The sequence below is a fragment of the Phyllostomus hastatus genome, unplaced genomic scaffold (genome assembly GCF_019186645.2).
Source record: "Phyllostomus hastatus isolate PE091 unplaced genomic scaffold, TTU_PhHast_1.1 phas_scaffold_46, whole genome shotgun sequence".
NCBI classification, from domain to species: domain Eukaryota; kingdom Metazoa; phylum Chordata; class Mammalia; order Chiroptera; family Phyllostomidae; genus Phyllostomus; species Phyllostomus hastatus.
Genome location: NW_025334032.1, coordinates 24,565,398 through 24,635,488, shown reverse-complemented (window position 1 = coordinate 24,635,488; position 70,091 = coordinate 24,565,398). Strand labels below are relative to the sequence as shown.

Sequence of the window (70,091 nt, the reverse complement as noted above, 5' to 3'; positions counted from 1 at the left end):
ACTGTTGGATGCAACTAAAATAGAGACAAAAAGAAATAGCTAGGATGGCTAAAAAAAATGTAATTGACACTATTGTCGTGGACAAAGACAATGGGGAGGCGGATTGACTGCGGGAAGTGGAGGTGGGTAGGGAAGGGGAGACTAATGGGAGAAAATGGAGACACCTGTAATTTAACAACAATAAAAAAGAAGAAAACACACACACACACACATACACACACACACAATATCAGGTGCTGGTATGACTGTGGAGCAGCTAGAACTTCCACACACTACTGCTGGATCAGTAAGTCAGTACAGCCGCTTTGGAAAATTGTGTGGAAATGTCCACATAACATGTGCAAACCCTGTAACACAATTGCACTCCTGTTATACCCAACAGATAAGAGTGCATATGTGCACAAAAAGACATGTACAGGAAAGTTCACGCTCTACTTACAACAGCCAAATGTGGACACAACTAAATGTCCATTAACAGGAGAAAGAATGAATAAATGGTGTGCTTTATTCACACAATGGAATATCACTCAACCATGAAAAAAGGACTGCTAATGCACATGACGACATAGATGAACCTCGCAAATATAATGCTGAGTGAAAGAAGGCAGACACAAGAACACATACTTAATAATTCCCCAAGTGACCTATGGTGATCTGAGTCAGAACGGCGGTTACACCGCAGTGGGGGCAGGAGAGGAATGCACTGGACGGGGATCCGAGGGAAGCTTCTGGAGTACAAATAGTATTTCATATCTTGATTTAGGTGTGGGTGCATAAATGTATACTTTGCAAAAATCAATTAAGTTGCACACTTAAGATTTGTGCATTTTCTGGTTTTCATGTTATGCTTTAATTCACAAAAAAAGTTTTTTAAAAGCAAAAAAAGGAGCAAATACAAAATTCAGCCTAGTGGTCGCTCCTGGAGTGAAGGCCAGAAGAAGAGAAAGAAGCCCAGGTGTGCCCTAAATTTGATACATGATACATGGAGTGCATACACTCTTTTTTGCAGGTGTCAAATATTACATTATAACCATAAATGTTGATAGACAATACTTTAATGAAAACAAATTATTCAAATATTTAAAACCCATGTGTTGAACTTGGAAAGAATTTTTCAAGTAAAATTAATGTAAATGACTTTCAGTGATATTTAAATACAGGAAGACAACTGCACTAACCGAATGTGCCCTAGCATTCTGCTGATGGTGCCTTCAAGAGGCTGCTTCAGATGAGGCAGAACAATAATAATGGCAGACATTGCGGCAGATATACTGTCTTCTGGGCACTGTTGTGAATGCCGTACATGCATTTAATCGTCATACAACCCTGTGAGGCTGGTACCGCTATCACCCCAGTTGAACAGACAGGGACACACACACAGGGAGCCAAAGTGATTTGCCCATGGCCTCACAGCAGGCAAGCGGGAGAGGCAGCATTTGAGGCTGGTTTTGAATTACCGTCTGGTTTCAGAGCCTACTCACTTAACCTCTGCACCGCTCTGCCTCTTGTAAGAGACACATCTATGGTTTCTGGAAGTTCTCAACCATTCCAGACTCCTGACAAGGCCTGAAATGGAGCTCCAGCATTTTCTAATACCTGCCTCATAGAGAGGAGTGTTATGATGTGTCCGTAATTACAATGACAATGAATCTCATTGTCATTACTGCCAGTAACAATGACAAGAAACATTAAGCCTACACTGTGCTATACTACAGAGTAGATTAAAAAGTTGCCATGATTGAACAGTTAACACATTTCTTCATTCCAGACATTCACTAAGAAAGAAGCGACCTGGATGAATTACCTGTTCTCTCTAAACTCTCTCCAATCCTTTCCTGGTGGATGGCACTGACTGCTTTACTCAATGCATTCAATTTATCATGACACTTGCCTCCCCTCCCCTCTAGGAGTTTAGGCTTTGTTTCTGATCTTCCTTGCCTCCTTGCGGTACACATTACTTGAACATAGTAGGTACTTAGCAAATATCTGGGTGATGAGTGCATACAAGACACATAAACAAAGATGAGGCCAAACACCCCAGTTCTTTGTAAAAGCTTCCACACACCCCTTACCCTTGCCCATCACATTCACTGCTGTACCCCCAGGCCTTAAAAAAAGGCCTGTAAGTTGTAAACACTAAATACCTGTAAGTCGGTGCATCCTAAACACCAGGTTCGGTTGAATGAATGAAAGTATGAAGGACAGATAATTCTCCTACCCTGTAAAGTGTCCGTGTACTATTCATCCCTGTGCATGGCCTCACTGCGTGGGCTGAGTCAGCATGTCCGTCGTGTCCAGCAGAGGAATAAGGGATGTCTGCTGCACTCTGGCTCTCAAAGGTGGACTGAAGCAGCTGACAACAGAGCCAGGGGCCGCCCGCCAGAGAAAACACCCTGCAGTGGCCCCGCAGGTGGCGGTGGTGGTGTAGCCTATGTTCAGGTTGCAGCGAGCAGTTCTTATCTGTCGCGCAGTGGAGGAGGCCTCCAGTATGTTCAGAAATTTTCTTTTTAGTCCAGCTTTATTGAGATATCACTGACCCTGTGCAATATAAGGCATATGTGTTAATTTGATATATTTATGTATTGCAAAATGAGTATCACAATAGTGTTGGCCAACGCCTCTACTTCATCACATAATTGCCATTTTGTGTGTGTGTTTGTGGTGAGAAACTTTAAGATCTACTATCTTAGCAACTTTCAAGTAGGAGGGGGAGCCCAGAAAAACCTCGAATTTATTTATAAAAAAACAATGTGTTTATTCTTACATGGTGAAACATCAGTCACCTTCAAAGTACTCTCCATTTTTTCACTGCTCAAAACAGTTTTTGAACTTGTTGATTTTGATGTCTTTTAGTGCCTAGGCCATTTTTGTTTCACCTCTGCCGCAACAACAAAATGTTTTCCTTTGAGGACTTTCTTCATCCAAAGAAACAAAAAAAGCTGCTGGGGGGGGATCAGGTGAATAGAGAGGGTGGGGCACAAGGGTCATGCCATTTTTGGTCAAAATCTGCTGAACACTAAGTGTAGTGTGGGCAGGTGTGCTCATAAATCACCCATCATGAAATTGGCAAATGCCTTAAGTCTTCAAAAAAATTCACAGAAATCGAACACAGCCTCTCACAACAACACCAGCTGGTTCAGTGATACTGATGTGTTCCTAGAACATTTACCTAGTCAGGAAAGCATGTACTACAAAGGGCATGCCCTCCAGAAGATAATTCTGGGTTTTGGGGGGTCCCTACTCCTATATAATACAGTATTGTTACCTATAATCACCCTATTATACATTACAACCCTAGAACTTATTCATCTTATAACTAGAAGTTTATATTCTGACCAACGTCTCCTACTTTCCCCCTTCCCCTCAACTTCTGGTAACCACCACTCTGAGTTCGGCTTTTTTAGATTCCACATATAAGCGATAATATAAAATATTTGTCTTTCTCTGTGTGGCTCATTTCACTAAGTACAATGCCCTCAAGTTCCATTCATGTTCTCACAAAAGGCAGGATTCCCTTCCTCCTCATGGCTGGTAGGATGGATGGATAGCTAACTAGATAGATAGATAGATAGATAGATAGATAGATAGATAGATAGAAAGAAAGAACATCTTCTTGGGCATTCACCTGCTGGTGGACACTTAGGTTGTTTCCTCGTCTTGGCTGTTGTGAATAAGGCTGCAATCAACAACAGTGCAAAGATATCTCTCCAAGATCCTGTTTTCGTTTCCTTTGGATATATTCCCAACAGTGGAATTGCTGGATCATATGGTGGTTCTGTTTCTAATTGTTGAGAGACCATATTGTTTTCCACAGTGGCTGTACCAATTTACATTTCCACCAACAGTGTGCAAGGGTTCTGTCTTCTCCACATCCTTGATAGCACTTGTTAACTCTTGTCTTTTTTGTGATGACCATTATAATGAAGGGCATGAGGTAATAATATCTCACTGTGGTTTTGATTTGCATGTCCCTTACGATTTGGAACGTTGAGCCCTTTTCCTGCACCTGTTGGTCATTCGTATGTCTTCTTTGGGAAAATGTCTGTTCAGTTCTTCTGCCCATTGTTTAATCAGATCAATTTTTTTTGCTATTGAGTTTTATGAATTCTATACATATTTGGATATCAACCCCTTATCAAATATAAGATTTGCAAAAATTTTCTCCCATTCTACAGGTTGCCTTTTCATTTTTTTTTTGGTGGTTTTCTTTCTGTGCAGAAACTTTTAGTTTGATGTAGTCCCACTTGTTTATTTTTTCTTTTGGTGCCAAATCTAAAAAATCATTGCCAAGACTGATGTCAAGGAGTTATGCTTTTTTCCTAGAAGATTTACTGTTTCGAGTCACACATTCAAGCCTTTAATCCGTTTTCAGTTGATTTCTGTGTACGGTATAAGACAGAGATCCAGTTTCATTCTGTAGAATTTTCTCCCTTTGTTTAGTAAGAAGTTGCCACAAGCTTCCAGGCTGGGAGAGAGGGCAAGAAGTTTCCTTCCTCAGTTTCCCCTGCTCTACTTCTGTCTCTTGTTTTTCTTTTGGGAATTAGTCCCCTAGCGATGAGGGAGACATGTGATGGCCCTTTTTAAAGCTGAAACAGCATGAGTCAGAATGAGCTATGCCCTGGGGCACCTCTGGAACAGCCATGTGGGAAAAAGCTATTCTTTCTTGCCCTCAAAAAGCATGCCTTGTTCTTCCAGGCTGGATGCTCGACCTCCTTCCTGCCTCCTCCTTGCCCTTCACCTCCTACCCAAACCCTCATTTGAGCCTAGAATGCAGCTTTCTCCCTACCCTGCCTTTCTTTCTGGTCTGCAGTGGATGAAAGCCAGAGGTCGAGCTCGAGAGCAGAAAGAACCTACAAAGCAACCCACAGAGCTGGGAGAACCGACCCGGAACAAAGTGTTTCTTAGAGGTACACTCAGCAGAGTCTCAGAACCTGACACTCCGGTCCAGTTTGTCTGTTCATAATCTTTCACTGCAAAAAGATGAAGTGATGGCCTTCACGCATTTCGGTGCCCGATGCAGGGCTTCGCTCAGCAAAGTCCTGAGTTTCTATGCCCTCCCCACCGCCATTCCCTTGGCCCCCCACCGCCATTCCCTTGGCCGAGTGACACTGGGGGCTGCCATGGGGATGGGAGGAGAGCTGAGGAAACCGCCGCATAGCCCTGATCACTCTCTGACTCAGACTCAGAACCCAAGTCTGAGAAACGTCATCCAGACACCTGACCTCTTCTCGCAGCATCTACTCATTCTTAACACTCTGGCTGAGTTTTTGTGGCACCTGTCTTAGCCACTTTGGGGCTCCTCTTCCAGTCATTTCTATTTTGGTGCCTTTTCTCAGGCTCTCTCCACCTCTTTTTTCTCTTTTTTTCCTCTGTCTCTATCTCTTGTGTCTCTGCCCGGCCACAGACCTCTTCACATGGCCCTGTCTCTATGTGTCATTTGCTGTCTCTGTCCCAAGGGGCCTCCTCCTGCATCCTCCCGAGGACTTCGGGAAATGCCTAAGTGCAGCCCCTGCTCCCTGCGCCAGCACTTTCATCCCGATCCAGGTGGCTAGAATCCAGTTCAGGATTTACGGTGCCCTGACCCTGAGCCGTCAAGAAGGAACAGCCAGATTAATGGGGTGGGCGGGCTGGGATAATAATCGTTTGTTTGATGTGACAAGCCTGATAGGCGTTGATTTACTTACAGACTGATGGGCTTTTAATTGAGCACCTCCATCCCAGTCACTTCAAAGGCAGGGGAAGTTGACAAGGGGCCCCTTTCACGGAGGGTTCCCAGTGACTGACAGCCCCCCTCCACTGACGCTCTCCTTGGCCCAGGATTGGGCCAGGCGGCCTCTACCAGGCCCTCTGGCAAAGTAACACGTTTTCTGTGTAATTCAGAAATAGCCTTTTGTCTGCTGCCAAGGAAGGCAAGCCCCGCTCGCAAGGCCCGTCTCCCAGAGGGTGAGGAAGGGAGCGGAGAGGGAGATGCCGAGGGGGCACGGCGGGGCCGGGACTCCAGGCCTTCTGTGGGCGCAGGGCTACTTTGTCCGTGCCCTCTTTTGCGGGTGCAGCTCTCACCCAGCTCACTTCTCCTTCTCACTTCCTCTCTCACTTTATTTAAACCCTTCTCCTGGCTTTCCCCTTCCCAGCTCCCAGGCCCCTTCCTACTCCTCCTCTTTCCCCTCCTACTTCCTCCTTCCCTCTCAGGGAAGACCAGAAAAGGTGGAATCGGCTCCTGCTGTCCCCTGGAGTGGCCTATGAACACCAGTCTTCTCCTCCCCGACAGCTACCCTTCCCCGCTCAGGCTGCAAGCTGGGAGGCCTTCCGGATCAGGGCACCCTTGGACTTGGATGCCAGGCCTCCATGGGCCCCGCCCTCCTGTAGGCCACACCACAGTGAATGAGGCCTCTGTGAATGAGGCCCATGGGGCTTACATCCCTTTCTTGCTTGGTCTAGAAGAGGCGCTAACAATCCAAGTTTAGTCTGCTGGAAATTTTAGAAAACACTCGTTATCAGGGAAGTTGTGCCAGGATGGATTTGCTTTGGTTTTGTTTGGTTGTTTTGTTTTGTGAAGTCCTGACTTACTGGCTGCTAAACTTCCCTTATCCGTAGAAGAAGATACACCCACAGCTTTCTCGCGATGTCAGCTTACTTGCTGCTAGCTGGGCTGGGGTCAAAGGAGTGGGGGTGGTCAGCGATGAAGGCTCAGACCCCCGCCCCACCCATGGGGCAGAGTGCCCATGCTTCCTCACTAGGTCAGAGGTCAGTGAGACCCACAGCCGAAGGAGCTGTAGTGACTGCCCAACATGACAGGCAAGCCTTGTTCCCTATGTTTTTCCCCGCAGTAACTTGTCCAAACTCATAGAGCCAGGAAGGTAGTGAAAGATCAAGTACCCAGCTAAAAAGACAACAATAATAATTTATATTTGCATAGCATTGTTTAGTTTGGGAATTACTTTCACATATATTAGCTTAATTGATCTTTTAAGAACTGTGTGAGATAATAAGTGTGATGTCATTGTGCCCATTAGACAGATGATAAAGTTGAGACTCAAAAGATAACATGCTCCTAAGAGGCAAAATCAGGAATCAAACCAGTGACCTTTCGCTTTGCGGGACCACACCCAACCAACTGAGACACAGTGGCCAGGGCTGGTCCATCCCTTTTGAAGCCAAAAGGTGGTTCAATCCTGTTTTCTTGTTCCAAAAGGTGGTTCAATCTTGTTTTCCTTCCTCGTTTTCTTTTCAGGTACTCCCCTGGTTCTCCACCCTCCTGGTTTGGGTGTCCAGGGTCAGAGCCCTAGCCTTGGGAGACCAAGCCTCTCCCTTTGTCTCTGTTCCAAAAGACACATCCAAACCTTTCCTGAGAGCATTGCGCTCCCTTAAGATCTGCCGTCCCAGCCCTCCTCTCATGTCTGCACACGAAAGGGCTGTGAGTGAAGCACCTGTGCTTTGGGTTCTCTGCTGTTGGAATGCAGCCACCAAGGCTGTTCACTGGCCATCATCTGACGATCCGCCCAACAGACTCCTCTCGGAGCCAAGAAAACGGATGTCTCTCTTGACCTGCTAGAGGAGTAATTTCTAGCAGAGAGCGAAGCCCCAGGGCAGAGGCTTCGGACAAACTGGACAAACTAATCACGTCTGCCTTCTCTGCCTCTCTGCCTCGTCTGTATTAACACTGATGCACTTGATGCCGCGAAATGCGGTTTGTTTACATGTTGGTCCCCTCGTTGGAATCCAGTCTTTTCGGGCAAGTACACATCTTTCGCCTTCAAAGCCTCAGTGCTCAGCTCATCTGACACCCTCAATGCCCAACAGTGAAATATTTGTTGAAATGATTGTTGCTGAGGTATTTGTTGAAAGGCAGTTCAGTGGAGTGGTGGGGTCACATGACCATCTCCACTGCTTGCCATCTGAAGCCCTTGGACAAGTCATTTAAATTTTCTGTGACTCGGTTTCCTCATCTGTAAAACGGGACAAAAGTAGCAGCCACCTCATAAAGTGATTGTGACGACTGAATGAGTTAATAATATTTCATCTAATTTACAATGCACCATTATTTTAAGTCCAACAAAGGAAGAAATTATCTGTGACATGATGCTTCTTTAAAATCGATGTCAGAGATATTAAAAATGTGGAAACACACATCTTGAAATTGATGAAATGCATCTGCGTCGAACACTTAGCAGAGCAGTTGCACGCAGCACATGACCTTTAAGTGAAAGCCACTGCCGCTGTTGTTGAATTGCGTTCTCACAAAAAGCCTACGATGAACAAGTCCATCTTCGTTTTACAGATGAGGAAACAGGGATTCAGAGAGATGAAATAGCTTGACCAAGTTCACAGAGCCAGGGAGCCCGCAGGCAGGCATTGAAACCTGCCTTTGAGGTACAATAATCCTTAGTTATTACAAAAACTGGCAGCCGCCCACCAAGCTACCAGAGAGTTAGAAGCTGAGTTTTGTTCTCAATTACATTAACTTTCCTTAATCTAAGGGATTTTTGTCCCTCTTCTGGTATAATTAATCTGCTTCTTCCTCCCCCTCCTTCTTTGTTCTTGGCTCTGATCTTGTTACTTTTCTGTTAATGGCTTCAGGTTTTACTGTATCTGCATTTGGAGGTGTATAAATAGATGGCTTTTAAAGATGACAAGTGTAAAGAAGAGGGAGAGAGAATATGCTCACGATCATGTACAGGGATGCGTAGATTCTGTGTGGACGTTCCAAGGAACGACCCACAGCGCCCCCTCCAATCCTACCACGGCGAGACTCTGACGCTAGGTGTCCTGATTAAATGCAGAGAGCTCAGCTTGCCTCTCCAGCTGGGTTATCTGCCGCACCAGACTTTGCCCGTGACCTAGTGAGGCACTATAGGGTGGGTGGGGTAAAAGGGAGTTTGGGAGGGTAAGGTAGGGCTGTTAACTTTTCTAGGACCTCTTCTGGCTCTGTGTGGTACACCCCCTCAAAAAAGTTGAGAGTATAAGTTTCCAGCTCACTAATGCAATGAGCCTGCTGCAAGGGAGGGCATCCCATTGACTCCAAATGGAACCAATGTAAAGGTGGTCGCTGTTTTTAACCAACATCAGAAAGGGCACCTCCAGGCTGTATTTTATTTGGGGTTTGGCAGGAGTCTCCCCACAATCCCAGGGGCAGCCCAGGACCCACGGCTTTCAAGGTCATAGAAAGATGCCACTTACCACCTCTGCAACAGTTCCCAAGTGGGAAATCCCAACATTCTACCACTTCTGCCAAGTGTGCTATGCTCATGGTAAAAGACAATGAATATAGCCCAGTAGTTCAGTTGGTTAGAGCATCATCCCACTATGCCAAGGTTGTGGATTTGATCCCCAGTCAGGGGATAGATAAGATTCAATGAATGCATCAATAAATCTCAATCTCTCTCTCTCTCTCTCTCTCTCTCTCTCTCTCTCTCTCTCTCAAATCAATAAATTAACAATGAATACAGTAGGGCATAGTATTGTACTGGGTGTTTTCTTCCTAAGTAGGGAAGCCAAGGGACTGGCTAGAGGATTGTATTCAACGAATTTGCTTGGGTTTTTCAGGAGAGAATCACAGCGAGAGGACTTTTCCCAGGCTTCTCTCACCTCTCCCACCTGCCCTGAGACCCAGTGAGTAGAGAGGGGAGCTGCACGCTGGGTGAGGACGGGCGTCTCATGGTGCGACTGCACTGGGGAGGGGGGGCGGCAGCAGGGCGAGCACGCCATCTCTCCGTCCCGCTGAAGAGAGCTCACTGCTCCTCCTCCAGGACTGGATGAAATGGATGCTAGGCTCCCATGCACCAGACAAAGAAAGGTGTATCAGCGAACTAGAAGAAAGATGAAAATAGGTGTTCAGCTACTCATTCACATAGTGCACACAGCTCATCTCCAAGGCTTCCAAAAAAGTAGCCTCGCACTGAATCTCTTCCTACACTGTCTTATCTGAGCCTCCTGTGAGATAACCCTCTTGATGGAATATTTAAGAAATCAAATATAAATCACCAATCCTTTGTGTCACCTGCAGATTCATATTCCATAGGCCACATGGTGTATATGTCCATTCACGTATAGATGGTTGCAGGTGCCTTTTTGACCAGATGTTGCCATGTTTCAGTGTGTTTTTCAATATCTAAATCCATTTTTTTCCTGGAGATATGGGTGCAAAAACATAAATTTCAAGAGATCAGAGCCAAGAAAGTAGATGCATCTAGAGACACTTCAAAATTAAAAATGGGGAAAAATCTTTTCTGTCATTTGCAACCAACATAAAATGCCTATTGTTATGACGCGCTCATAAATAACTTGATTTTGGCATATGTTTTTGTACCAAACAGAAGATGAATAAATTAAATTTGATTTACAACCTTTTTCATTTTTATTAGCACGGCTCTGAACAGTTTATGTAAGGGACGTGCCAGAGCAGTTATGCCAAATGTCTTAAGGCGTTGGTATTGATATTATATAAATTAAGGTGTTTTAATTTGCATTCTTTAATTAACTAAATACTGGCAGAAAAATAAAACACAAGAGCAGTCCTGACTTATTGCCTCTATTAAACTGCTGACGTCGCTGCAAAGATGTTTTAAGTAATCCAGTTCATGCAGAGTGGGGGAAGGCGGGGATATTAACACTCTTGTTTGGCAAAATATATCGGGGTCTAAGAAACCGACACTGCTATGTTTTCAAGGTGGTTGAGGGGTGGGTGTGTTCTAACATCTGAATGTGTGTCCCCAAGGAAGAAATTAACCAAATGCTCTAACCCCTCATTCTGCCCAGGTCTGAGCTGAGGGGTCAGAAGGCACCCAGCCCTGCCACTGGGCCTGGGCAGGGCCCCAGGTGCTCTGCAGACCTAAGCAGTGTCCCCACCAATCTGGGAAGAGACAAGCTCACTGACTTAATCCAGTGGCTCTCAGGTCAACACGATCATGTCCAGAAACCAAGGAGAGAAATTGTCACAGATCCTTCAGTGAAATTAGCCCCTTCTGGTCCATCCTTCCCATCACACGTAAGCTCCAAAGCCCTAAAAAAAAAAAAATAAACCTTTCTAAAAAGATGTGCCAGGAATATTCCAATTCCTTTTCACACCCAGGTCCTCTCACCACCTTCAGAGACATTTTAAAAGTGGGAACTGTCCCTTCTTTCTCATCCAAGTTCATTCTTCCTCTTCCCTACTTTCCCTTCTTCGTTCTTGACTTTTGCTCTCTGTGTCTCCTCTCCTGAAGGGTCAGAGTAATTTTCCTTCCAGACTTGTAAGGAGGAACAGCTCTAAAGAGAAGATAACAGTTTCCTGTTGTTGGCCATAGGAGGAGAGATTTCTCCTCAAACCCAGGAGAGAACATTGGACTGCTCTTCCCTAAACCCTCAGGGACCTCAGTCTGTGCAACAGCCTCTACTCTCCTCTCGCCACCCACCACCCTGAGGTGACTAGAGACATCACACAAGGCAAGGGGGTCGGAGAGGAGTTCACCTTCCTCCTGGCCCCAGAAAACACCTTTCTTTGCACGTTCATAGGGCACTGTGTCTCCTGAGAGCCCAACAAGAAGCTCTGCAAAGGCCAACTGCCCAGACCCTACACCAGCTTTCTCCCTGGGAGCTGTCCTCTATTTGCTCCAGGAATCAAGGATGAATTCCATCTTTACTCAGGGAAATACTGGCCTCCCGTGCCAGCATCCTACCCCCCTTCCCGCCCGCCAGAAAATCGCACTTTCTTGTCGTTTCCCATCTTGCGGCTCTGTCAGTTGTTTTAAAACAACTGTTTTAAAACATGTCTCCTGTCATAAATAAGATTGTCATCGTGCATTTTGATTGCAGTGGTGAAAAATTCACCCACTGAGAGAGAGACAGGGACCTGTGAGAGCCCCTTCAGGCCTAAAGTAGCACAGGAATAAACCTAAGAGAAAGACACAGTTTGCTTAGGGTTTTTTAACTACCGTAGCTTTTCTGGTTCGGGTTATTTGGGGTCTTCTTTTTTACCATTTGTTTATCAATTTATGCAAGGAAACTAAGAACAAAAACAAAGATAGCCTGACAGAAAGGGGTTGTGTCAAACTTACCAGCAATAGGCGGGGAATCGTGGAAAGGGTGCCTCAGAATTCCTGAGGAAAGTTCTCTGAGACCTTGGAATTTCACTTTAGACTGGGATGTAAATGTATGCTGATTCCACAGGCCCTTCAGTACTCCGCCCAGTCTGGATGGCTCCTCCTAGTGCCACAGGGTCAAGGTCACTAACCACCAGTGAGCTTTGACTGGGTGGCCCCAGGAGCCCCAGGCCTAGTACTGAACATGAGGAGACAAAAGAGGAGATGAAAGCCGGCCTCCAAGAGGCTCAGGTACCAGAATACCTGGGGAGCGGGACAGTCCGCTGCCTTTTTCTTCCTCCACAAATGGTTGACAGAGCAGAAAACCCTGAACATCTCACATACACATGTCCTTTTGTACCTTTGAATTTTGCAGGTAGTTTCGATGCAAAAATTATCATATGAGCAAAATGAAAACTATGTACCTGCCTCCTGAGCAGTGTACTAACAATAATGCTGATTTAATGACTTCAGGTCTTCCAAGGCTTCACAGGCCTCACCCTGCAAACTCATGGGTAGGCCTGGGGAGGAACATCCCCCGATACTTACTGTCTTTGATGAGAGACTCGGCCTTTTCATGACCATGACCAAAAATGGTCTAGATAATCCAGAATTCTTGCTAGGATTCATTCACTGGAAACTTTGCTACATGAAGACAGGTATTTGTCAATATAGGGTGAGGCGAAAATAGGTTTACAGTTGTTCGTATGGAAAACAATACAATCATTAATAAATAACAACATAAGAATAAACTCTGTTTCGTGTACTCACAGCTGTAAACCTGAGTTGCTCCACCTTGTAGCTTGGATTCTTTCAGGCCAGACTTGAATATTCCTCTCCTCCTCCTCCTTCTCCTATTAAATGAGGGAGCAGGGGGAAGGGAGGAGAGGGTGAGAAGCATGCACATTTTCCTAAATCCAAACATGGACTGGGACCTCCCTTTCCAATTAGCCTTCCAAGTCCCCCAGATGATGTGACCAGAAGGCGCCTGGGTCCCCAGCTATCCTAGCAACTTGCGTATAGCTTCTGACCCAGCAGTTTTTCTCCTAAGAATTCATCCTGTAGTTCTATTAGTACACATAGAGAATGATGTGTATATTATACACACACACACATATGTATACAAACTTACACATGTATGGTTATTCACTGTAGGAGCAAAAGATTAGAAACCATCCAAATATCCACCTGGAGGGGTCTAGTCAAAATGAACCAGGCCTATCCAAGTAACAATGCCACAGAACTGAAGTAAATAAAATGCAAAAGCCTGGGATGCCATCTCCAAAATATAGCAATTTTTAAAAAAAACAAATGTGCAATTGTTTGTACAGTATGTTGCCATTTATGTGTAAGATGGGAGATAGATAGATATAGATATAGATATAGATATAGATATAAATATAGATATAGATGGCTAATATATATACCAAATACCTCTGGATGGATGGACAATAAACTCACAGTATTAATGCATGAACGTGTTGACCCATAGTAGTAATGCCTGACGGCTAGAGGGAGGTTTTTTCACTGTACATTCTGATAGCTTTGGAATTTGGCACCACAAGAATGCAGTTCATAATAAATAAATGCATTTTCCAATAAAATAAAAAAAATTAAATCGTCTGTAAAAGGGGCTCATCACGCAGCTCTGCAGTGTGAACGGACCACGCCGCGCCTCTCCTCTGGACACGGGGCTCAGCCGGGGCCCCAGCTCCGAGGGCTCCTTCTGTGACAGAGGCTGGCCAAGGGCCACCGGACCACACCCTGCTCCAGGCTGTCCTGGCGTCTTGAAATTCGGTTTTATCCCACACAGCCAGTGATGATGAAGCCACGGCCTGAGCAGCTCCCCCTTTTCTCTCACTGTGTTTGTTAAAACAAGTCTGGAGCTGTGCATTCCAGCTAGTTGGGAGCCCGGCCTAAGAGGGGACATGCTTTGGGTCTGTGTGGAGGTTTAGCCAGGAAAAGTGGGGATTGCAGAAACATCATCGCCACCACGACTGAAAGCCACAGAAGGGTCAAAAGCAGGTGTGATGCCAGCCCTGTGCAGCTGAGGCACTCACAGTCTGAGGTGCCCACTAGGATCTGTTGGGCCTGGGGTACCTGCTGGTTCCAGCTGGGGGAAGCTTAGCACATGGGGGTGGGTCAGCATGATCTCTGCTTCCCTTCCAGGGGCCTTTCGCTCTGCTCCAAAACTCCCCTCGTACCAAATAAGAGAAGGGGCATCAACACATCTAGAATGGCTCATTCTGACACCCAGAAGATGCTTGGTAAATGTAACAGAATCTGAAGTTACCTTGGAGCAAATGGGTCTAAGAACAGTGTGTAACTAAACTACAGGATACTGTGCAGGATTTAACTTAGGGCTTCCTGGCTTTTTTTTATATCTGCCAAAGAAACATGCAGACACCCAAAGTTCAAGCCTGCCCTGCCCTTCAGGACCTGGGAATGTGCATACCTGAGAGGAGAGAGGTCTGGACTGGCTGGCTTGCTCGCATCCCTACCTACCTGGGGATCCCCTAGGGCCCACGCCTTCCACATGGTCAATAAACAGTCACTGGATGAACTAATTCAATCCAGTTCAATTCATTGAATAAATGGTCCCCTCACTTCCTTCTCTGCCTCAGTTTCCTCTCTACCTTACTCTCATTCCTCGAGATGAAAGCAAAATCGTGATTGTGAAGAGCAGCCTTATGGCCGAAAACAATTCAAGTCCCTTGTTTTCTGACTCTTCTGCGGCTCTCTCCCTCAGCCCATTCCCACACACAGAAGACTGTCTCAGGAACTGTTAGTTCTGCCACTTTCCAGCTGTGTAATCTGGGCGAGTTACATAACCTCTCTGGGCTCCCGTGCCTCACCTGTGAAAAGCAGGCATGATCACAGTGCCCACCTCACTGGTCTGCTATGAGAAGTAAATGAGTTCTCGCACCTAAGGTGCTGGGAAGTAAGCACTCAATAAATGTTATTATTCCCCTGGGTGGAACACGTTGTCTGCTAATCACAATTGAGATGTTGGCAGATTGCTAAAGTATGATTCCTTCCAGCAGTATTCGAAACTTAAAAGAGGAATCTCTAAGAAACTCGAAAGCCCAAAGGAACAAAGTAGTCGAGGGTGAATGCCCAGGGCTGAAGCTGATGAGTGGGGAGGGGGGGCGGGGGCGGGGCGGGCAGATGAAGGCTGGAGAACTTCAAAAGCACACCTACTCGCATCCCCCTCACCCTGGCAGCCCTGCCTATCTCCTGGGGGCTGATAGGAGATAAATGAAATCACTTCTTCAAAGCACCCTACTCAAGGACCCGGATCAAACACCGGGGCTTGAAGATAAGCTTCAGTCTACATTTCCTTTCCTCCATTCCTTCCCACCACTAGAATTCTCCAAAGGAAATTCTAGAGGGAGGAAAAGTAGTTAATTCCTCCTCTTTTATCCAAAGGTGTTACCTCCCCATCCACAGGCAATGGCCGGTGATAGGGGAACCGGGGAACCAGGGAGGGAGTGGGGAGGCCCTGTCAGGGACCTCTGCCTACGCGGAGTTCACTGTGTGACTTTCAACTTCCCCATAAGCTCTCAGAGCCCGGGGCTTCATCTGTCAAAGGGGATAAAAGCACCTGCCCAAAATAACTCAGACAATTGTTATGACATGATGAACACAAACAGCTATTTGGGGAAAGATACCCAATGCTTATACAGTTAACATTGTGAAAACTACACAGTCATCCTTGAATCTTGGGGAATATGGTGACCTGAGACATACATGAATAGCCCTTTGTATGTGAAATTCTCACGCACTCACCAACATTCATTGGGCACATGTGGCATTCAGACGGCCTGGATTCACACCCTAGCCCCACCTCTTACCAGCTGGGACTTTGGGAAAGTTACCTAACCTCTCTGTGCCCTGACTTCCACCTCTGTGAAATGGGGGTCATGGCAGGACCTCCCTCACCGGGCTTCCGTAAGGATTCATCGAGATCATGTGAGCCAAGTGCTTGCGACAGTGCTTGGCTCTCCGTGTGGGCTATCCTGAGGATGAGAGCCACCCATGCAGCTAGGCAATAAGAACGCAGAGAGGATGAGGACAGTGCAGAGGCATTCACAGCCCGGTGGGGGAACGGACAAGTAACAAACCATGGCAGACGCCATGCAGTAAGTGTAGTAACAGAACATAAGAACTGTGAGAACGGAAGAGGGAGCTACTGGAGTGGGCTCCGTGCAAGGACAGGGGTTCTTGCCTTCACCCCACTGTCCCTCATGCCCGTCTGGCCCTCCCCTGCCCTGCTGTGTCTAAAGCCCCGGGGATGAGGCCTGCGGAGGAAGCCTCTCTCCAGGCCCCGGGCCGGCACAGTGCGCTACCCCGGGGCTCCCGGCCAAGGCTGTAATTGCCAGCCGCTGAAAGATATTAAATGCCAGGGAGGAAAACCAAGTTCTCTACGAGGACGACTTTTCAGAGTCCTTACAGCTTGTAAAAAAAAAAAAAAAAGTAAATAGTTACCCAGTGAGATATTATTTCATGTTGTTGCCATTAGGGCGTGAGTGTTATGCAGAGAGAGGTGATCGTTCAGGCGGTTCTGCCTCGGCTAGGCAGAAAACTCTGCATTAACCCGCACAGCACACCACTGCCTCTCTCTCACCCTGACGCAGGCGTTTTTTCCTGGGTGGTGAATGTTATGTAAATCGAAGGAGTGAAAAAAACCTATAAATATTCAGAATTTCCTAAAGGATGTTCTTAATGGCTTCTGGGGGAACATTTTTTTAAAAATACACTCTGACTGGAGACTAGAGGAAGGAAACTCTCGTGCTGGTGGCCTGTCTTCCGGTCGGTGGCCAGGGGTGAGATCCCCGGGACCCGTTGCTGCCCTGACTGTTCTCCGGAGCGACTGCACCGCAGACGCAGGAGCCCGTCACAGCCTTCGGTTACCTGGGACTTTCTTTGTGCCAAGCACTAAACGTGTGACATTCATCGTCTGCCTGGGGGCTCCCACCCCTGAGGTGGCCACTCTTACATTCTCACATGAGAAAAGCAAGGCTGAGGGAGGTGAACTTGCCCCGGGACCAGCACAGCAGCGTGATTCAGAGGCCTGGCTCCCAGAGACCTGACCCCAAGTGCCCACTCTGCCACTGCCTGGTGGTGCCACTTTGGGTAAGGGACCAACCTCTCCTCGCCCTGCTTTCTGCAGCTGTAAACAGGAATGAGGACAATGGCACCTGAGGCTGATCCAGTGCCTGGCACACGGAATTGCTGTCCTTCCCCACCACAGACTTGGGGCCTTCTCCAGCCGCCCTCACTCCTATCCTGGTTCCACAGTGCTGCTCACGCACAGGGCAAAGTAAGAAAGGGCTGGGGAGAGGGAGGCCCCTTAACCATACACCTGCCTCTTCTCTGCGATGGAGAACCAGGTGCCAGGTGCCCTGTCCCTGAACAACATTGTCTTGCATGGACTTTTCAACCACAACCCTGGCGCAATTCTCTGCCCTCGAGTGGCCCTCAATGAACTTGACCCTACGGAATCCTGAGTCTTATTCTCTCCCAGGTGACAAGCCGTTCCTTTGGAAACCGCCCTTGCTTTAAGCCACTAGGACCCCATTTAGGGCTCTGTGTGTGTTAGCCTTTCAGCTAAGTCAGTGTCAAACACTGATCGTAATAGTTGTTTAGTAGTGGTTTAATTTGGCCTCTGGTCTATCTTAACACAGTTGTCCAAAGATATGGTTCTCAAAACCACATCATAAGGTATGGTTCTCTCCAAAGGCGACTGGACGTATTCAGCCAAAGGAACACTGATGCCCTCACCAGCGCCCAAAAGGAAGGGTGTCCCCACTGCCTTGCTAGCACTTCCCAGGAAGGGGGATGAAAACAGGCCTGGTCTCCACCTCAACTCCGTCTGGCACCCACTGCTCCTGTCAGTGAGTTCTGCTGTGGGTAAGGTAGGGCGGCTTCTTTTTAAGTGCCGTATATTATCAGCTATGCAAACTGCTCGCCCTCCAGCCAAGCCTGGCCATCCTGCTCTCATTGCCCTTCTCCCTTCCTTTCCTTCACTCACTGCCTTTTCCTTCTCTTTTCCTCTCCAGACAGAGAGTATTTTATCCTCCTCCCTTCTTCTCCTCTGTCCCTCTGTCCTTTCTGCTGCCTCCTCTCTCTCTTTTCCCTCCAAATTCCTAAACGCCTTTTCTCTCTCTCCACTCCCCTTTGCTCCCAACGGATTCCCCATTAATCATTCCTAACACACATCTGCTTGGGTCCTAGAAGGATTTCTTGGCTGGCTCTCGCAGCTGGGTTGGTTACAATAATCAAGAAGGAGTCTTTCATCTTGTACTGCCTCCTAGGTCTCCCCTCTTCCCAGCTCATCCTCCTCCAAGGTGCCTACCCTCTTCCATTCTGTAAGGCTTTCTGCTGTCCTTTTTCTGCAGAGCAGCCTCCTAAAGACCAAGCGGCCCTGAAGGCTGAAGCAGCCCTGCAGAGAACCTTTCAATGGAGTGTTGGCAGCGATGTCAGAACGCACAGAGGCTGGTGTGAGAAGAGGCTGCACCAGGGGAGACAGAGACCACCACAATACAGTCAATGGGCTTGCCCCCCCCTTCTTGTACCCCTTTTGCTCCAATATGGGAGACATCTCTCAGTGGGAGCGTCCTTTAAAATTCCTTCTGACCGGATTTGACCAGGGTGAAATTGGGGTAGGGAAAACCAGTGGGATTTCTGAGAGGCCTATACACACTGCCCAAAACACAGCCCAGATCCAGGAGTACGTTTAACTGAGGGTTTGATTGAAATGGCCTGGAAATGGTGACTGCTGTCTTCTTCACTGAGCATGATAAAGCTTCGGGATTGCTATTTGTTATTTCTGTGATAGTTCTGTCTTTCTCTTTGAAGAACCCTTTTTTGAAATCCCCTATCTTGGGTTCTCATGCTGTCTCAAGATGCAGATCAACGCTGCAGAGTCAGGGACAGGTAGTCCTGGAGCAATATGCCCCGAGTGACAGGCCTGACAATCAGAGTGATGGATTGGAGCTGGGAAAGTGGTACTCGAAGTGAGGCAGTGACACCAGCGCGCCTCCCCTGGCCGCGCAGAGCACGGAGAAGCGGTCTCCCCAGAGGCCGACGCACAAAGGATCAGCTTCACCTTCTGATAATCCGCAGACGGGAACTTTCATGTCAGAGCTATGACTGTGTAAAATCTTTGCCAAGAGCGAAGCTGGCAATGCACACTCTATCCGAAAGACGCGAGGAAGGGGAGAAAGCAGAAGAGTGCGTAGTTATTTTTAATAAAGTTTTTATTCCGAACTTTTCCTGGGAAAAGTTACTGCGTTTTTCCCCGCGAGAAGAGAAGGATGGAGGGGGAGGGTCGTATCTCGAGCTTGCATCGACGTGCAGCATTTAGAGAGATCCCCAGCTCCTCTGGGACACTGGCCTCTCCAGTGGTCGCTGGTCTTCCCAAAATAGCACCTAGGTGTGGTGCGGTGAGGGAATTTTAAGCCTCTAAACAGGGCACGATAAGAAACCCGAAACACGCGAACACCGAACCTATAAATCAGCGGGCAGACACCGCGCAAAGCCTACGGTACACGCTTCCTCTGAACCATTTCCCCAGGAAGGGAGTCCTCAAACTTGCAGGCTTCGGACAGGATGGGCTCAAAGTTGCTGGAGCAGCTGACGCCGCGCCCCGAGAACCAAGGATGCCTCCGAGGCTCGGGCGCTTCCAAATGAGCCCACCCGGGAGAAGCTAATTAGGGGAAGAGAACTGGACCCGAGCAGAGCCCGAGCAGAGCCCGGGCAGAGCCCAAACAGGGCCGAAGCAGGGCTGGGGCTCTGGAGGCGCGGCCCGCCCCCAGGCGGCCTGCGGGAGAGGCTTAGACTCAGCAGAGCCGAAGCCGGCGCCGGGCGCTCCAGCCCCACACCCAGACACGCTCCGCCGCCGGCGGACTGCCCCCGCCAGCACCTCCGTCCCGGTGGTGTTAAGGAAAAGAGGAGAGCGACGGGAAAGCCAGCGGAGGATAGGGCGCAGGGCCCAGGCTCCGGGTGTGGGACCCCGGGCGAAGGCGGCGCAGTTGGGGGGTGGGGAGCAGTGCAGTGGGTGGTAGAGGCCGCAGCGGCGGCGGCGCCCGAGCGAGGCCCCTTTAAGGCTCTCCCCTCCCACCGGCGGAGCTGGCCTCCGCCTCCGCCCCCGCTCTCCCCGCCCCGGGGTCCCGGCGCGAGCTGCGATTGGGCGGGTGCGGCGATCCCTTTGAAGTGTGGCTGCCGATCGCGGCTATTTGACGTGCGGCTCGCGGAAGGCGAAGGTTTTTGTGTTGCTGTCCCCGGCTGGTGGTGGCGGCGGCGGCGGCGGCGTCGTGGAGGAGGGGTGGAGGCGCGGCGACTGCTGCACCGCGCTCCACGCTGCGGAGCGCGCCCACCCGCCCCGGGAGCTCGCCTCCCTGGTGCTGCCCCTCCCTCCCCACCCCCCCCAGCGGCGCTGCCCCCTCCAAATGAGCGATTCGCCCGCTGGATCTAACCCAAGGACACCCGAAAGCAGCGGCAGCGGCAGCGGCGGCGGCGGGAAGAGGCCAGTGGGGCCGGTAGCGGTGTCCCTCCTGCCACCGGCGGACCCCCAGCGCCAGGCGAACCGGCTCCCTATCAGGGTCCTGAAGATGCTGAGCGCTCACACCGGCCACCTCCTGCACCCGGAGTACCTGCAGCCGCTGTCTTCCACTCCCGTCAGCCCCATTGAGGTCAGTATCTTGGTCTCTGCCGCCCCGCGCCGTCCCCATTCCACCCACCGCTGCCGGGCCCACGGCCCTACCCCCTGCACCCCGGGGCTCGGCGCGACGCTCAGGTCCGGCCACACTGGAGGACGGGGTGAGGAGGGACCGGTAACGGGGGGATCATAACCCACTCCGTTCTACCCAGGTTTCTTCATGGAAGGCTTCCCTTCCACGATCGCCCTTCGGGTCTACGTGTTTTGCGTTGGGCTGGGTTTGCTGTTGGAGTCTCCACTGGGTCCTTTACTTTTCCTCGGCACCCAGTTTCTAGGCCAGAGACGGTCTCTCCTGAGTCTCCCCCGCCCCCCCACAACCTTGGTTGGTTTTCTTGGAACCACGGATCGCCCCCGTCCCACTCCGCCTCTGTCCCGTCCTGTTAGAGCGCACGACGCCCAGACACTCCCGATCCCAGGTCTTTCTTCCTCCCACTGGCCTGGGCGCCCTCCCGGGAGGGAGGGGCTACCAAGAGCGCCGGCAGCAGCCCAAGCTTTGGAACGCGCTTCTCCCCGCTTCTACCCGGGCGCCACCGCCGGAAACCCGTCCCAAGCGAAGTTCCCCAAACTGAAGGAATAAGTTTTCCTTTGGTCTTAGAGGAGGGGGAGATTAGAAGGAAGGGGGCAAGTCACAGCCCCGACTCCTGAGAAGTCACCTTCGCCCGCGGTGGCCTTTGGTGGGCTGCTTCCACTGCCCCACTACTCCCCGGGGCCTGCGGCGCACTCCGGGACCCGGGGCAGCGGGGGATCCCCCTGCTGGGCTGTGCGAGTGCGGTTCTGCCCAGCTGCGCCGCCCACTGGGCGCTCGCTCTCAAACCTCTCCCCGGGACCTTCCGTTTGGGCGCCGCCACCGGTGCTCTCCGCGCCCACCCCGCTCCCCGGGCGCGCCCACCCAGCTCCCCAGGCACCCCCACTTACACCCTTGCTTGCTCCGCGGGGTCTTGTAGTCTCACTCCCTGTCCCCTTGCCGCTGTCTCCCACAGCTGGACGCCAAGAAGAGTCCATTGGCGCTGCTGGCCCAGACCTGCTCGCAGATCGGCAAGCCGGACCCGCCGCCCTCGTCGAAACTCAACTCGGTGGCGGCGGCTGCCAACGGGCTGGGAGCGGAGAAGGACCCCGGCCGTTCCGCCTCCGGTGCCGCCTCCGCGTCTGCAGCGCTCAAGCAGCTGGGCGACTCCCCGGCCGAGGACAAGTCCAGCTTCAAGCCCTACTCCAAGGGCTCCGGCGGCGACTCCCGTAAAGACAGCGGCTCCTCCTCTGTGTCCTCCACCTCTTCCTCGTCCTCCTTGTCCCCGGGAGACAAGGCAGGCTTCAGGGTCCCCAGCGCCGCCTGCACGCCCTTTCCCCCGCATGGAGCGCCAGTCTCCACGTCGTCGTCTTCGTCCTCGCCCGGTGGTTCCCGGGGCGGCTCCCCGCACCACTCGGACTGCAAGAACGGCGGCGGTGGGGGCGGCAGCGGCGAGCTGGACAAGAAAGACCAGGAGCCCAAGCCCAGCCCGGAGGCTGTAGCCGTGAGCCGCGGCAGCAGCGGGGAGCCTGGCACTCACGGCGGCGGTGCGGAGGTCGGGGCCTCTGGGCGCAAGTCGGAGCCTCCCTCGGCGCTGGTGGGGGCTGGCCACGTGGCGCCGGTGTCACCCTACAAGCCGGGCCACTCGGTTTTCCCGCTGCCACCCTCCAGCATCGGCTACCACGGCTCCATCGTGGGCGCCTACGCCGGCTACCCCTCTCAGTTCGTGCCTGGCCTGGATCCTAGCAAGTCTGGCCTCGTGGGAGGCCAGCTGTCGGGGGGCCTGGGCCTGCCACCTGGCAAGCCCCCCAGCTCCAGCCCACTCACCGGCGCCTCCCCGCCCTCCTTCCTGCAGGGATTATGCCGCGACCCCTACTGCCTGGGAGGTTACCACAGCGCCTCGCACCTTGGTGGCTCCAGCTGCTCCACTTGCAGCGCGCACGACCCAGCCGGGCCCAGCCTGAAGGCCGGGGGCTACCCACTGGTGTACCCCGGGCACCCGCTGCAGCCCGCCGCACTCTCATCCAGTGCCGCGCAGGCCGCGCTCCCAGGCCACCCCCTCTACACCTACGGCTTCATGCTGCAGAACGAACCGCTGCCTCACAGCTGCAACTGGGTAGCGGCCAGCGGGCCCTGCGACAAGCGCTTTGCCACCTCAGAGGAGCTGCTCAGCCACCTACGGACTCACACGGCCCTTCCGGGCGCAGAGAAACTTCTGGCCACCTACCCCGGGGCCTCCGGCCTGGGCAGCGCCGCTGCTGCAGCGGCGGCGGCCGCCTCCTGCCATCTGCACCTCCCCCCACCCTCCGCCCCAGGCAGCCCCGGGGCGCTGTCCTTACGGAGTCCACACACTTTGGGGCTAAGCCGGTACCACCCCTATGGCAAGAGCCACTTATCCACAGCTGGGGGTCTGGCCATGCCGTCCCTCCCAACAGCCGGACCCTACTACTCGCCATATGCCCTGTATGGACAGAGACTAGCCTCAGCCTCCGCGCTCGGATACCAGTAACTACGGCTCTTCCTCCCGCCCCCTTCCCCAGCCCCCCTCCCCCAGCCTCCTGGCCTGGCCGCTGCAACCTCCACTACTGCTTGTCCCTGCCAGATTCCCCGCCCAGACCCTCCCCACTGGACTGTGTATTTATTTACTATAATGTTAGCTTACAAGCTGGGAGTATAAGTGCATTAATGGCCCACACGAGTCGATGGTATGCAAAAAGTCTGTGTTCCCCCAAATAATATTAATCACACAAGCAATTACATGTTCCCTGCCCCTCTTCCTTTAATTTTTTCTTAGGTGTAAGTTTTAATTTTTTTCCTTTTTTTTTTTTGATTGGTTTGGTTTTAGGGGAACAGGGAGAGTTGGGGTTCTGGGGATCTTCTCTTTGTTTTGTTCTCCCTTCCTGGGGAGTTTCTTGCATGCTTCTTAACCATTAAAACTACATTTCATTTTCCCTTTCCCCTTCATTCCCTCATTCCCTCCCATTTGAGGTTCTGTTTCTACCTTTGTACGAGTAACAGAGAGGAGATATTTTTTGTAATGCATTTGAGCGGTGCACGGAGGGGCCTCCGTTGACCCAGAACTCTGCTCCCTGTGACTTCCCCCCTGCAGCCCTCTCCTAGGGACCCTGGTCTTTGCCCTGGCCCCCAGAATTAGAGCCTCCCTCCCCTACTTTGCTCTGAGCACGGACTGAGAGAGGGGCCCTCGTGGCCTAGGAGAGAACCCTTCCACTTCCTGACTCTTCCGGCCCCAAACGCCCAGTAGTCACCCTGCCTGCTGGTGGGGGGGCCTGCAGGGCTCATGTTATTCAATCAAAAGTCCCAAAAGGGCTTGCTGGCATGAAACTTTGCTCTTTATATTTTGCGAAGTGCTTTTATAGTCATTGTTTTTCTCTCCATTATTGGGGTAGTGGTCCCTCTCCTGTCGGTGGGGGGTGGTGTCAGTGACCCTTGCTAGATTCCTCCAAAGCAGATCAGTGGCACTGTCAGCGGGCAGTACGACCTTCCATCTCCGCTGGGGCGAGGTTGGACAGCAAGGGAGCGCACGTGTCACAACAGCCCTCTTCACCCCTTTCCAGGCCAGACCCAACCAAGTCCCCAAAGCTGGGGGCTTCTTGGGTTCCCTCGTTGACTGGGATTGACGACTCAGGCCCTGGGTCTTCCTCCCCACACCGTTCTTCCTCCGGGCTTCTGCAGCGTCGCGGGGGCTGCGGGGCCTGTTTGGGATGAATAGAGCTCTCCCTTGGTAAGACTTATTTTGTTAATAAATGAAATACTTGGCTATATTCACACCGTGGTGTGTTTCTGTCTTGCCTTACCACCCCGCTTCCAGATACCTGAGCAAATGCCTTTCTTTTATTCTTGTTGAAAATACCTTATGGTTTTCTTCTCGGATTTCCGTTCAAAGTCGAGTTTAACGCCTTTCCTCGAGAAAGGGGGGAGAAAAAAACTGCCAACGCATGACGAATAACATAAAACCACCTTTATTTTTTTTTCCACTTGGTTATTTAGCTACCAGCCTTACTTCAAAGATCTTGACATTTCCTGGGAACAGGGTAGAGGGAGTGTGTGAATGTGGATTTTTCCTCCGGGCCTGGATTCGAGATAGAGGGGTTTGAGAAGGGAACCAGGTCCCGGGGCTCAGACTCCTGGCAGCACAGCCCCCGAGTCGTAAGGGTGAGCAAAGACGACGTGCCTCTGGCGCCACCTGGTGGCAGACAGCGACTGGCGCCATCCCCGACGGCACCTTAAGCGCTTCCCACTCTAAATGCGGAGGATTTCCTCTTTCCTGAAATTGCTTGTATTCAACCTGAAACCAAAGGGTAATCGCAGCTGCTTAAAGGGACGCTTCGCAAGGCTTGGAGGCTCCCCAAGGTCAGCGCCGGTTTGTCCACCCCAGTCATCTGAGCTCCCAGAGACTTATCAACGGGGCTTGGGTGTTGCTGAGAAGGCGCGGCGATTGGTCGGGGCCTCGAAGCCACTCTGGGTCCCCGTTTCCTTCGTCTCGCACGGGTGGCACTGACCTCTCATCCTCTGGCAGGAGAGGGTGGGGTACCGTTTATTAGGATGCCGGGACGAGAACTGGATACCCTCCCACCAGGAGGGGAGTCCCCGAGGCCGGGAGAGAGGACCGGAGCCTGCGGGCGGGGGCGGGGGCAGGGCGGGGCCCGAGCCGCGTGCTCTCGGGGGCCGGCCGACTCCCGGGGCGGCGCGCCCGCACCTGCCGAGGCCCGCCCCCGCCCGCGCAGGTTTTCGCCGCGGACCCCGGCGCCCCGCCCTTCCAAACGGCCTTCCCCGCCCCCTCCTGACCGAGCTCTTCTGCCTCGGCGCCGCGCGCGCGGGGTTGGGATCTGCTGTTGCTGTTCTCTTGTGTTGTTTGGCTTTGCTTTTCGTGAGGAATGGGACCTGTTGGGCAGTTCGTGCTCCGCAGTTTGTGTGCTTCCAGCATCTGAAGACCCGCGGTCAAGTGCAGAAGGGGTGGGAGGGGTGCTAGAGAATCGCAGCGTGGGCCTGAGCCTCTCTGGACGTCGTGCCCTCGGTACTTGACAGAACCTGGGCACACGATGTTTCTGCGGGGTTTGGGATTTAGGGGGGGTGCACCTATATCTTTGATTCTGGGCAGTGTTCCTTCATTAGTCAAGAAACGTCAAGCTTCTCCAACACCTGTGGGTGCTGGCCACCCTAAAACCCTGAGCGTGTCTCTGGCGAAGGGACCAGGGCTCCTTGCGTCACTGGGCACCAGGGAGACTGAGTCAGAGAAAGGCTGAGTAAGCCGCCCGGAGACCTGCCCAGGCTCTTCCTGAGGAACCATCACTGTCCGATTTCTCAGAGTTCAGATTGGCCGGGATCTTTAGCAGACCTGAAACGTAGTGACTTGCATTTTCCTTTTGCCATGGGTCATTTGTTTCCCATCTTCCCTTTCTCTCAAGTTCCCCTCTTTCCTTCAGTGCCTTTTAAATTCCTGCTGAAACTGCTGGAAATTGCTCCCTCTGCAGGGGGACTTGAACTTTTCTCAAATCTCACGGTCTTCAGACCTCCCTACCTAAGGACAACCAGGCTCCTCTTATTGGGACCAAAGAAAGGAAGACCATCTCCAATAGCAAACTCTCCCTGTAGCAACAGCGGCTTTTCTGTGGCTGCTTGGCTTACAGTGGGGTGTGAGAATGCAGGTTAGACACTCCTCAGACCAGAAGGTCTGCCCCCAGCTGCCACTGTGACGACAAAGGTGGGTACTGTAGTCTGGAGTGTCCCAGTTCTCACCCTGAAACGTCAGCCCTTCCCACCATAAATGGGTGACATTCCTAACAAATGTGGCTCTTTTAATTAGCTGGTGGGAAGTTTGTTACTTTCAGTAGCTAAATTCTCATTAAACAAAGTTGCTGTTTTAATCGAGATAATACTCCCCACCAACTGTTTAATTTGCATAATTAATTTATCCAGCAACTCTTTTCTTTGAAAATCACCTCCACCTTCTTTTTCTCCGCCTTCTCCTCATCCTAACCCTCCTCCCCTCCCTCCTCCTCATCTCTCCCAGGCGCCAGAAACGGGGCCTGTGTTCCTAAGGCACCAAGAAGGGTGGAAGCCACAGAGCTGGAACTCGAGACACTGGACGTTCCTGGCTCCAGGTCGTATTTTCACACCTCTTGCCTGGTTATTTTTGTGGCTTCGTGGGCAGCTGTGGGAGGAAGGGAGGGAGAGAGAGAGGGGAAAGACTCACCCTCGGATATAGGTTTGACACAAACAGAATTGTGTGGTGTTAATTTTGATTTCCTGATCGTCCCCCACAAACCCACCTCCTGAGAAATCTGTAGCCCAGAGTGCGGGCTGTGGGGGTCTTCCCCATCTTTAGGCAGACCTCACTGCCTCACCCTGCCCAGCATCCTGAGATATGTCTCTCAGTACATGAACTAACTCCTTCCTGATGTATGTCTGGTTTACCGTGGCATTTGTCTTAAAATAGTCCTTTGGCTCTGCGCTTTATTAATCATTCTGGAGGGGAAGCTGCACTCCACTTTTCTGTTTGATTTGATTTCATTCATCCTGTCTTTTTGTGAAATAGATGGTTGAGTGCATCCGATAATGTATGGTTTAATTTGGAGCACTATGGGTTTGAATTACCATTTTCATAATGTGCTGTGCATTAATGTGTTACATCATTTATAAAGAGGAATGTGCGGGGTTTCAAACTTTCTCCTGAAAGCCAAAGTCACCTAAAAGAAACAAAGCCAAAGCACATCGACCCATCTTCTTACCTCACCGCCAGAGGAACCCCTGCCTCCCCCGCCCCGCGAAATCTGCCAAGGCTCATAAAACCCAACATGAGGCTTTTGTGTTCACATAATGCAGGTGGGTGTCAAGGTTTGGGGGGAACTTGCACATGGCTGCCCGGGAGCCATCAATGGCAGTACAAAGCTTCCCCTCATTATTGCATAACAACAGCTTTGCAGCCAGCCCCGTTTCGCGGAGACCTCCAGTGGACGGCTCTCGACCCCAATCCCAGCACTCCCTCCCCAATGGCTGTAATAACACCAGCTGTCTGTTACTCAAACTCTGACTGAGGAGGAAAAAGCACTGATTATCCAAATACAGTCATTAAAGGGGAAATGTGTTTTTAGGACTGTCAGAGTGATTAATGAGGGCTAGCCGTCTTTGCAAATGCACTTGTTTAGTCTAACTGGCAGCTTCTATTTTCCTATTGATTTATTGCAGCCGTTGCCGGGCCTCGGTGTGTGCGAAGTCAGGGCACTTCACAACTGTGCCCTGTTTAAACAGGAAAAGCATGCACCATTCTGTCCGGGAGGGAGGGAGCAGCCCAAAGTCTCTCCCTTCAGTTCAATCTCCAGGGCCCCAGACCAACAAAGAAGACATTAAAAACCTGCAGCCCAGAGAGGGAAGGAAACTGCCTCCCCTGGGTTGTCCCCGGTCACTCAGTTCCAAGGTCAGTGGAGACGCACCACGGCGCCTGGACAAAGCCTGCCCTATTGTAACACTCAGCATGCCCACATTTTCTCCTCCAGTCCCCCCAAACCACCTGTCAGCCACTCAGTCCAAGTACAGGAAAGGCACCCAGCAGAGGGGGGGGGCCGGGGGAGGGGACTGATGGTGCAAGGCCGGGTGAAAACAGAACACCGGAGGAGCAACCCCGTGGTCCCAGGGTGGGAACAAGGTCAGGGGCTTTGCAGGAAAGTGTTTAAGCCCAGTGGGTGATTTCAACTTTTAAAAAGAGGTGGCGGGGGTGGGGGAGAGACCACAAGAGTGGTAGCTACTTCTTTCCACTTGTGCAGTTTCTGTTTTGACAAATGATGTATCTAATGGCCAAAACAGAAATGGCAGCTTGGAAATAGAGCCCCAGTATTTGGGATGCTACGTCCAGGCCGTCGATCATCACAGCAAATAGAATGTACAGAACTCCTGTTACATGCTCAGCACAGTGCTGGATGCCATGAGACAGAAGAAAACGCAGACCAAACTCCTGCCCATGTTTCTTGGGGGAGACAAGACATCATCCATGAGCCAGGAGCAGGAGAGCATTACATATAACTGCATATGTGCTGATCTAATAAAGCGCTAAATCCTTCTGTGCAGACAGTGGGGAACAGGACAGGGTGTTATAAGGTGCTAATTGTGTAGATCAGGCGTTCAAGCTGCAGGAGCTGGAGAGGGGGGGTTTGTTGGGGACCTTCCCCTGGGGGGTTCCAATCTGTTGGGAGGCTCCCCGGTTCCTCCTAGGCTGGAAAGATGGATAAGACCGTCATTGCAGAGTGGTGAGAGGGCTGGAGCCCCTGAGCCCGTAATTTCCATTTCCAAAGCGGATCAAGGAACAGGCTTTGCTAACGTTGTAAACAACACATCTGAATTTTCTTCCGCCTGCCTCCCCAGGCAGCCGCACCTTCCACAGAGCATTCCGGGCATGGAAGTGGTTTGTACTTCTTCCTCAGCGAAGTGCCTTTCCAAGTTCTCCCGGGGTGGTGGCGTATCACCAGCATCATTAACACTTCCTAAAACAGGAAACGCTGTCAGTGAATTTGGATCACAGATGAACCGGGGAAACTGTCTCTTAAGAAAAAAGAAGCTGAACCTGCTGGCTGAGAGAAAAATGAAGTGACCATATTTTATAAACAAACTTCAAAATGCAGCCGATGGTTGCACTTTAGGCTATCGTAGCAAGTTCAGAAAGTCTGGCCGTTGGACGCACAGTAGAAAGACATTGCAACGGGAACTGGGAAACCTGGGTTTTGTTCCGGTTCTGAAACTTAACTGCTTCGCGACCTTAGGCACGTCCCTAAACCTCTCTGAGTCTCTTTTCCCATTTCCAAGATGAAGTTGTTGGGCCCTTTCGTCTTTAATTCCTTTCTAACTGGGATGTTCTATGAGTTCATAAAATGTTTAAGTAGTGAAGCCTTGTGGCGGTAAGAGTTGGTCACAATTTCGGTCACTGGCCCCCGGCCTTACCCAGTTTTCTAAAGTTCCTGTCGGGATAGCCAGTGTGGGAGATCCAGAAAAAGAAACCTCAGGACTTCACCTGAGCCACGGAGAGCGGGCGGGGCACAGACAAGGAGAATATGTACTGTGGACTTTTCACCCAGAGAACTGGCCTCCACAAAATGAATTATTAAAATATTTTTAATTTGACGAAATGCTGTATATAGGGTGATTCCGGCATTTCAGAGACTGTGTGGGTGCTGAAATGGGTCACACGTTATTATTAAAAATAATGTTGAGATTTCTGTGAGGTTCCACCGAGGTCTTCAAAAAGAATCCCATTTTTCGTAGCCTAGAGCCAATTGCTTTTGGAAAACAGGGCTGGCGAGCAAAGAAATGAAACGCAGACAAAAACCGAGCCGCAGTGGGGGACCTTTGCTCTGAGTGGGCAGTGGGTATCTCCACCGTCCCTCGGAACATAAAATTATCCCTCTGGAGTTTAAATGAGAGCCAGATTTTAAAATGGAAACAGTAATTGGGGAAATGTCATTGCACGTTCCTGCGTGTCCTGTTTGCTCTCCTGGGTGTGCGTACCTGTGAGTGAGAGCGTCTGTGTGCATGGGTGTGAGTGTGTGTGCATCAGTTATATACAGTTTGTACACGGTCCATAAGGAAATAGTGTGACCGCTCTTCTTGCTTCGACAACTTCAAATCGTGTGCCACCAGTCAGTTGTACTGAAATGATAGGCCAGGTCCTGGGCGGGTGGCTCAGCTGATTGGAGCATCGTCCTGGACACCAAAAGGTTGCGGGTTCAATCCCTGGTCAGGGCACGTACTGGAGGCAACTGATCAATGTTTCTCTCACATTTATGTTTCCCTTCTTCTTCTCCTCCTCTGCTTCCTCCTCCTCCTTCTCTCTCTAAAAATAAATAAACATATCCTCAGGTGAGGATTAAAAATAATTTTTAAAAAATAAGAAATGATAGGAAAGCCCCCTCGAAGACAGCTCAAAAAGCATTATTTTGTGTGTGCCGTGGTGCAGGTGAACATGCTGGGCATTTTACACTAGAACAAATTTCCAGTTCCCTTTAGTGAGCAAAACGAAATCTGGAGAGGTTAAGTAAATCATCCAAGATCTCGCAGTTAAAGAGCTGTGGGTCCAGGCTTCTAACCCTGTTCTGGCTATAAAACTCTTTGCACTAAGCCATGTAGCTTCAGACTTTGCAGTTAGTTGGGTCTAGATGCTACAGAAAGAGAATTAGAATTTTCCCATCAAAACATTTTGATCAATGTGCCTACATGTGTTGGGACCATGCTAGCCATCATGCACTTCAAAAAACATTGACCTTGCCCTTCCCTTCCAGGAACTGAGGTGCTGCTCAGTGCAATGGGTTTGGCTCATTCAGTAAACTTTACAGAATGCCCACTGTATACTAGGTACTATGATCTACTCTGGGGATTAAAAAGATGAGAAAGACTGTTGTCCTTGCCTCAACAAGCTTATAGCCTAGTAGGAGGCAGATGTGTAAGCTAATTAAGGTGTCATGGACAAAGAGCTCAGGTAATGCTTTTGTAATAGTCAGTATAGGCCAGATTATGCTGTGTAACAAATTAACCCACAAATCTGAGGGGTTTAACACAACAAAGGCTTGTCTTCACTTATACTACACCTCCATTGTGTATTGATAGGGATACCTATATCAGTAAGGGTTTCACCAGGGAAGAAGAACCAGTAACAGAGTAAGGCACTTATCTCGAGGCATTGGCTTGTGTGGTTGTGGTAGCTAGCCAAGCAAGTGGAAGTCTGCAGGGTGGGCAGGCAGGAAGGGAATATCACAAGCAAACTGCACCTTCACTGGCGTGAGCCATTTGGAGTTCTTGACTCCAAGCCCTGTTTTAAGGACCTTTCCTGATTAACTCAGGCCCACCCCAGTTAATCTCCCTTTTGATCCACACATTGGCAAAGTTTCTTCACAGAAGCACCTACATCGGTATTTGATGCAGTAACTGAGGACTGTGCAGCTCAGTCCAACCAAGGCGATACATCAGAAAGCATCCGTGTTGCATGTAATTGATCAGGCCCACTGACTGACCAAAAATATCCTCAGTGGTCACAGCAGGGGGAGAGCTGGAGGGTCTTGCATGAATAATTACATGTTTCAGGTCAAAAATGGCATCTGTCACCTCTGCTCATCATCCTCTGCCCAGAACTGGTCACATGGCCCCTTCCTAACTACAAGGGTGGGGTGTTGACCCTCCCTCCTGCCCAGAAGGAGTGGGGAGCCAGAGGGTCTGCCGCGGGTGTTGTCGGGGTGCTCTGAGCAGCTCCCGTCATTCCCGCCCCGTGTTCGTTGCCCACAGAGGGAAACTGGCTTCGTGACGAGATGAAGGCACACAGTGACTGCCGAGGGCCACGCCGTGAGTCAAGGAGGACCCAGAGAAGAACTCACCTGTCCCCCACTCCAGCTCACCTCCACCCTGCTTCCTCAGGCCTTCCCAAACAGAAGCTCCTTCCAGTCCCTCCCAGCCCCCGAGCCCTGCTTACCTGGAGAAAGTTTACATTTGAAATCACAGGAACCAGGTGCCTCTGGGAACAGAATGCTCAGGGCGTCCAACCCCTTGGCGTCTCTGGGCCACACTGGAGGAAGAAGAGTTGTCTTGGGCCACACGTTAAATACACAAACACTAAAACTGATGAGCAAAAAAAGTTGTAAGTTTATAATTCTGTGTTGGGCTGCATTCATAGCCGTCCTGGGCTGCATGCAGTCCCAAGGCCACGGGTTGGACACCCCTGCAGCCAGACAAGTCTGGCCTCTGTATGGTTAGGACAGACCTCTCCGGGCTCCGGGTCCTGAAGCTCAAAGAGATCTGGGACTTCTGCACACCTTGTGCTCCTGAGCTCTTCACCAGGCAGCTGGCGAAGAACCACCTGTTCGAGCATGAGGGCAGCATATCAACAAGCCCTCCTCACAAGAGGGGCAGGGACTTTAGATGGATTGGGCTCTAGCAATACTTTCATCTGTGAAATTTACAAAAAGCTAAGCACTGATTCAAAGTGATAATGATCAGGGATCACTGCCAAACAAGTGCCGTTGACAGTACGCGGCATCAACTTAAATGAAAACGGTCCAGGCAACAGGGACCAGACATGGCCTTTTCCCTTCTCTCTGGCATTTACTGAGCACTTGCTGTATGCCAGGCACTGTGCAAAGCAGTAAGATTCATTTAACCCCGGCAGCAATTTTCCTCGATGAGTCTGTTATTAAACACATTTTTCCCAAGGTCACAAAGCCAGTAAGCAGTAAAGGCAAGATCCCTACCAAGTCTAGCTAATTCCAAAAACTCACAGTCCTGCCACCAGAGCCACCATGCAGTGTTGCACAGTGATGCCCCACATGGGGCATCTGGCCACGGGAAGAAGCGCGGGTGCCACAGCCACCTGAGCCCCTGGCCTGGGCTGAATCCACCTGGAAAGGGGCCTTACTCTCAACCTCCCAAAGGCTCCAGATAGGTGGGGGCAGGATAGGTGGAGCCTTGTTAACCTCTGACCCTTTCCTCCAAAGACCATTGGTCAGGAAGGGAGCTTCAGTCCTCCAACCCTAGTCTCATTTCCTGCTGGTCACAGCTGAGCCTTGAGCATACATGTACTTGTGGAAATATTGCTTGAGAACCTGCTCTGTGTGCTAAATGCTGTCAGAAGGTAGAAGATGCATCAGACATGACTTTCACATCAAACTGCATACAATCTCATGGGGAAAATAGTACAAACACATGCTAATAATGGGAAATAAAGGATGACATTAACAAAGGAAGGGGACCTATAAGAAGTGTTGAGAGCATCTGGGAGCTTGTTCACGTGTTCACTTTGCCCCAAGTGACGAAGAACAGGTCTTAGAGGCCAGTGGGGCAGCCAGAGTGAACCCCAAAGCAAGACGGTGCAAGGTGTGCTGGGGGACACCCCTCCAGCTCACGCCAACCAGCTGCCATCTGCAGGAAGCTCAGAGGCACCCGCAAGTATAACTTAAGGGAGCCAGTGCTTCGGGTCGCCCCGCAGAGGTGCAGCCACCCAGCAGCCTGGTCAAAGGAGGCCAACAGCCTCAGTACAGACCCAGCACAGGTGAGCACCACGAAGGGGCTGCAGCAACAGGAAGGAAGGCTCTTCACAAAATTCAGCTCAGGGTTTGGGACCGAAATATGTGTCCCACTTGCTGGTGCAGCTCATGGCCACCCGCCCCGGGCTTTCCTGCTCCCAGGGCCCACCTTCCTGGCTCCAGGTACAGCCCCGGGGCCCGGAGCACAGCCAGAGGCTCCGGAGCCTCCTGGTGCTGACACTGACGGGTGGGGCCTTCGCGCCCATCCCTTCTTCACGTCCACCTGCCTCCCCGACCTGCTCCCTTCTCTGGGAGTGTTGGGGGAGGAAAACGTTCTTAGAGAGCATCCTTCCTTGCACCCCTTGCTCCTAACCATCGCCCTCCCCTCCGGCCCTCCCCCGACGCCATTCCTCCCCCGACACTCACACACACATTCTCTCCCTCTCACCCTCACCTCCCTTCCCTCCCCCACCCCTTCCCCTCCATTTGTTTCAATGAACAGCCCTTTTATCTATTCTGTAGGTACAAATGAAGCTGTCAAATTTGATCAGACGCTTGATATGACAGGCTGTGGGAGTCAGGACCCCTTGAACAGAGTGGGCCTTGTCTGTCACAGCCTGCCTGACACTTCCCATAATGCCCAGACTGATGAGATTCTGAGTAGGGCCCAGCACATTTTCAACTCTATTTTGGGTGAAAACCCTTCTTGAAAGATCTTGAAAGGAGCTGGCAGTTCAGCTGCCCGGATGATTAATGAGGGTTGGCTCCGCTGGATGGATTTCTCCTGGTGCCAACAGCCGTCCTCCCAACAGGCTAGAACGTGTTGCCGTTGACTTCCCCCCAACACTTCCCCCTCGCAGCAACACCCCACAAAAAAAACCTTTCCCACCAGCCCTCGGACACCCCTCCCCGCCTCGCCACCCCTCACCTCTGCTCACAGCCACCTCTGTCCATGCGTCGCCCCCGCTCCTCTCCGGGTGCCTGAAGCAGGAGCAGCCCAGCATATGGAAACCGTTACCCGCCACAGCTGAGTGAGGCCTGGCTTCAGCGAGCAGAGCCTGCAGGTTTGAGGGGTGCAGAGGGCGGGCTGAGAGGAGGCTGACGAGGACAGGGACCCAAGCTCCCCTTGAGTGCCATGGCCCACACCCCAGTGGTGGGAGATGGGCCCCTCTGCCTTTTCTCCGTGGATCTCAGGGGCCTGGGGACAGAAACCATGGGGTGTCTACAGCCCCAAAGAGATAAAGCATCCAAGTCCTTGTTTTTCTCTTGCCTCCCAGTGTCTCTCAGAGGGGACGCTATTGCTGTTTGGAGCAAGACAGTTCTTTACTGGGCAGACCCTTCTGTGCAGGGTAAAAGGTTTAACATCCTTGGTCTCCAGACACTACTTGTTTGCAGTGTCCCCCCGCCTCGCTTTCAATATGGAGACAACCAAAAGTAACCCCTACAATCCCAAAAGCCCCTGGGGTGGTACTAGTGTGATAAAGAGGCTCCTCCCTCCCTCCCGCCTTGAGGACCTTGCCCATCTGTCTGCTCCCTACAGCACTCACGCCCGCCAGCCCCCTCGGCCGCGGGGAAGCCCCGGAACAGGGAGAAGGGAGGTGAGTGCGTTGCCCCATCCGCCCCAGCACCAACTTTTCTCTTCTGCTGCTTTCCTCACACCAACCTGCTCTGTGCCTGCTTCCCTCCCTCTTCTGCTTCCTCATTTTCTGCAGCCGATTACAGCTTATCCATGCTGCAGGGGAAAGAATGGCACCCAAAAATTCTTTGGGGCTCATGAACTCTGAATCTTTCACGAACCAGCCAGTGGAGGGCAGTTGGGGTCAGGAACACACTGTGTTTTTGTGGGGTTTTTTGGTTTGTTTGTTTTTTGAACAACCATAGATTTCTTTTTCAAGCCAGTGTCTGCAGACTGGAGACTCTGTCAGAGCAGAAGCTGGGTGGGTCCCTGTGACCAGCGCCATCACCCAGGGTCTCTGGCGGAGGAGCAAGGTAAGTACATTCCATGGGCCAGGCCGTGAGGACAGTCCCCAAGAATACCAAGCCATTTCCCATTTTCTTCTCCCCCTTTCCTCCTGAAACAGAGAGAGGAAAAATCCCATCGCTTATCTACCCCCAGGCCACTGGGTAAATGCCCAACCAGCTCTGAGATCATCCGGCCCCCAGATGGACCCAGCACCATCAGTGCATTCATTCAGCACCATCGACTGAGCATCCGCCACATGGCAGGCACAGGGCTAGACTCTGCGCACACAGTAGTGAGTGAAGAGGCACACAGTTCCTGCCTTCCTGGAGCTTACAGACTAACAAGGAAGAAAAAAACTAAACACGTCCATGTATAATTATAAATGTGATAATAGCAGTGAAGGAAAAGCAGAGTGCACACAGAAAACGTGCAACAAGGAACCCTCATCTAAAACTGAGGTCCGGGAGAGCCTCCTTGGGGAGATGACCTCGAAGCTGAGACCTGAAGGCTCAGCAGTTAGCCAGGTGAAGATGGAAGCGTGTCTCCGGCTGGGTAGATCCACGCCTGAACATCTGCCTTTATTCTCCTGTCGGGAAAGTGCTTTCCTTGTAGCTATGCTTCCAGGGAAGGACAAAAACTCAGTAACTCAGTGACTCAGTCTGGGAAGAGCCCAGAAGACCTCCGGGAGGAGAAGGGGAGCCGAGGGGCATGGAGTGGGAGCCCTGACCACCCAGCCATCCCTCAGCCCCGGGCTCCAACAACTGCCGTGGCACAGCAGCCCCAGGGACCAATGAGAGCCAGAGGACCAGCGAGATGCAGTCAGAACCCCCTCTCTCCAGGGGCTGCAGAGAGGCCCTGTGGCAGAGCCTTGAGGTTGTCCAGCTCCCAGAGCTCTTGCCTAGAGCTGCTGATAGAGACAGAAACCAAACTAATAATCATGCAAGTCAATATACAATTACAACTATGAAGCTTGAGAGAAACTCAACTTTCTCCCTTGCAGAAAGATAACTTTTGCATGAAAACTGGAAGAGTGTGTTTCTTACTCTTGGAAACCCATTGGTGCCCGTTGTCTAATGAAGACCAAACCTTCAACCTGGCATTCGAGCCGCCCACAAAAGTGGCCCCACACAGCTTTCCACCCGGCCCTACCAGAACCCTCCCAGGAACCAAGCACAACAGCTCTGCTTCCCAGACACCACGCTCTTGCATCGAGTTCTTCCTTCTTCCTAAAAAGCGTATCTCCGCACAGCTCACCAGTCTCATGTGCACCCCAACCAGTCATGGTTCCCCTGCTCCAAGTCCCTCGAGCCACATACTTTTGCCTCCTTTACAATCCTTCTCTGTGTGCGGACCCCTCGTTGTCCCCCTCCTACCACTGGACCATATGTTGCTTTAAAGCAAAAGGGTGTCTTATTAATCTGTGTGTCCCCCACGTGCCGAGGGCAGCTCCAGGCACGTGAGGGACAATGAATAAAATGCTTGCCAAATTCCATGTAACTGGAAAATAGGGAAAGGGCTTAAACACTTGTCAACACCTTTGAACTGAAGTCATTAGTTGGGTGAGAGAAGAGACCCCAGGGGTAAAACTCAAAGAAGGGACAAAGCCAGAGCCATCAGGAAAGAGACGATGTAAGCTTCCACCAATGGCCCAGTGACCAGAAGCCTTTCCTTCTCTTGCCAGTGTCCCCATGCGCAGAATGGGAAGGGTGGTCCCAAGGGCATGGGCAGCCACTCTGAGGAGGTCAGCTCGGCCAGCAAACCCTAGGGCAGTCAGAGGCCTGCTTCCTCTACTAGCCCGCTATGGCAGCTGAAATCCCCCCATTCAACTCATTCTTTGGAGTTCAACAATAAAGTCCTTCAAAAAAAAAAAAAACCCCTTAAAATGTGCCTGTCAAAGGGGTGGAGGGAGAGGACAACCCTCTTAATACATCAGTGTTCACCAAACATGTTTGGGAACAGCCAGCACGAGGTAGGGTCTGCAGGGAATGGGACATGAGCCCGTTGAGGGGTGGGAAGGAGCCGGGTCAGCCAAGCTCTGGAACATGAACGTTTTCCCAGGAAAGACAGCTCTGGGGTTAGTGTCCCCCGGGAGACGCTGGCAGCTGGGCAGCACACACACTAGTATGAAGACCCAGGGGACTTCCTTTCAAAGCAATCGGCCATGATGTAGACTCTCTGTCTAATCCTTACCACGCACCCACTGAGAGCCGCCACTGTGAGGCAGGGACCTTGACCTGTGCCATTGCTGTGTTCACAGTGTCCAGTCCATGCCTGGTGCACAATAGTCGCTCAAGAGACATTTCTGCATTAAACAAATGAATAAGGCTATAGAAAGGAGATGAGAATGGACCCCAAAGAGAAGTTCATTCTCCCTCTCCATTCTGCAAAGGGACCCCGAAGACCTGTGGAAATTCAAGCTCACGTTGCTGGAAGTCATCCCTGAAATTAGCCGAGTCCCCCTAGCTAGCAGACAGAGGTCCACACCTGAGCAGCTCGGGAAGAACACATTTTACAAACTTACTCCACCAGCTCTTGGAACAGAACTGAGCTCCCTGCTGTCTTTCACGATTTCTTCAGGGAGAAAAAGAATTTTCCTGGCCATTGGGCCAGAATATAAAAACAAGGCTACATAAAGCAGGCCTAAGTGGGAAAGAGTAGGCCAAAAACAATATGCTCCTCTCTCCCCTGTTTTTTTAGGACCTCAACGTCTTTTCCCAGTGAGGAGGAGGAGGAGAGGGGACCAAAGCCTAATGACCCCCTGCCCCCTCGCCAGGACAGAGGCCCTCCAGGCAGGGAGTCAAAGCAAACTTTTCCGAGACTGATTACCGAGAGGGTAACTAGGTCCACAGAGCACATGTGAACGGGCTCCTCGTTTCCAATTCAGGACTGTCAGATGGTGATTAATGACTAACAGCCACAGAGCAGCCTTGATTGCCAAGTGCCGTATTGTTAATGCTGACATTTAATGAGGCCGGACACAACTCCAGCACAATTCCACACCATCATCTGCAAATAGCGCTCGACGGACTTAATTGGTTAAGTATCTGTGTGTGTGTGTGCATGTCTGAGAGAGAGAGAGAGGCAGAAAAGGCCAGGGAAAGGGGTGAGAAGTCTGTGTGGAAATTTGCCGCATGTGGACATCCATATTTTAATATGCATGACTGTCTTATCACACGAGTCCGGTGGGGTAGGTCCGCATGACCACGTCTGCAGACCTGCCGTGTCACCTTGGTCCCCCCAAAGCAAAGTCTCTGGTAGGTGAAACCTCAAACGGCACCCTCCCCACTCCGACACTCCACCTGACCCCTGCTGTGGTCTCCCCACCACCACCACCACCACTGGCACCGTCACCTCCGTCTCTCAGGGTCAGCCGGGAACTGGCATGCCTGTGAAGTTAGAACACAGGCAGGAGAGTTGAAAGAAGAAGTTGTCCGCAAGTGGGCGTGGATCCAGGGCTCCTGCGAAGCCACTTTTTCACTGGCCTCAGATCAATGGGCCCTTGGCCTTCCTGACTGGGCAGGTTCCTCCTTTGCCAAGAGAGAACTCTTCCCCCTCCTCCATTCCGGAACTCAGCATTCTCTTAGGAGAGGAACGGAATTCATCGTATTATTCTAGAAATGGAGTCCCGGGCAATAGGGACAGAGAGGCTGGCCCAGCAAGGACTCTCTGGGCCGACTGTTCAAGGTGACAGAGGGCACCGGAAGAGAGACGTCAGCTCCAAAGGGACAAGCCAGTTCAAGGAGTTTGTATTCACAGAGTCCTGGCAGTCCGCGGGATGCTGTGGCTTTGCCTCGCTGGGACGGAGGAAGGCAGTGACCCGCAGGTAGCCCGGTCTAGTTGGAGAAACACCGAGTGGACAGAGAAGGGGAGCCCGGCCAGGGGATGCTGAGGGCCAAATGAGCAGCACAGGAGGTCAGCGTCACCATGCAGAGGAGGGGCCAGTTCAGAGGAAGGGCCAGAAATTTGCAGAAAGGGCAGGGAGTATGCAAAGTGGTCCGACTGAGGGGAGGCCTCAGGGAGAAAGAGCTGGGAAGGCCGTTATTCAGGTGAGGGTTTGGGGGAGTTCAAGTCCCGTTAATTCCTCGCTTTGAAACCTTGTTCCTCGAAGCATGGCCCTAAAACCAGCAGCGTCGATAAGGCCTGGGAGCCTGTTAGAAATGCAGATTCTCAGGCCCCGCCCCAGACCTCTGCATTCAACAAGACCCCTAGGTACTTGCGTGCACGTTCAAGTCTGAGAAGTGCCGCTCTGAACGCCCCGGGCAAGAAGCCACACACAGAGGCAGCCCTGACCCAGAGACCTGCTGCCTGGACAGCCCCTGGCCCTGGCCCTCTGTGCCTGGGCTCCCTCCATGCTCCTTGTCCTCCCTGTGGGTCCTGCTGCTTTTTCCGTCCGGAGCCGGGCATCGCAGGACGGCTGGACAGCCTTAGTTTTAGGGCACACTACCCCAGGAAGGTGCCCCCTGCAGACTGAAGGGCTCTGGTCACAGGCAGAGACTTTCTCCCATGGGTGCCCCACATCTGGGGTCTTTTCCCCAGCCCAGTGGTTGAAGCCTAAACGCCCCATGCCAAGGAACTCAGCTCATTACTGAGGTGTCCTGTACCTACCACGGCCGCTGGCCTTCGCTCTGCTAGGCATTCCTGACCCCCCTGAATGCCCTGCCCCAGCCACCCTGGCTGTGGGAGGGTCCGCCCCAGAAAATAAGGATTAAAAGCTAATGTTTCCTCTTGAGACTCTGGGCCTACGGGTGCCCCTTCTGTGACCCAACCTTCTAAACCCTTCCTGTGCGCCACCGCATCTTCCCTGCCTTGGCCCCTTTTTGAAACAACAGTTAAGGGCTCTCCCTGCTAGTTGCCTCTTCTTCCTCCCCCTGCCAAATTAAGACCCTCCCTCCCCAGCTTCACTAAATGCTCCTATGACCTTGACCCTATAGCCTTGCTCTGAAAATGTAAGAAACAGCTTGGACTAGAGCCCGGGTTCCAGTTCCCTCACTTCTGCTTCCCAGGTGACCCCGGGCAAAGCACTTCACCCCCCCCACCCCCCGATGTCCTCCTTACAGATGAGGGCATTGGGTAAAGTGGATGATCGTTATGGTCCTTTTCAGCTGTGACAGACTGTGATTTTATCTCGCAGAACTATTGTGAAGATCAAACAAAATGAAATAATGGTGATAGTACACGGAGAAATTTAAAATGATACACAAACGTATGGTAATGAGGAGTCCCCCTTCCCGGAACATAGCCCACCAGGCTGGAGTCTTTGTAAGGGTCCCACAGTTTTCACGGTTCACATTTTCCTCAACGGATTGGGGGCAACTCAAGGGCAAAGACAGCAGTTTCTATTTCTGTTGTACCCTCTCTCAGTGACCAATGCTCACAGAAGCCACTCAGCAGTGCTGCTTTCCTGGTGACAGACGGATGACCCGCCTGGCTGCCCATTCGCCTACACGAACCTATAAGACACTTAACAGGAAAGTGGGCACCTTGGCTTCCTAAGGGAGGAAGGTCAAGAACCTCTTTTCAATATGCATGTCTTACTTCTCTTGAGTAAAAAAAAAAAAAAAATAGTCCGCCCCCTTAAACTTAGTTGGATTTGGAAATGTAAATGGAATTTTTAACACTGCCTTGCAAATTAGCACACACCAGGCCAACTCCATCCCCCAAGAACTGGCGGGGTGTGCTGTACTCTGCTCAGTAGCTGGGGGATCCAGAAGAAATATAATAAATGGGATTTTTAAACAAACATGGTAGGACTTAGATGTCAAGATCAATATCGCCCCATTGAAGACGATGTACGCTACTCTACGGCCTTACCTTGCTCTGAACTCTTCGGAACTCATGGAAAACCATCTTCAAAGCCTGTCACGTTCTTTACTGACAATGACAAACTGTGTGTGTCACTTAGGTGAGAAATGTCTCTTGAAGACAAGCCTAGTGAGTAAGCTGGTTGGCCAGGCTCATTTAATCAGGTCAAAAATCTAAATAGTGTGCCCCTCGCAACAATGCTCTTCTTCGCAACCACGTAGGAGCAGCGTGCGGCCTTCTGCGGGCACACGGGAGAGGCCTTCTCTCGCAGACTTGCACAACGTGGGCTGTGTCTGTCAAACCAACCTCACCAGAGACCTCCTTGCTTCTGCTCTGGCCCTACACCCCACCCCCAACCCCCATGGACTATCCCCAACACCGCAGCCCAAGAGTGCTTTTTTAAAAATAAGTCAGATCCTGTCACTCATCTGTTGAAACCCTGCAAGGGCTCCTGTCCTACTGTGTAGAAGCCAAAGTCCACGGGGACTCCTGAGACCCTACATGATCCAGCTCCTGGGTCTTCTCCCTCCAGTCTCTTCCAGTCGCTCGGCTCCCACCCCACAGCCTCCTGGTCATCATTCCTCAGCCATGTGCTGCATGCTCGGTGTACTGCATGCTCGGTGTGCTGCATGCTCGGTGTGCTGCATGCTCGGTGTGCTGCGTGCTCCATGTGCTGCAACCTTCAGGCTTGGCTCTAGCTGTCCCTGCTGGCCGGGGAACTTTTCTCCCAGATAGCCGCTTGGGAAAATCTCTCCTTTTCTTCATGTCTTTGGTCGACCCTCACTTTCTCAATAACACCTAGTCTGACCTTCAACTTAACCGCCCTATGCATAATGCCTTCTATTTAATACCTTCCATTTAATAACACTACACACATACACACTCACCGACAAACACTCACTCCTGATCCCCCGTACCCTGTTCTTCTTTTTCTTTTTTCCATGGTACTTACCACCTTTCACTATACTATAAAACTCATCTCTATATTTTTATAGTGTGTGTGCTTGTCTGTATCCCCAACTAGAATCTAGGCAGGGGGGCCAGTCTCTTCGTACGCTTGGTTGAATCTCGAAAACCTAGAGCTGGCCCGGAGCTGGCACTCCATAAATATGTGTTGGATAGCATTGGACGGATTTAGATCGGTTTGGATTGGAGTGAGTGACAGGTCCCAACTTATATAAAGTATAGTCCCTGCCTTCCAGTTGCTCACAGATCTGATGGTGAGAACTAGTGACACGCCCATGAAGGTGACTGAACAGTACACACCAATGACCAAGTGGGATCCACGGTAATGCCATAGGAACCATGGCAATAAATAAATAAATAAACAAATGCAAGCTGAAGGAGGAGAAAGGGCCAGGCTGAGCCTTCTATGCAGTCAAGCCGATCTTCTCCTGGTCCCCAGCACGTGCCCTGCTCGCTCCAGCCTCATTTGCTCATGCCATCCCTCTGCCTGAAGTCCGCTACCCATCCCACCCCCTCACCCAAACCCACCCCACCCATCAGTGCTCAGCCCCAGGCCCCTCCCTCCACACAGCTTTCCCTACTGAATTCTATGTCCTCTGAGATGTAGAGCACCTACATTTTGCATTAGACCACTTAGTCTTTAAATAGAAATGTGTGTGTGTGTATTATTTCCCCAACTAAAAACCACATCCTTTGCTTCTCTCTCTGGAACAAGGCCAAGCACTGTGCAGTAGTGACCCCTGACACAGGTGGCACCACTGGGCTGGGGGAGGGGCAGAGAGAAGAGAGGAGGGCACGCCAGACACAGGAAACCCCAAAAGCAAAGATGCCATGTTGTGAGTTGCCCTTAGAAGTATCTCCATGTGGCGGCCCAGACCAACTTTATCAGAATACCAGGAATGTGGCCTAGGCATCACTACTTTTTAGAAGCTCCCCAGGTTATTCTAATGTGTGCCTGGAGGTAAGAACAACCATAGTATTGGGAGGGGAGGGGGCGGACAGAAGAAATAATAGGGAAAAGGGTACAAGGGAAATTGGAAAACAGGCCCCCAAAACTATAACTGTACCTGTGCTTTTTTTTCCATTCTGTTCCTATTAGTTTGTCGTGGGAATTTGCCTTTGTCAAAGTAGCTTGGGTGGATTGGCTGTGCACAGATGTTTCTATCCTCTGCCATGGAAAGAACAGGCAGCACCAACAAACGCGGGCCTGGCGAGGCCAGGGTCACTCTGTACCCACGGGATTTGGGAAAGTTTGGGCGACCTAGAGGACTATATTTGACCACTTGAAAACATAGGTGGCGATGCCTCCCCCCTCCCAGGTTGTTAGCATTCTGTTTACTCTCGCTGATGCCTGCCCATCATAAGAGCCAAGAAGTATGTAAGTTCTATTCAGGCTGCCGGTTCAGAGAACCCTGGCTAATTCTTCACGCCCCTCCTCCCTCCGCACTCTCTGGAACTGTGCAGAAGTCGCACTTCCTCGCTCCCGAAGGTAGCCTGGCTTGGGGGCGTTGAAGAGCATGCCAGGAACTTGAAGAGCTGGTGAGGCCTCCCCGTGTCTGGTCCGTGGATGTTCTCTAGCGTACCACCTTTCCTCCTCTGTCCCTCCCTTCTCCAGGTACGAAACTCACAGAGTCAGGCCAGGCAACCCAGCTGTGCTTCCTGTGAGCTGCCTTCGAGGGCCCCTGGGCGGACGGGGCCTCTCCTCCCAACCCATCCACCAACTGCGCCTCCACACATCGCAGATCACTACCACCCAGAGTTTCATCCGCCAACCAGCCAACCGCCGCTGCTGGGGACGAGGCTGACAGACAAGTGCCTCTGGGAAAGGACGCGGGCTTCCGTTTGGAGCAGGCCGTGAAGCACTGAGATGAAAGCTTTTCCTGAGCGCAAGATCTGCTTACTGGGGCTGGAAGGTCGGGCGGGAAGAGCAGGGAAAGGCACATAAAGGGAAGTGTGTTGGCACCTAGTGGCTGAAGGAGGGCGAGGAGGCCGCGCCAGGGAAGGAGGGGGAGGGCGCAGAAAGACGGGCTGAGCGCCGCCCACAGGCTTCCCCACGTCCACGACGAACTTGCCAAGACACAGCCCTCCATCCCGGGGGTCACAGTGAGGGCTGACCTCTCGGGCCACCTCCTTTCACCTTTTCACTCCCTGGTCTCTGTGCAGGAAATCGGGTCTGCCAGGTGCCGGCCAACCTGTGGCCTCTCCAGGCTGAAACCGGCCCCTTGGAAAGTCGAGGGGGAAGAGACCAGCCCCCAGCAGCGATCCCCATATATATGGAGAGGAAACTCGAAACCCCAGAGCTGGGCCAGGGGAGGAGGGGACGGGCAGAGGGGGATGAGGTTTTTCCACTTCCATTCGCAACTGTCAGGCGGGTGATTAATGACCAACAGGTTTGGAATCGCCTTTATTGCCAGATCAGTATTGTTGCCCGTGACAGCTAATGAGGTTGGACAGGCTTCTCCACACTGAGCTTTATGGGGCCGGCTCCCTCCCCTGCAGAGCTCACAAGCCCTGCCAGCTTTTATGCACAGGAATGTTCCAGCCCCACCCCCACCCCCTCCTTCATTCCCCGGGCGCACCTCTCCCCCAGTGTCCTGAACCACCATCTCACCCAGAACCCGTGCGCCGTGCACAAAAGGAGCTGAGGGGCAGAGGTGTCTGACCCCCAGTCTGCCCAGAGAGACCCATCTGTCACCCCCACGCCCAGGCCCCGCCCCCGCTGGAGCTGGAACGTTGCAGGCCGGGGTCGAGGACGCGGGGAAGAAGGCTCTGCGTGCTCGCTCTGGACAGTCTGACCAGCAGCCTTAACAAGCATTCCACAGCCAGCTGTAAAAGTCAAGGAGTATTTTACACACTTACCACTTCGAGCCAGAAAATGCGTTGAGGAGGTGAGGAAGGAGGAGTGAATGAATCTAGGACAGGAGGTCTAAGAAAGTCAATAATGATTTTTAACCAACCACCTCGAGCCCGGGTACCCATAAACCAGGTTGCAGCGCATGGAGCCAGTCGGTCCCAGGTCTCAGGGTAAGGAACCACTGGCTTTGTTTTCTGCTCTTACAAATAATCTCTTTTACCTTTGTGCTAGCTCACATCTTGATACGGTTAAGCACGTGTTTGCCTGGGGTTTAATATTTGAAGGAGTTGGAGCAATGTAATAAGCAAACAGCTTAAAAGGCCCAGAAAGACCCCCTCAGCTTAAAAATCTATTACTTTTCAATGTGATATAAATGTATTTTGCTTCTGCTCAGAGCAATTTCCTAGTTTACTCTTATTAAACCAGGAGACGGCTTAGCAGAGTTCTTGATTTATGAAACACATACTAGATTCATTAAAACCTTAAAAGATTTAATACATTTTATCAGGACATTAAATCTGTGCAGGCTTTTTAAATCAAATACCTGCCATATTTCATCCCCCACACCCTGTACACTTACTTAAGAACACTAAAATGCGGGCCGACAAACATTACGGGTGTTTCAGGCCTGATTTCTCGGTGGCGTTCAAGTCCTCCCCCCAGGATTTACAGCCTGGCCTCTCCCCAAGTCTGATCTTCTGAAGAACAAGTAATTTCCCTCTTTGGTATTCAGTTCAGTAGAATAAGCTGACATCCGCGTTCTAAATATATACACAAATGTTTCCACCTCTCCCACCCCACTTCACCCCCCTGTAGCCCCTGGCCGGTGGGTTTTGTCCCCACAGGGTCCCCAGGGCCCCGCCCAGGGATGCCAGCCCCTATCTTCCGCCCTCCTCCAGAACTCCTCCTGGGCCCCGTGTGGCCACACTCATGACCTCTCCCTCCGTTCTCTCCTCCCCCGACGCCCTCTGCCCAGACGGAACTGTGCTGATACAACATCTGTCATACCGTGGGATGCCTGGAAAGCTGGCTGTCCCGTTCTCAATCCCCACCCCCCCACCCCGTTTAAACTTTGCTGTACAACAGTGATTCTCAGCTGGGGGCAACTCTATGTGTGTGTGTATGTGTCTCTCACACACACACACACCAGGGGACACTCAGAAATGTCTGGAGACATACTTGGTTGTCACAACTGAGTGTGTGTGGGAGGACAGTGGTGGGGGGTGGGGGACGATGTTGCCACTGGCATCTAGGGACAGAGGACAGAGATGCTGCTAAACATCCTGCAATGCCCAGGACAGCCCTTCCCCTCAGCAACAGCAACAGCAACAGCAACAGAAGAAGTATCCAGTCTGAACTACTGCAGTGGAAAGGGGGGCACACCCTGCCGTGGAAACTTAACAGTCTCCCCCACTCTCCTTCCGTGCTCCCTCACTCAGGGTTGGGGCTCCAGGTAGTGGGTGTGTAATAAATGTCTGTTGAACAAAATCTCCATCCTAACACATTGACATCTTCCAAATTCACACATATAAGGGGGAAAATATATAGGGTTGACAAGCAGATGATCTATGACCTTGAGAAGTGACTTCACCCTCTAACTTTCATGATCGCATTTGTAAAACGAGATTAGAGTAAAACTATCCTCATGGATTATTATGAGGATAAAATGAGTTAATGTAACTGAAATCACTTTTTACATCCTAGAGGGTCATGTGATGTTTATTATTTTATTTAACACGCACTTATTGACTGCCAATTGTGTGCTAAGAGTTATGTTGGACCCTCCAGGATGGGGGTGGGAGACACAAGATAAATAACTAAGCCCATGCCCTCTGTGAGCTCACATTCCCGGGGGAGAAGCACTGACATCTAACCAGACTATTGCAGTAGATTCGAGTGAGTGCCATGCAAGGAAAATACACAACCTGCTGTGAACACGCAGAGAAGCATTTTTAAAGGATGTAAAGGATGAGTCTTAAAGGATATCTTAGAGGATGAGGAAGAGTTGGTCTAGTACAACATGAAAAACAACAGAAGAACATCAAAAAAGCTGTATCATATAAACATCTTATATGACAAGCTAAGAGATTTGAAGTTTGGGTTTGTTTTTTTTCTGTAGGGGACCGATGGTTGGATGTTAAAGCAGAAAAGGTGCACGAAGACCCAACGGAACACAATGCACAACAGAAGGTGCTCTGATGTAAGGGTGAGGCGCAAGCTGGAATAAGAGATCTCTGCCAGGAGACTCTTACAATAATCCAAGTAAGAGCTGGTAAGGCCCTGAACTAAAACCATGGGTAGCAAGGAGGGCACAGGATCAAATAAAAATTTAGAGCCAAAAAAACTAAATGATGAGGCAGATTAAGGTAGAGTCTGAGTGTCTGGCCTGGATGGTTGAGTGCACGGTGACCCCTTTACTGGGAGGAGTACATTTATTAGAAACTATGAGCTCTGCCCTGGCTGGTGTGGCACAGTGGACTGAGCGCCAGCCTTCGAACCAAAAGGTCTCCACTTCAATTCCCAGCCAGGGCACATGCCTGGGTTGTGGGCCAGGTCCCCAGTTAGGGGCATGTGAAAGGCAACCAACAGATATCTGTCTCCCTCTCCTTCTCCCTCCCTTACCCTCTCTCTAAAAGTAAATGAATTACGTTTTAAAAATACAAGAAACTATGAGTTCAAGTTGAGACATGACTGACTTCTCTCCCTCCAACATCCACAACATCCAAAGAGATGGTACTGTCTGTAGCTCATGGCTATTGACAGGCACTTGGGAGAGACATCCACGACCACATCATCAGAATATTGAGAGCACAGGGGAGCTTCCAGAAAGAGATGGTAGGGAGAGAAGAGCAGCTGGTCAAGGACAGAGTTCTGAGGAGCATGTGAGGATGAGCTCCTGCTGGAGACCACACAGGGAACACTTGGGCAAGTGGGAGGAAAACCAGGAGGGACAGGGTCACACATGGAGGCCAAGGGTGGGGAGGTTTAAGCATTAAGGGGTAGGTGTGCCCTATCAAGGGCATCAGAGGAAGGGGTGGGGACTGCAAACAAGGGGACGGATAGTAAGGAAGTAAAGACGGCAACCTTAAGGGACTTTTTAAAGAAGAGAAAGGGACCTTGCTTGAAGAGAAAGGAGGCAAACCAGATGAGAACTACAGGCTTACACGGGATCAATGGGGGGATTGGGAGTGGGGGTGGGGAAACTCGCACAAGACTGTAGGCTGCAGCTAAAGAACTGGGAAAGGGAGGAGGTAACTGAAGGCTCTAGGTCCCCGAGGAGAGAGGAAGAATGCGATTAGAATCCGGGCGGGAAAAGACTGCCCTGGAATGGAACAGGGTTTTCCTTATCCTCTGAGAGTCACACACCAAGGACGTAAGGTAGCTCTTTGTCGATGACAAAAAGGAGTCTACCAATGATGTAGAGAGATGTAAAGATGAATAAATACAGACACAATGCTACACAATCTCTTTTTTTTCAGTTCCTAATATTAGTATGGATTCAGAGATGTCAAAAGAACGGTCACCCCTGGTAAAACCGGCCAGGCCTCTTGGCACAGCTGCCCAGGGTGGCGGGCTGCCTCCCCGCCACTCCCCAAGGCCCTGTGCGCTCTGACCGAGTCCCTCTCGGAAGACTTGCTCCCTTTTGCCCTCTGTTTCTCCAAGGGTGAAATACATGGGTTAGATTAACATCAGAGGCCACAGTGTGTCTTTCCATTAGCAGATTTACAGGTAAACAAATGGCTGTGTAGTTGTACAATGGAATATTACATAGTAATAAAAAGAAATGAGTTTTTGATATGCTCATCAACATGGATGAATCTCCAAATAATTATGCTGAGTAAAAAAGAAAAAAGCCAGACTACCTCTCCCCCAAAACAAGTATATACTGTACAATTCCATTTATATAAAATTCTACAAAGTGAAAACTCATTTACAGTGACAAGCAGATCACTTGTTGGTTGGAAATGGGGGGCAGGGCATGGAGAAGGGAGGGAGAGATTGTCAAGAGGCAGGAGGAAATTTGAGGGCATGAAGTGTGTGTTCACTACCTTGATTGTGGTCATGGTTTCACAGGTGTGTGTGTCAAAACTTATCAAATTATACACATTAAATGGGTTTTATTGTGTGTCAATTATACCGCAATAAAGCTGTAAAAACATACAATCATAAAATGATCTCTAGGTGACTTCCAACTGCCTTCCAGCTCCATTTGCTTTTTCCTGTTTGAGCTCTTTATGGAACTTGCTCTAGGGAACACTCTGAGGCCCAAGCGAATATCCTTTTGTTGTTAGAAGACACTAACCCCGGTTTTTCCAGCTGAAGATAAGAGGGGAAAGTTCTAAGTGGCCCTCGTACTAAGGAACAATATAGTTCACTCCTCTCCCCTCAAGATCACCAAGATTTTGCTGTGGTTGAATGTCCTGAAAGACAAACTCTATTTTCTGTTTAGGGCATAAAGTCAAGAAGACAAAGCAAATCTTGTGACATAAGTGAGCTGGAGCCAAACATTTTTTTAAAGATTTTATTTATTTATTTTTTAGAGAGGGAAGGGAGGGAGAAAGAGAGAGAGAGAGAGAGAAGCATCAATGTGTGGTTGCTGGGGGTCATGGCCTGCAACCTAGGCACGTACCCTGACTGGGAGTCGAACCTGCGACACTTTGGTTCGCAGCCTGCGCTCAATCCACTGAGCTATGCCAGCCAGGCGGAGCCAAACATTTTAAGAGCTGCCTGGTTCCTCTGGGGTGAACCCAGTGATTCATAAAAAGGGCTCTGAGTGTGAAAAGCAGGGTCTCCTCTCTCTTTAGCGCGGCTCTCTCATCAGTTAGCTCCTTGGAGCGAGGAACAAGCAGCAGCAATCCAGAGACAGAGCGATGTGGGTGGCTGTGGTGGGGATTGTTTCTTTTTACCCTGCTGAGACCTACGACTGCAAAATGAACTCGCCCCACTTACAGTTTCGCACTTTCTGACCACTGGTCTATATTCCTAAATGGTTCCACGTAAAATAAATGTCATAAGTGTGTGTGTGTGTGTGTGTGTGTGTGTGTGTTAGGCTGACTCGTTATTTTCTAATTCATTGACTATAATGAAGAAATAGACTTGGGTCATATGAATTCTGCCTTTGCAATCTGCAAGCTTTGTGATCTTGGGCAATCCTTAACTTCTCTAAACTTCAACTTCCTCCTCTAAAATAGAGTCCAACTCCAATGGCTGACCTAAAAAGTGTATAAATAGAGAAAGGCAAGGGCCTGGTACGTAAACAGCATTCAATCATGCCTTATGAAATCTGTATTATAAGTACCTGTTCTATATTATAAATATCAGTACCACATAACTTTGAGTTTATCTTTCTCTCACCATCTGTCACATAAATAATCTGAATCCACCAACAGGTAAGAACACATTAAGGGAATGTGCTATTTAAAACAGCAACAGCTAATATAAGGAACCTTTAAAATATTCCAAACATGGCATGTGCTTTTGTCAATAAGTCATTTCATCCTAACAAGAGTCTTATAAGGTTCATACTATTACTATTACCCCCATTTTACATATGAAGAAAATGAGGCACAAACAGACTAAGTCATTTTCCCAAGCTCACATAGTTAATCGGAGGGGTCGGGGGCGGGGGACAGGGGATTTAAATTCAGGCAGACCAACTGTGGAATATCTGTGCTTAGCCACTATATTGCAAGTTTTTTTAAAAAAAAAATGGATTCTTAAGCACATTTGTGAAATAAATCATCACAGACTTACCTGCCTGATAACTTTGGATACCCAGCCATAACAATCACGGGTCTCTTAAGAAAGGGATTTTCAGAAAGGCTGGAGCATGATCTGCCACAGTCTGCCTCCTGCCTAGGGGCGGGGCCACAGCTCAACTGCTCAAGCCTGCTAAGAAGCCTCCTGAGAACAAAATCCCACTTCTGCTCATAGTTCATTACCAAGTTTAATAGTCAGGAAATTCTTAAATTACAACTAATTTAAATCCTTTATGCTTCAGGCTAAGCCCCATTCCTTGTTCCTGATAAACCCCAATATTTCCATTTCTCTTACTCATTCACTCAACTACAAAGTAAACAATTACCAAGCACATAGTCTGAGTTATATCACTAAACAAGTTCTGATAGGATCAGTCCGGAGCCTGGCCAGCTGGGGGGTAGGGAGGATTTGCAGGGACAAGGTGGGGAGAGGAGAGGCCCTCATTCGCACAGATGGGCACAGGGCTCCCCAGCAGCACCATGCAGCCCAGCTGGGTGGGTTTAACTATGTAATGCTGAAATTTCCCATTGGAGACTCATCCAGAGCAAACCCAGGGTGATCCCAAGCGAATCCCAAGCAGCCATGCCTGGTAACCCTACATTATCCTCTTTCCTGGATCCTAAATCTAACCCCATCAGCTTGCCACCCATCCTACGTAAAAGCTTTTCATTTACTGAAGGCTATGATTAAGCGGACCCTTTCTCTTCTGCAAACAGAATAACCTCAATGGTTGAATTAGAAATGCCCCAGTATGATCCTGCTGAACAGCGAAAGCTGTGCACAGCCTGAGGCCCTTAGAAGCAGCAGACACAAACCCTGGAGCCTAGTGCTGGTCCCACTGTTCAGTCTGTATCCACTGAGCACCTAAGTTCCCAGCATGCTCAAGGGAAGAAGCGGTCCCTGCCCTGAGCATTTACAGTCTAGCCAGGGAGACTAGGACGTTCACAGCACCTGTGATCTGTGGCAGGCGTTACAAAGGCCGTTAATTAGGCTCCTGATGTTAAAGAAGCGCCAGGAAGGCTTTCATCCACTGTTAGTTACCCTCGTACTGAAGTTAGATTTTGTCCACTAAAATGGAATAATTCCACCTTAATCTACTTTATGATGCCGTGGGGACCCCAAAGGCCAAAGATCCTACAAAAGCATACAGGACAATTTGAAGGTAAGGGACTGTTGATCAGCGACGTAATGGTGCTGATCTGCACATTTAAAAGATGTATTTCGTTGAGGGGTGCTACAGAACAGAGGCGAGCAGAGGGCTAAAAACTGTTGCAAATCGCTAGTGCCTGCTCCGAGAAAAAAAAAAGACAGTCATGACCTAACGTGGAGGGGAATCCGGAGCAATCTCCAAAGTCAAAACGTTGGAAAATAACAAGCTCAGCACCGCTCGTGTCCTCCCTGGGATCACTCCCCAGGCGATCCGCACCATCGCCACCCCTGAAATCCTAGACCCAAATCCCTGACCGCCCGACCCTTGTCGCTGGCGCTCCCTGGCGGCCACCCGCGGACACTAACCATTCGGAGCGCGGGGGCGGAGCTAACGAAGTAGGGCGGCAAGGGGGTGTGGTCTTCTCGCGTGAACTAACGCGTCATCGAAGCGACGGACCCGGAAGGAAGTGGCGAGCTGAGGGGTGTGGCCGTTTCTGCGGTTGCACTGTGGTTCGGACAGAGTACGGAGCGCCTGGAGGGACAGCCTGGTACGCGGCCCCCGCCCCTGAGTGCGTGCACTGGGCCTAGCTGCGGCTCCCGGCCGAGCTGATGAGCTATACTCCCCGGCCCCCCGCCAACGGCCTCTTCCTCATGAACGAGAGAGCCACCCCTCTCCCCCGAATCTCTTTCTGTCCCTAGCTCCCGAGCGGGACCGAGCAGAGGCTCCTGGAGCCCCAGCTCCTACCCAGGGCTCTTGGGATGCTCGACCTTCCCTCGGAAAGGGCGCGAGGTGGGGCGGGGGTTACCTCGAAAGGGAAGGACGGCAGCTGCAAATCCGTAGCTGGAGGCCACCTCGGTGAAATCAGCGCCTTTCAGATGTCTGCGCCCAACTTCTAGATCAAGGAGGCAGAATCCACGCCCTGCGCGGGTTGGCCCAGGCACGCCTTATTGTGAACTGTGGTGTCAGTTACCCTACTTTTTCCTGATCATTCAGTGTTCGGGAAATGAGTCTCTAGATCCCAACTCTTTCGCAACCTTGTGCCCGAACGCAGTTGGACACGAGTCCAGAATCTTCCCACCCTGGGGAACCCCAGTTCTCTAACCGTGGGCTTGGGAACCTGTCAGGTACAAAGTAACAGGAAAGTGGGAGGGAGTGTGGCTGCGGTCTTGTTCAGAGCCCTCTCTCGTTTATAGCCCAAGGTGTAACTGGGAAGGTGGACAGAAGGCCAGAGAGTCCCACATTGGAACTCTTCGCATGCTGCCTCTGTCGCTGCAGCCTCCGAAGGAGGTTTCCTTTGAAGTGGCAGGCAATTAGGACCGGGAGGCTCTGACCAGGATTACAAGCCACAACTGCCTGTCACTCGACTTCCTCTGTAATTTGGGCCAACACACCGCAGCTGCCTCTTTTTCCTTTTACTGGTGTGAGTGGCCCCAGGGACGGCACAGTCGTGTTCACAGGGAGAGAAGGCTGTGTTTTGAGCGCTGCCCAGTTGGCACCGGTTCTCCCTGGGCCACAGCTGTATCTGGAGCCACTGCCTCTTCCACGAGCTGGGGAACAGAATTCCACAGTTAAGGAATGGGAATGGTGACTGGGAGCAAGGACAGGAAGAGCTGTAGGTCTAGCCTCGTGTTCATACTACAGCAGGCTGGATAGGAGCCGCCTCCAGGGAGCTCCGCCTGGTGAGGTACTCTGGCTGTCCTAGCTTGGCTCCTGCACCGCAGACCAGACACGTTTTCCCGTATCTTTTTCCCCAGGTTAACGGTTCACGGATGGCTCAGTTGGGAGCAGTTGTGGCTGTGGCTGCCAGTTTCTTTTGTGCATCTCTCTTCTCAGCTGTGCACAAGATAGAAGAGGGACATATTGGGGTCTATTACAGGTAAGGCAGAGGCAGGGAGAAGCTTACAACTTCCTGTTAAATGACTCTTTCCTAGTCAGGGAGGAGCAGATTCTGCTGAATATCACGTTTATGTTTTATTGAACATGGACGCCTTTCAGGTTGAGCTTTTGTGTTGGCGGCCATGAGGAGGGGAACATGTGTTGTATGTGTATACGCTTACACATAAATGTAAATCTAAAATTTAGCATTCTAAGGTGATGGATGGTGATTGATAAGTGTATAGAGAGATTTAGAGACAATACCTGAAGGCAGCCATTGCTCCTTGCAGATTTTCTCTGAACATTGTTCTCTCCTGCATCCCTCTATGCATCTTGGTGCCTCAGGGTTGCCTCTGATGAGTACCAGTTCTTGAAGGCAACTGGAGAAGACAGCCTTGCTCTGCGAATTTTGCACCTACTCTTTCAAATTAACATTTCAGGAAAAATGAAAGAGCCTGTAGCTTGGTTTATGTTACTCAAGGAGCAATTAAAAGCCTTGGGTTACCTTCCTTTTAGTAACTTCCATAACCAAGTTTTTTGCTTTAAGTCTTTATGACCCTCTTCTGTCCTGGCTGGTGTGGCTCATTGAGTTGGGTGCTGGCCTGCAAACTGAGGGGTCACTGGTTCGACTCCCAGTCGGGGCACACACCTGGGTTGCGGGCCAGATCCCCAGTTGGGGGCGTGAGAGAAGCACCTGATCAATGTATCTCTCCCACATTGATGTTTCCCTCTATTTCTCCCTCCCTCTCCCTCTCTCTAAAAGTAAATAAATAAAACCTTTTTTAAGTCTTTATGACCTTATTATGTGCCTTATGATGCTTATTTCTGGGTTTCTCATACCCCTTTAATTATTTCTCCCTACCTTCTGTTTATATGTCCCCCAAAAAAGGCTTTTTATTATCATTTACATACAACTTGAATAGAAAGATGACTTTCTTTCTAGACTCTATCTTGACTTTGACTCTGCTGCCAAAAAATACATGAAAATTATTTGTAAAGTGTACTTAAAATTATTCTTTTGGTGTTGATGTCACTGGAATCCAACATCAGTGCAGTCGGTTGATAACTGAGTTACTGGGTTTAAGTGCCCCAATGGATTGCCACAAGTTCAACAGTTACTACAGAGTAAAACAGACTTCCTCTCACATGTAGCTGGGGATTCTGCTGTCTTTGTTCCACTTAGCCTATGTGCCTATTTTCCTCGCTGCAAGAGCATGAATTGTGGTTTTATGTTTAAGCATTGGGTTTCCTAGAATATTCGGTCTGCCTGGGAGGAAGAGAGGGGTCTGTGGGCATGGCTCTGGCACTTGTCACTCTCTATGAAACATTCGTACTTTTGGGAAAGCTGCCCAAAGAGTATCAGTGTGAAAGGTACCTCCTGCTAAATGGACTTCCCTCTCTCCTCTGCAGGGGCGGCGCCCTGCTGACTTCCACCAGCGGCCCTGGTTTCCACCTCATGCTCCCTTTCATCACCTCGTACAAGTCTGTGCAGGTATGCTTGGCTTGTGTGGCAGGGCCGGACAACTGCGGACTGGGGGTGTGACTAATGCATGGTTTGGAATTACTCAGCTGCTGGATGAGTATAATGCCTTTTCAAGGAATCATTTAAGAATAAGTTTTATATGTGAAGAATGAGGGTCCATGGGCCATTTACTCTGGAGCTTCACCTGATTGTTGAAAAAAGTTGATTGGGGTCCTTGCCTCCCGACTGGGAGTGTTTCTTCACTTCCAGACAAAGCCAGAGGAGAATCTGCTTTGGATGTGTAAAGGGGAAAGCAGGGTGTCTGTGTCTGTGTTTTAAATCACAGGCTACCAAGGTAGATAGAAATAAAATATGGTAATGTCGCTGGTTCTTATTTGAATGTCAGAGATGTGAACATCATTTTTGGGGAGGGCAAGGGAAGTTGAACTTAGTGAAGGGAAATGACATCTCAGATAGGAGTAGGATTACTTATGACAGACCTAAAGCCTAGCCAAATTAGACCCGTGGTCTTTGAAGTGTGTCCAGTATCCTGGGATACCTCCTCAGCATTTTCCTTGTGAGTTTCTTCTGCCATGTACTCCGCTTTATGGTTTTGGAGGTGCACACATGCCCATTGTCTCATTTGGACCTCACAGTAATCCTGAGGGTGGGCTGAGCAGGTCTTATAGGCGGAGACGGGTTAAAGTACAGAATCTGCTTCAAGACCAGTAAGTGGAAGAGGTAGAAATAAACACAGGGTTCCTAGTCCAGGGTCTTTCTCCCTAAACCATTACCACCCAGCTCGTTCGCATCGTGGTTCACTTGCAGTGGAGGCTGGCCGGCCCCTTCGTTGGGTCAGTCTCACACCCTGCAAGTCAGGAGGAGACGGAGGGGTGTTCATGTTTACCAAAGACGAAGTTCAACCCGGACAGGTGTGCAGGGACAAGGCCATTCAGAATTCCAGAACTAAGTTACTCTTTTTGTCACTGCCCGTCTTTCAGCATTGTGTGTCTCCTCTGTTTCCAGACCACGCTGCAGACGGACGAGGTGAAGAATGTGCCGTGCGGGACGAGGTAAAGTGCCCGGAAGGAAACCGTTGAGCCCAGATAAGAGGAAGGGCTGGCTGGTGGGGTGGTTGCAGTGAGAGATGGTGAACAGGGAGGTACCCTCTGGTTTTACCAAGTTTCCTGACCACTGGCTCCCTGTGTTCTGATTCTAGAGGGTGGAGGGGTGCAGTAGAGAGAATCACAGAAGTGAGGTTTGGGAGGGCCTCACATGTCGTGAGAAATTTGGACTTTTTCTGTTAGACGTAAGGATCCTCTAAAGGCTTTTAGCAGATAAATGAGTTCACAGAGGAAGATAACTTTAGTATAACGAACTATAGGGAATGGCTTAATGGGGATGGGCCCTTAGTGGCAGGAAGTCCAAAGATAGCATCAGTGTAGCGGTCCGCTGAAGAGGAAAGAAGGTCTAACCTGGGACAGAGGCACAAAGCAAACGCCACGGGAAACATTTGGGCAGACCCAGAACTGGGACACCACACAGGATAATGGGTCTGATCTTGGCACAGAGTTGTATTTGGAGGGGCGTTGGGGTGAAAAGGAAACTTAAAAGACAAACAAATGCAGTGGTGAGCCTTAATTGGAAACTGGTCCAAAAATAACGGCTGTGAAAGATTGATGAAATTGTATTGGTCCGTTCAGGCTGCCATAACTGGACGGCTTAAGCAACAGGAGTTTATTTTCTCCCGGTCACAGAAGCTCCGGGTCCAAGCCCGAGGCGCCTGCAGGGTTGGTTGCTGGGGAAGCCTGGCTTCCTGGCTTGCAGATGGCCACCTTGCTGTGTCCTCACGTGGCCTTTTGTCTGCACATTAGAGGAGAAAGCGACATCTGGTGTCCTTTTTCTTTTTTTTCTTTTTAACAAGTCTAATCGGTTAGGGCCTGACCCTTATGATCTCATTTAACCTTAATTACTTCCTTAAGGGCTCTATCTCCAAATATAGTCACATGGGGAGTTAGAGTTTCCACAGAGGGGTTTGGGAGGGACACAGTTCAGCCCATAATAGGAATCACTGGGGAGGTTGGAGTGACCGGGTGTTCAGTAATGTTAAGGAATTATTGCTGATGTCCTTCATTTTGGGAATGGTTTTGTGACTCTGGAGGAGAATGTCATTACACCTAGGTGATGTTGCCAAGTGTTACAGGGTAAAGTGTCATGAGTGTAACTTATTTTGAAGATTTCAGGGGAAAAAAAGTAGATTAATCAGTAAGGTAAAATATTAACTATTAAATTTCAGTGTTGGTAAATGGATTTTAGTTCAACTTTTCTGTATCTTTGAAATTTCTGCGTAATGACTCCTTGGAGGAAGGGGAGTGCTGGACTAGAGCGATGGTGCACACAGTGGGAGGAGACTGTCCGCGAACTCCACGGCGACCTCTCGTGATCTAGAACTCCTCCACCTGCTTTGGTCTTCTTCCTTCAACCATTTTTGTCAAAACAATTGCAGATTCAGAGATATGCACTACTCTTTTCTTACTGGTGTATCAAATGTTTTGCTTTTTCCTTTGTGGAATTACTTTTAGGAAGTGTGATTTCTCAGGAGATTGTATTCTTGCTGTAAGCTCAGAAGCTCCTACTTCTAGATCCACACACCTTCCGACCTCTCACGCATACTTCTCCTTTTGTGCCGAGTCGCATGTCAGGTTGCCTAGGAGACTGCACTCTGTTCCAGAGCTCCTTAGTGACTTCTCTGTCCATCCTTCCTCTCACAGTGGCGGTGTGATGATCTACTTTGACAGAATCGAAGTGGTGAACTTCCTGATCCCGAATGCAGGTGTGTTTTTCCACTTGACCCCCCACCACCAGCTTACCGTCCCCAGCATGCCACCCCAGTGCCTGTCACAGCACCTCGGGAAGGGAAGACTGCTCTGTCTGAGCAAGTTTTACGCGCTGCCTTCTCTCGTTCTGAAACCTCTCCCCACCCCCCAGTGTATGACATAGTGAAGAACTACACTGCTGACTACGACAAGGCCCTCATTTTCAACAAGATCCACCACGAGCTGAACCAGTTCTGCAGTGTACACACGCTTCAAGAGGTCTACATTGAGCTCTTTGGTAAGAAAGTCTCTTCTGATCAGAGCATGCCTTAGCAGCCCTGCTTCCCCCCACTGCCTACTTCTGAGCTGTGCACAGGGTCAGGTGGGTACTGCTGGACCGGAGCGGTTAAAAGACCCAGCGCTCAGGAAGTGGTCACGAAGGGCATTCCACAAAAATGCTGGTGACAGTGGAAGAACATGAGAGTGGTGGAGCTATGGGTGTGGGAGGAGCTATGGACCACAGGACTCACTCCTGGCCTGAATCAGAGGACTGGGATGGAACTCTGTTTCCACGGCCCCTAAAACCTCATTCTGAGACAAAAACAGGCTCAGTTCTAGAGGAACCTGAGAGATTATCCAGCCCTACATCCTTGTTTTAAAATAAGCATACCTACACGCAAAGAATGTCCTGCAGCTAGTTGACAGCAGCGGAAGCTAGACCCTCCCTCTCGCGGACCTCACTTTGTATGCTTTCCACCACGCCATACTGAAGGAAAGACCCCGCCAAGGCTGAGGGGAGTGGGACAAGGACCATAGCTACTTACAGTTCCGAGAACCTCTGTAGGGGGTTTTGGTTTGTTTGTTTGTTTACCCTATACCTATAAAGATGAATAGGGAAAAGCTTCAGACTAAAAGGATTCACACACATAAGTAAACATTTCTTGTCCGTTTACCTGGCCTAAGTAAACATAGCCTAACTTTAGCGACGAAGAAAGGAAACATTTCAGTAATTGTTATAGCTCTTTTATGGTAAAATGTTCTATTATAAACTTACTGCTAGAAGCTTTCTAGTACCAGTGCTGGAAGTAAATGGATTTTTCAGCCCATAGTACAATTATTCTTGATACTAGGACTGGACAGTGATTTTTCCCAAGAATCTCCGTAAAAAGGACCCTGAGTGGGAACGTTTTTTAGAGCAGACAGAAGGAGGAGTCACTGATGTTGCCAATGACCTTAATTAAGCAGGCAGCCTTTTGCGCTGTGTTTCAGATTTGGGAAACCATCAGAATCACTTTTAATTTTCAGCAGTAGAAAATGAATCTAAATTCACTCTATAGGGTTTAGATTATTTTATTGGGTTTGAATTCACTGTGCTTTTAGGAAAAATTTGGTAAATTTGCTACTTTTTAACATCAAACAACTTTATAAATATCATTTTTTTTCTCTCTAGCTATTGTTTACAAACTTGCACCACTAATTGAACATTTCAAAGCATTTGAAACAAAAAACAAAGGATCTCTAATTGCCATGAAGAGGAAATTAAACTGTGAAATTGTTTTGCATTAAAAAACTTTTTATTGTCTTAGAGATCAACATGGTAGCTTAATAAAGTATAGCTTCTTGTATTGTACAAAGGAGCTAGAAAATATATTTGCTTTGAAATTTTTTTCTTTTTAAAGTTCAGTCTTGTCAGCAGCACTGTTTTGCTAAGAATATATTTGCATCCATAAAGGAGAAACTAGAATCTCTAATCCTATTCTTTGACCATCAAGGCTTTTTTCTATTGTAATTCCCTCCTCTCAGCACTCCTAGCCCCGACTTTCAACACAACTGCATAATTCTCATCCCTGCTTACTCTGATGCATCTCCTTTGCCCATTTTATGAAAATATTATCCAGCCCTGGCCAGGTGGCTCACTTGGTTGGAGCATCATCCCATACACCAGAAGGTTGCAGGTTCAATTCCCAGTCAGGGCACACACCTAGGTTGTGGGTTCGAACCCTGGTCAGGCGTGTAAAGGAGGCAACCAGTCGATGTTTCTCCGCATTGATGTTTCTCTCTATCTCTCCTTCCCTCCCTTCCTCCCTCTCTGTCTTTCTCAAATCAGTGGAAGAGCCTGACCAGTGTGGCTCGGTTGGGCATCATTCCATACAGCGAAAGGTTGCCGGTTTGATTCCTGGTCAGGGCACATGCCTAGGTTGCAGGTTCAGTCCCCGTTCAGAGGGCATATGAGAAATAGCCAATTGATATTTCTCTCTCGTCTTGATGTTTCTCTGCCTCTCTTTCTCCCTCCCTTCACCTCTCTGTAGAAATAAACAAAATAGATTTTAAAATCAATGGAAGAAAAGCATATCCTCCAGTGAGGATTTAAATATGTGTGTATATATACACACACACATATACTATATATGTATGTAACCTAGTATTTGTTCAAAAGTTTACCTGAAGAACTTCTTGGTGTATACTTAATAATATACCTTAGCCAGCATTCATTAGCATAACTGTAACACAAGCAACTTGTTACCAGTGTTACTTTGGTAAACCACCTTTCAAAATATTCCTTTCAGATTTTCCTAGAAAGTTACTAGCCCACAGCCACAGGTTTCTACCTCGACTCAGATATAACTGTGTCTGATAAATGACTGTTATTACTAACTTATGGAGGGTACGGGCCATCTCACTTAAAGTTTGGTGGGCGTCCTATTCAGACTAAAAACTATGAAATGTAATACTCATCTCTAGCTGTCAGAGTGCTAGGCCACTGCCCCTTACAGGGTCCTACCTTGACGGGCACTTCTCCCGCAGAGCTGAGAGCCCTGTGAGAGCATCTCTAGTACATGGGGACATCCAAACCCCTTGCTCGCTGATATGATGGTTGAAAAGGTAGCATTTTAAGCCCTAAACATCAAAACATAGTTCATTACAAGACAAACATTACAAACATTACAAAACAAGTTCATTATCTTGCCTACTAACGGCTTGAGCACACCTCAACCTCTGCAGATCTCAGTCTGGGCACCTGTAAAAGGCAGGAGTTAGATCTTCTGTTTCTCAGAGGCCCCTGTTTGGGGATTCAGATGCCCCAGCCTGGTGTCGTGGACTCTTCTGTCCGTGCCCTTCCGGGATCTTGCTGAGGATCGCAGGCCAAAAAAGGCAGCCTGGTGCTGCGGTCCTGGGACCGCAGCTGGAAGGGGGATCAGTTATAGTTCTTCCTACACTTGTCTGTGAAATGACTCACATGTGAATTCCAGGCGGAGGAGTCGGGACCAAAGCAAACAACACATCAAAAGACTTGGGCTCATTTCCAAGACTGTAAATTTTTATTTTCCCCTCGTGTTATTTGATGGAGTTCCTAATGGAAACAGTCTTCCTTGGGGCTACCTTGACGTCAGAATCTGTTTTTCTTTTGAGAACATCTAAAATTGTTAGATTTAATGTGCTCGGCTCTTTTCAAAATACCTAACAGCCATTCCATCTCCTTTCTCCATGAAGACCGGGTGCCTGCCTTCTGTTTTGCTCCTGTTATCTGGAGAAAGGCTGCTGCCTAATACAAAAAAATGTGCTAGAATTGTTGTTTGTTTAAAAAAAAAAAAGCTGTTTCCTTTTGGGCAAGGTCGATATTCTCAACAGCCCAGGCGATCCTGTCTTGAGACCCCAGGAAAAGGAGTTTCCCATCTGGCCCAGGTAGAGGGCCTGCAGAGGCACGTTGCTCCGGAGTCTTGCTGGGGACTTTAGGTTTCTGAGCTATGATGAGCACTTCGCCTGGGGAGGGGCTTTTGCCTGCGAGACGCATTCTTGAACAGGTATTTTAGCTTTAACTCTCCATGCACACTTCCCTCCACCTGCCTAGAAAGCGTGACAGCCCCTTTTCCTGTCTTTCCGGGTTGCAGATCAGATTGATGAAAATCTCAAACTGGCTTTGCAACAGGACCTGACCTCCATGGCCCCTGGGCTCGTCATCCAGGTAAGCATTGCCACTGTGGAGTGTCCCCTGATGAAGGTGCACCCCCACCCCTTCAAGGGATGTCCTTTCAGTGCAGGAAGATCAAGGACCAAAGGAAGCTGCTTAGGTCCCTCGCCTCCCTGACTTCCCATCAGGTGCTGTTTTTCTCCTTCTGCAGGCTGTGCGGGTGACAAAGCCCAATATACCGGAGGCGATCCGCAGAAACTACGAGTTGATGTGAGTATCCTGTGCCTGAGCTGAAACCACCACCCTCTCCCAGCTCATCCCACCCCAGCGTTCACTTGTGCCAGGCTTTCATTCCCATCTTGAGTGTTTGTCACAGCCCATGGCACTGTGGGGTGGAGCAGGCACGCCAGGACGGTCACCTGGGCTCCGTATCTGTGCCTGAGTGGCATGGAGAAGCCCTCTGGAGCAAGGATGCTTTTAGAGGGACCGGGGGCCTTGTCTGTGCTTCAGGCTCATGCCAGAGAAGATAGGAGGCAAAGACGATTAAGTGGGCCAGCAGGTGCATTTTACTGAAGTAAATGATGCTCTGTTTCCCACAAATGAGTTATTTTGGAGGAGGAGGTGAGCCATGTCTGCAACAGATCTGCTTTCACCCGGGACGTTGAACCACCAGCCAGGAGAGAGTAAGAAATCAGGGTTTTCCCTGTCTCAGCAGAAGAGTTCAGCTTCTCCAGGGGACACTGAAGTTCCTCAGAAACTCTTCCATAGCGACCTCACAACTGCATACTTTTTTCCCCTTCAGGGAAAGCGAGAAGACAAAGCTTCTCATTGCAGCCCAGAAGCAGAAGGTGGTGGAAAAAGAAGCCGAGACAGAGCGGAAGAAGGCCCTCATTGGTCTGGATGTGGTTCTCTGATCCCCTTTCAGGCCAGAAGGACTGGGGGTGGTGGGAAGAGTCCAGGAAGCCTCCGGCACAGTTAGACCACATGGTTCTACAAACCCTTGCCACCCGTAGGAGTGGCTCTTAGATTCCCAGAAGCAAAGCTGACGTTGTCAGATTGGGGCCAGTGCAGTAAGTTCAAGTTTCCACGTACATCTTAAATGAAAGGAGCCCTTACTGTTCACTCACAGTGATGAAGGCTAACACTTACTGAGCACTTACTGCGAGCCATGTACTTTCCTAAGCACTTGCATTAAACCCTCTCACTCCTCACAGCTAGCACGTGAGGCAGACGCGTACTTGAACCCCGCTTTGCTGAGCTGGAACACAGAGCAGGAAGCACAGAGAGGGTGAATAATGTGCCCACAGCGATGTGGCAAGTGCAGTGGTGGGACTCCGCTCCAGAACCTGCGTCCTTAACTCTACACTACACTGTCGGCAACAAACCTGCCTGCTTCCTGAAGTGAAGTGGCAGGAATAAGCTGTTCAGAGAGTACCTCATTCCTTAAAATATTCCTTTAGGAGAAATACCCTCGTGATCTAAGAAAGAAGTTAGGATTTGTTCCTTGAATCAATCAGAGTGACAACTGCCGTCCCTTGAGCCCACAGCTCCCCAGTCACTGTCTTGCGCTGATGCCGTGGTTTGTGCTCACGGGTATCCTCCGTCTCGGCCCACGCACGCCTGTCTGCTCGTCCTCTGGGGCTGCATCTGAGCCGACCCACGCCCACGCACCAGGGCCTCTGCTCAGGGGGAAGGTGAAACTGAGTCAAACCCTTGAAATATCAGAGCTCTAAGCCTTTTCTCAACTGTGTTCATACAGAGGCAGAAAAAGTGGCTCAGGTTGCAGAAATCACCTATGGACAGAAGGTGATGGAGAAGGAGACCGAGAAGAAGATTTCAGAAATTGAAGGTAAGAAGTGAAATGAATACCTAGATTTTCCTCAGACCCCACTTCGTGTCAAGGGGCTGAAAACGTCATCTCCTTTGCCCTTTAACCTCTGTTCTAAGATCTCTCGATTTCTTTGCAGCATCACTTTTTCTCTGTGCTTTCGCTGTGGGGCAAATTTGGCATTAATTTTCCACATCAGGGAGCATTCATTCACTCAACAAATGTCAGCTCCTCACCACTGGGCACGCTTGCGTTAGGCAGTAGAAAAAGGGATATCACACAGTCCCTGCTGTCTTGGAGCTCACAGTCTGGCGTTGGAAGTAAACTAAAAAACAGGACAAAACAGCAGCCCTCTCCCCTACACCTTACCTACGCCCTCCTTGGAAGTCAGCGAACACCATAGCTTTGGCCTGTGAGTCTGCTCGCAGGGACCCTGTGCATGTTAAGCTGGGTGTGAAGAAGATACGTTTCAGTATAAGCAACACTGGAGCTGGAGAGGAGTGTTCCTTTGCTGACTTTTCTGAATATCATTCACCTTCAATTCCCTGTCCCTCAGCTCTTAGCTCATTCCCACCAGCCACCTTTTCCTTTGGGTGGTATGTAAGTATCAAGCACATTCTAGGACAAAAAGGGAACCCCAGGGCCCGGCTTCAGGCTCCAAAGTGCTGTATCCAGTTGTACGCATCATGGGACCTGCCAGGCTTTGCAGGGGCTTATTGAGGAGCCAATTAAGGTTTTACAAATCAGCAGCTCCTCATTAGGGAACTCAGCAAAACAACAAATACATTTTATTTCTTATAAATACGTGTCATCAGGTGCTGAGACCAGGTAAGTCTGCCTCACGCAGCCAGAACTCCAGCCAGATTGCGGGCTCTTTCCACCCAGGGTCGTGCTGAGGGTGCACAGTAAGAACCCGCCCGCAGACCGACCTTCCTTCCCAGGCCTTTGCTGCAGATACTACTCACGTGAGACCGGACTCGTTCCCGAGGCAAGGAAGTGGATATCAGAAATGCGCATCGACTTGGCAGAAAGCTAGTCTCAGCAGATTGAGAAAGTGTATTGCTTGCATAGTAGAAGTTTAAACAGGTCTCAGTTCAAACAGGTGTTAGTCCAGACCACAACTGGTAACTCTCTCAGAGTTGTGCCAGCTTACCCCCTGTTAATTAGAACCTTCTTGAAATGACTGATGGAAAGAAAAGGAGAATGGAGTTGGAGCGGAACTGGACTATTTTATGCTTGTGGTATTCGGTGTTAGGGTGGACCCGCCTCCGGCCACACTCAGAGCCTTCTCTAGGCCTCTCTTGCTTTTGCAGTGCAGCACACGAGGGGTGAGGTGGAAAGCTCAGACTGGAGGCTGAGGCAGGGTCCCTCCCCAGACGCCGAGCTACGAAAGGAATGAGAGCGCAGGAGCAGGATGTGTCTCTGGGCGGCCGTGCTTTTCTCCGTGGTGCTGTCCAAGGAGATGTGGGTGACCTAACGGAACCACTTCTCCATTTACAAGCATTGTGGGAGGCGGCTTAAATGCGTTTTAAAGTTACGTGCGAGTATAGATTAAACATGTCCGTAGAGGTGACAGTACTCCTAGTAGCATTCAGCCTGAATGTCAGTCCTTTCCCTCCGAAGACAGAGGGCATTCTGAGGGAAAATAACAGGACTTCATAGTCAGCAAAAACAAAGAAAGGAAACAGAAAAGCTGTCGGGCCGCCAACGGACTTCCTCAGACTAGTCCCCGCCCCAGGGAGATGCCGGCAAGGCCCTCGTTCCCCCATCCCACAGACGTGGAAACCAGGGCGAGGGGGACAGCAGTCTCCCCGAGGCCGGGGGCAGTCGGGGAAGGTGACGGGGACCAGACCCAGCGCCCTGGGATCCTCCGCACTGCGGCTCACTGCGTTCTCCCCGCAGATGCTGCGTTCCTGGCCCGGGAGAAGGCAAAGGCCGATGCTGAGTGCTACACCGCCATGAAAATTGCTGAAGCAAACAAGGTGAATGCCCAGGGCCGCCTGTTCAAGAGAACATGTATTTGGGTTTAGGCTGGTACCATCTGAGAGCCCCTCGTGTTGGGAGACCCCCCGCCACCCAAGGCCCCTCGTGGCCAGAAGTGGCTCCTGCGCTGCGCGGGGCAGGCACTTCCCTTGTCCTTGGCAGTGCCTTGGGGACGTGCAGTGTCTGGGCTAAACACAGAGACTCCTGAAACTCCTGCAGCTCTGACCTTGAAAACCTGCGATTACTTTCTCCTACAGAAGTGATTGCCCTGTTACTCATGTAACGGTGAGACCAGGAGAAGTAGAGGGAGCATATGTCTTTGACGGGGACCCTCTCCTTATGACCAGTGAAGGAGCGCCACCCACCGTTGGCCCATGCAGGGCTCCACCTAAGTCTTCTCCTCCTTCTTTTTTCACAGCTGAAGCTGACCCCTGAGTATCTACAGCTGATGAAGTACAAGGCCATTGCTTCCAACAGCAAGATTTACTTTGGCAAAGACATCCCTAACATGTTCGTGGACTCTGCAGGCAGTCTGGGCAAGCAGTTTGAGGGACTAGCTGACAAGCTGAGTTTTGGCTTAGAAGACGAACCCTTGGAGGCAGACACCGAGGAGAACTGAAACAGAATTTTTATACAACCTCAGGTGAACTCAGAGAAAGAGATCTTTATTTTTTAATGATGAGCCAGGAGGCTCCTCCCTCTCACACTAAGCTTCTTTGTCTTCCACGTATTGTGGTGGAAAAGAAGAAATGGACTTTAATCTATTCCACTGGGAAGGGAGGGCAGGGATTGATGATTTTGGGGTTTTATTCAGGGACATAGGATATATAACTTCTGTTAAGATTTGTAGACCATTGGTTTGACCTTTGACCTCCAGGCATTCATTTTAGTCCTTTAAAGCTGGCTTAATTAAGGATGCTATCATTAAGGAGTGGGAGAAAGAGAGGGTGTTGCCTGTCGATGGTTTCATTTCCCTTATTTGGGAAAACAAACGCTCTCCAGACCTCTCACCCCTGCCTTCGAGGTGGGAGATGCCTGTGGGTGAGGCTCACAACTGAGCAAACACGTTCTTGTCGGTTTGCCGGGAGAGCCATGCGGGCGCGGCTGCAGCACGTGTGGCCCTCCTGGCGTTTCCGGCTGTGCGGGCGTGAGTTATCCCAGAGGCGCCCTTCGTGAGCCCTCGTGAGGGAGAACGGTGCTAGATTTCGCCAGCTTTTCTATGCCTGCTGCCCTCGATGCCCTGGAGCCGAAAGTGGTGGCTTCTGTCTGCATTGTCAGAGCCAGGGCTTGGCCATCGCCACACCATTCTTTTCCAAACTCTTCCCCGTTCGTTCTGCAGTTTGGGGTTACTGAGCCCCTCTCAGTCTGCTCGTTGGTTCCAGTCAGCATCAAGAAGGCAGGAACAAACAACTCAAGTGTCTTAATAGCTGCTAAAGTAGGATTGTTATGTCTGTTAGTGGCTGAGGTGCCTGCCTGGCAAACTATACGTTCCTTGAGGTCAAGTGTCTTTTTATTGTTCTGGAGATTCTACAGTGAAGATTCTCTGGAAGAGAAGGGCGGGTCATCCAAAAGCATTCCTAATCTTAAGGTGTATGGCTTGTGCTGGGAGTTCGCCTGGTGCAGTAAGAGGTCTGTTTTCAAACCCAGGGCTCCAGGCAGCCACACAGGCATCAGACTGAACATTCAGTCTCCAGAGACAGCTGTGTGGGTGCAAGGCCGAGTTCATGCCCAAGTCCCTGGGTTGAAGCAGCTGCATCAAAATCCGTTCTGGTGTTTTCTTTCTCATTCATAATTAGGAAAAGTTTGGGTCACTCTGGGAGATTTGGGAAGGGGGAGAGCAAACATGAGAGAAAGGTTTTCTTATATCCTAGAACTGGAGTTGAGGCTGGGACAGCCTGTGTAGTCCCTGGGTTGTGTACCAGGTTGTTAAGCGGAAGACGGCTCTCTGGAGTTAACGTGCCAGCATGTTGGTAATCTCCATGACAAGCTCTGTCTTAGGATTTGGCCTTGTCATTAGCTTCTCTCCCTCCCCACAAAAACCCCACCCTGCACCCCCTGGCTCGGTGAAACTGTGAATGCTACTTTGCGGCACAGATCCCCGCCTCTTTTTTAGTCCAGTGACCAGACTTCCACTTTGTCAAATGGCCCCAGAACTCGGGCCAGCTTTCTCCAAAGTAGCAAGTTTGGGAAGCTTTCTTCCTGCCCAGGAAGAAACAAAACGTTAACTCTTCTTAATTCCAATGTCACCCTTCTCTTCTAACTTTTGGGTCTAGAATTCTCAAACCACTGGTCCTGATCACATTTTCTGCAGGCAGCCCAATGTTCCTGGGAGTGACGGACTTGAATGCCTTCTGAAGTCCTCACGGAAGGCAGTCGCTCTCCCCAGGCCAACATAGGGAATCCACTATTAACACGTTCTCACCCTCCGTCCACTCCAGTGCCACTAGTCACCTGTTAGGAACAACATGCCAGGTCCACCATCCCCAATTTACACATGTGTCTGCTCCCTCTACTCTGAGACTCGCTACCTAGACCTCAGAAAACACTACTTCACTACAACTGAATAAGTAGCAAGGATGTCTCAGTCCCTTGGAATAGCACGTTCGTTCAGGTTCTCATGTTGAAAGTCTCTTAACACTAACATCCTGTGATAGCTTGTCTCTTGTGTCAGATACTCTGTGAGCACAGGAGAGCCTCAGTACAGTCCTGCAGCCTCTGCCCCTCTCGGTGTTAATGTGGGTTCCTCTTTAAACAAAAAATGTAAATGTAGCACCCACTAGTTTAAATCCAGCAGTTGTCTGTACCTGCCTGAGTGGTGAGATCATGGAAGTCAGCTGTTTCCTTAGCACGGGACAACTAACCGGTCTACCTGTATGCCTTTCTTCAGCACACACTAGAAAATTGGAGCTTAACATTTGAATCCTAAACGTGAAATGTGACAGCCTGCAATTTTGTAGGCAGTAAGTCATGGCTGCTATTTATAAGTGGAACTTCTATCAAAATAAGTAACTGTTTATATAATTCAGTTTTTGTAGAATTTTCCAAGGAGAAGCCACCTTGGTTGAATGTTTCTCACTCATTAAACTTTGCAGAAGTGATTCATATTTGGTATTGTTTTTAATCACTTTTTTATATAAAGACAATGTTTGCAAGGAAACCAAAGTTTGTTAATAATTTTATATGACTAAAATAAAATAAATTTGGAGAGATCTACAATCATATTAAGTTGAGGGAGAAAAAAATCACTGAATTTTAGCAATACAGCAGGTCATCAAAAAACATCATTTCATTCAACATAGTTCTGTTATAACATTGATAAGATGCCATAGAAAGTCAACTCTTGTTTATGTCAATTAGCCTGTCATAAAGTTAGTTTCATTAGACGTCATTTGACTTAAAGTCGCAGATATCGACAATGGTGAGGACTTACTGTATATTGATCCAAAAAAAGATGTTTCGTAAATGCCCTGTTGCAAATTCTACAGGTCTATCTTTCAATGATAAGTTTATCATTTATAGAGAGTAAATAGTGAAAGTAAGATCGTATTTACTGACTTACCTATTTGGGTTTGAGGATAAAATGTACAGATGCTGCTCACCTTATGATGGAGTTTAATCCCAATAAGCCCATCCTAAGTTGAAAATCTCATTAAGTTGCCCTGGCCAGTGCAGGTCCCATGCAGGTCACATCACAGGTTTAATTTCCTGTCAGGGCACATACCTAGGTTGCAGGTTCGGACCCTAGTCGGGACACGTGCAGGAGGCATCTGATCAATGTTTCTCTCTCTCTCTCTCTCTCTCTCTCTCTCTCTCTCTCTGTCTCCTAAATCAATAAATGTATCCACAGGCAAGGATTTTTTTAAATTTTTAATTAAAAAATATTAAGTTGAAAATGTATCAAAACTTACTGATCATTATAGCTCAGTATAG

At 50.0% G+C, this 70,091-nt stretch overlaps 2 protein-coding genes and 1 long non-coding RNA gene across 7 annotated transcripts; 2 read left to right on the top strand and 1 right to left on the bottom strand.

Moving 5' to 3' along the window:
- The first annotated feature begins 19,935 nt into the window (after positions 1-19,935).
- Positions 19,936-24,570, top strand: ZNF703 (zinc finger protein 703). The gene is made up of 2 exons (XM_045821733.1): positions 19,936-20,752; positions 21,759-24,570. The coding sequence occupies exons 1-2, from the start codon at positions 20,510-20,512 to the stop codon at positions 23,289-23,291; spliced, it is 1,776 nt and encodes a 591-aa protein (XP_045677689.1). The 5' UTR covers positions 19,936-20,509; the 3' UTR covers positions 23,292-24,570.
- A 5,317-nt stretch (positions 24,571-29,887) lies between these two features.
- Positions 29,888-53,211, bottom strand: LOC123807420. Of its 2 annotated transcripts, none has more exons than XR_006783649.1 (4): positions 53,093-53,211; positions 34,721-34,850; positions 32,247-32,392; positions 29,888-30,620 (listed from the first exon to the last, which is right to left on the bottom strand). It is a non-coding gene; the product is annotated as an uncharacterized LOC123807420 (long non-coding RNA). The 2 variants fall into 2 exon arrangements; XR_006783648.1 differs by lacking the exon at positions 53,093-53,211 and adding an exon at positions 45,383-45,583.
- On the top strand, positions 52,728-69,318 carry ERLIN2 (ER lipid raft associated 2). Of its 4 annotated transcripts, none has more exons than XM_045821228.1 (12): positions 52,728-52,834; positions 54,042-54,163; positions 55,573-55,654; positions 56,651-56,697; positions 58,396-58,457; positions 58,613-58,738; positions 62,331-62,404; positions 62,562-62,620; positions 63,153-63,244; positions 64,110-64,199; positions 66,081-66,160; positions 66,580-69,318. In XM_045821228.1, the coding sequence occupies exons 2-12, from the start codon at positions 54,057-54,059 to the stop codon at positions 66,778-66,780; spliced, it is 1,020 nt and encodes a 339-aa protein (XP_045677184.1). In that variant the 5' UTR covers positions 52,728-52,834; positions 54,042-54,056; the 3' UTR covers positions 66,781-69,318. The 4 variants fall into 4 exon arrangements, with proteins under 4 accessions (XP_045677184.1, XP_045677185.1, XP_045677187.1 ...); XM_045821229.1 differs by lacking the exon at positions 52,728-52,834 and adding an exon at positions 52,846-53,224; XM_045821231.1 differs by lacking the exon at positions 52,728-52,834 and adding an exon at positions 53,388-53,411.
- Positions 69,319-70,091: the final 773 nt, after the last annotated feature.

Bases quoted from the DNA above. Each gene is read 5' to 3' on its own strand.
- ERLIN2 (XM_045821228.1), top strand. From the start codon at position 54,057: ATGGCTCAGTTGGGAGCAGTTGTGGCTGTGGCTGCCAGTTTCTTTTGT. The intron at 63,245-64,109 runs GTCTGGATGTGG...GTGTTCATACAG, and splicing joins GCGGAAGAAGGCCCTCATTG to AGGCAGAAAAAGTGGCTCAG. The intron at 66,161-66,579 runs GTGAATGCCCAG...CTTTTTTCACAG, and splicing joins AAATTGCTGAAGCAAACAAG to CTGAAGCTGACCCCTGAGTA.
- ZNF703 (XM_045821733.1), top strand. From the start codon at position 20,510: ATGAGCGATTCGCCCGCTGGATCTAACCCAAGGACACCCGAAAGCAGC. The intron at 20,753-21,758 runs GTCAGTATCTTG...TGTCTCCCACAG, and splicing joins CTCCCGTCAGCCCCATTGAG to CTGGACGCCAAGAAGAGTCC.